At 43.2% G+C, this 72,089-nt stretch overlaps 2 protein-coding genes across 2 annotated transcripts in view; one reads left to right on the forward strand and one right to left on the reverse strand.

The window, feature by feature from the left end:
- The first annotated feature begins 5,142 nt into the window (after positions 1 to 5,142).
- On the forward strand, positions 5,143 to 50,646 carry GALNT5 (polypeptide N-acetylgalactosaminyltransferase 5). The gene is made up of 10 exons (XM_063429622.1): positions 5,143 to 7,725; positions 29,723 to 29,889; positions 31,358 to 31,477; positions 32,199 to 32,334; positions 41,849 to 41,968; positions 43,059 to 43,176; positions 44,334 to 44,657; positions 47,404 to 47,484; positions 48,237 to 48,398; positions 49,530 to 50,646. The coding sequence occupies exons 1-10, from the start codon at positions 5,489 to 5,491 to the stop codon at positions 49,668 to 49,670; spliced, it is 3,606 nt and encodes a 1,201-aa protein (XP_063285692.1). The 5' UTR covers positions 5,143 to 5,488; the 3' UTR covers positions 49,671 to 50,646.
- Positions 50,647 to 68,933: 18,287 nt separating this feature from the next.
- ERMN (ermin) overlaps positions 68,934 to 72,089 on the reverse strand; it is a 6,126-nt gene continuing 2,970 nt past the window's right edge. Inside the window, exon 2 of the mRNA XM_063428608.1 lies at positions 68,934 to 69,699. Within this exon, the coding sequence (XP_063284678.1) occupies positions 69,281 to 69,699 (419 nt within the window). The 3' untranslated portion in view covers positions 68,934 to 69,280. The remainder of the gene's footprint in view (positions 69,700 to 72,089) is intronic.

Below are 72,089 nucleotides of genomic sequence, written 5' to 3' on the forward strand. Positions count from 1 at the left end.
TTTAGCGTCTCAATGAAGAGCGTGGAGACGCTGATCGGCATTGCTGCACATTGTGCAGTACTGACCCAGGAAGCACCTCTAGTGGCCGTTTGAGTGACTGCCACTAGTGGTTTCTCTAGGCAGCAATGTAAACACTTATTGTATTGTTTCCAATTTATTTTATTTGTTTTATATCCATTTATTGTTCCTGTACTCTGCTGCTCCAATTGGATTTGGGCTTTCAATTTCCACACTGCCTTCCAGTTCTACTGAGAGTGGAGACATACTTACCACTACTTTATGTCTGTAAGCAGGGGCGTATTAGCCGCGAGGCAAACAAGGCATTTGCCTTGGGCGGCATTTTCCAGGGGGCGGCAAAAAAAGCCGCCCCCCAAATGCCCAAGGCAAATGTCTTGTTAGCCTTGCGGCTAACAGACATGCCGGATGGGCTGCTGGGCGATCGGCGGCACTGCCTGGCGGGCGGCGAGGGAGCACTTCCCCTGAGCTGTCTGCTCAGCTCCCTCGCCAGCCGCAGAGTGAGGCTGGGAGGCGGAGCCGGAATATGACGTCATATTCCGGCTCCCAGCCTCACTCTGAGGCGCGCGAGGGAGCTGAGCAGACAGCTCAGGGGAAGTGCTCCCTCGCCAGCCGGCCGCCCGCCCGCCAGGCAGTGCCGCCCGATCGCCCAGCAGCCACTGGGCCACTGGACCACCAGGGAGGAAGAGACCCCCCCCCCCTCCCCAGCATTCCCAAAGGTAAGGAGGCTGGGGGGGGGTGTTAAATAAAAAAAAAGTGTTAAAAATAAATGTAAAAAAAAATGTGTTAAAAATAAATAAAAAATAATGTGTTAAAAATGTTAAAAATAAATTTTAAAAAAAGTGTTATAAATAAAACAAAATGTGTTAAAAATAAATTTTAAAAAATGTGTTAAAAATAAATTTTAAAAAATGTGTTAAAAATAAGAGTGTGTGTCTGTGTCTGTTAGTGTGTGTGTCTGTTAGTGTGTCTGTTAGTGTGTGTGTGTCTGTTAGTGTGTGTGTGTCAGTGTGTGTGTCTGTTAGTGTTTGTGTCTGTTAGTGTGTGTGTGTGTGTGTGTGTGTGTGTCTGTTAGTGTGTGTGTCAGTGTGTGTGTCTGTTAGTGTTTGTGTCTGTTAGTGTGTGTGCCAGTGTGTGTGTCTGTTAGTGTTTGTGTCTGTTAGTGTGTGTGTGTCTGTTAGTGTGTGTTTGCCTGTGAGTGTGTGTGTATGTTAGTGAGTGTGTGTGTCTGCTGGTGAGTGTGTTTGTCTGTTACTGAGTGTGAGTGAGTCTGTTAGTATGTGTGTGTTTCTGTTAGCTAGTGTATGCGTATCTGTCAGTGAATGTGTGTGTATTTAGAATGCGGGGCGGGGGGAAAGGTTGGGTGGGGGTGGCGCGGGGGAGGGGGGGGCGCCTGAGTTTTGTCCTGCCTAGGGCAGCACAAAACCAGGATACACCACTGTCTGTAAGTGTACCCAATAAATTCCTTTTGTACATTTTTGTACATACTTCACCATGTATGGCTCTTTTTATCCATTTCTTTGAAGACACACTTATGTTTGGATCTACTATCAAGTCCAATACTGCATATACCCCAGGGGGGTGAGAGGCCTGATTTGTGTTACGCTATGATATATATTCTTTATCATTCCAGATTTCATTATATTCTCACATAGAATATTCTAACTTTGGATATATTTTCCAGGTTGTATTTTTATTGTATGCTTATTTGAATGTGGTTTCCACTTTGTTGCTTCTTGTTTTACTACTTTGGGTGTTAGTGAGGTTCACCTGGGACCCTTTCAATTTAGCAGATTTACTATTTGTGGTTAGTTGGTATACTATTGTTTTTTTCAGCAATGTAAACACTGCCTTTACATTCAAATGTCCACAGGGACAGGCTATAGACACCAGAACCACTACATTAAGCTGTAGTTCTGGTGACTATAGTGTCCCTTTAAGTGCTCTGAATGTCTGGAGTGTTCTTTTAAGGGGAATTTAGTGTCACTGACTAACTGTCTTTAAGATAATGTTAACTGTAAATTCAGTAATGGTCACCCTCTAACCCTAGGATCTCTAAAATGTTTAACTACCCCTATATCAATGTCACAGGCACTGCTGCACTGGGTAGTTGTAATAGTACCTGTTTCAAGTTTAAGTCAACATTTGCTGGTTGTCTGTTTGAAAATGAATCAGGTTCCCTTCATGCTTCAAGTCTTCAGGAAATATTTACTTTCTGTAAATCAGAGGAGAAAATAGAGAAGAATAATCATGGAAACCAAGCCAAGATTGCCTCCCTCAGAATGTAACTATTTGGAGTTATGACAAATTCCATCTAAACCGAACAGAAAGAGCTACGGTTCCTGTTTGCAAGATCCTGAGATGGGATAGGATGTGTGGGAGGTTAGAAACAGAAAAACAACGAAAAATCCCAAAGATTTGTTTAATGAATATCTTTCCAAAATCCACCTATGTATAGGTTAGCTATAGGCTATAGGCGTCATCTGTCTGTCTATCTACAGATCAATGTAACTTTGTAACACACATGTAGTACAATAGTAACACGTGGAAGATGACAGCATGGAACAATTAAAGGCGGCTGAGATACAGATTTAAGCCAGATTTCAGGAATACGCAACCAGCAGCAGCAGCAGCTATTATAAGACTGAGCTTTTGGCAATATGCTGAGCTTTGTCTGGCTTCTGCACACATGTTCCAGAGGAAAGCTAAATAGATTAACCCACAACATGCCTGTTACAAAATATTGGGGGTTATCTATAAAAGCGTTGTGTTCTGAAAAACGGTCTAAAAAATGTAAGCTTGTTTCAGCACGGCTCTCAACACCCTTTTCCTGTGCGCCCATCTCGCCTTGTTGCAAATACTTGTCTGTTAGTCCACCTATTGTACAGCGCTGCAGAATCTGTTGGTGCCCTATAAATAATAATAATAAAGATGTAATATGGGTGGAGACACCAATAGATTGTGCCTACTGGTCCTACTGCTTTCCATGGTGATTGCCCAACTTTTAGTGCCTTTGATCACATTTCAGAACAAAAATAACACATAACACTGTTTTTCTGCCTGTGTACCATGTATTAGTAGTGCTATTCAGTAAAATGCTGGGAATTTGAATTTAAAAAATCACCAAATTAGAAACAAAATGGCTAAGTCAGTTATGTGTTTAGTTCAGCTCTATTGCCTATCTTTAGTAGTTAATAACCCTGTTAACGGTTAACAATAAGGGTTTCATGTCCACGTTATCCTAGGCAGCTTCACAGGATACTTCAGGCACCATAGCAACACACTGTTGTGGTTATGGTTCCAGTAGTACTCTGGCATCCCTAATGTAAGACATCAAACCATTTGGTAACGATTTGGCAACTTACCTGGGGTCAACTGGCGCTGGTCACGTTCTCTAATGATAGGCGGAAGCTCCTGCACGGAACTAAGCCCTGGTGGCTCATTGGCTGACAGCGTCAGCTCATTGCTCTCAGCCAACAAACTAAGCCCTGCACTGCCAATATATCTCAGAGCAGAGAGCTCTCAACTTTCATGAATGAGGTAACCAGCACTATTAGCATTCCATTGGCAAACGGTCTGAGTACTTACATTGGAGGGCAAAAACAGCACTATAATCATGTCAGTGTGCTGTAGTTGTTATGGTGCTTGAAGTGTTCCTTTAAAAACTATTTGTACTAGGACCCAGTAACCATTAAGCTTGGCATGCATTCACTGTAACAGACAGTCTGATGGCAAGTACTTTAACAGAAAAGGGACACTTGCTACATAAATTATATCAAATGAATCTGTTTAAACAGGACACTGAAGTCAAAACAAAGGTATTATCCATGGGCTGAATTTCGTTGTTTTTGGGGGGAGCTAAACAAAGCATTGTGTTGAGTTGACAAAGTCCTTGGAAAATGCACCTGTTTCCAAGCTGAAATACGAAATTCCAAATGCAGCTGATTAGGATTCTTATAACGGGTACTTATTGTGGCCTGAAGACAGTTTTCAATGTATCTCAATTCACATTTAGGTGAATACACCCCACTATGTAAATCATTTATTACGGTATGCTGTAAATGATACATTAAACCGTTCTATCAATTTCAGAATATCCTTGGTCCAAATGATTCTTTCTCTGTAAAACAAGCATTATGGACATCAGCTTTATTACAACACATTAGGGACCTATTCACTAAACAGTGTGCAGTGGCAAAGTTAAAATTTACACTAATTTAGTGTAAATGTAAAAATTCAGTGTAAGTTAAAATTTACACTAAAATGATTATTTGCAAAATAAATCTCTAAATCTGCTGATTTGCAGTTTACTTCAGTCTTCAAGTCGGTTATGAATTAACCATAACTACCTGCTAATTGAATACGTCCCATATAATGCAGTAATATCCATTATATAGATAAAACCATCACGAAGAAGACCTTGGCATGCAGAGGGTGTGCGACATACTATTTTTCATAATGCCACATTGCCAGAAACTAAAAGGTCGAGTGACACTAGACGAGAAGAAGCGGAAAACATGGAAATTGCTATTTAAAATAAACAAATCATAAATATTTCTGATATTTACTTTACTTCAAATGTTTTTAAGTTTTTTATTTTTTATTTGCTTGTATTAATGGAAGGGGAAGGATGAATTGAGAATTTAACTTGGATTAGCAGTAATTTTTTTTTTTTATTTTTTTTTTTGAAATTCAAAAAGTCACACACCTCTATGTAGGAGTAATTAATTAAAAAAAAATAAAAACAATAATTCATACTGTCTGCTTTCTGCAAAATCCTTTGGAACACAACCCTCTGCCAATCATCTAGAAATGATTCAGTGAGTGGCAGTTGTGAGAGTTGATTGACAGGTGTAAAGATGCAAGACGTTTTGCAGCAGTATAGGTGTTTTTTAGGTCAATACAAAAACACAATGAGAGCAAAAGTAACAAGTGAAACCTGATATACGAGTTTGTGAAAAAATAGTAAATTCCCACCCCTCCCCTGCCTGTCAGCCTGTATGTATGTAACAGCCTGCCTGTGACTCAAAGCTTGCTCCAGCAGTCAAAGAGTTAATCAGCTCACACAAGGTAAAAAAGGCTGCTCTCCCTGCTGGCTCAGACATCTCAGCCACACGATTTCCTCATATGTGGCTGCTTCTCAAGTTTCAATACAAGTGAAAAAGCAGGCTGGGTGGGGATGGGGGAAGAGAATACGCGTCTGCCTTCCAACCTATGCTGATAGAATTGCCCCTGGCATGGATGGTACAAGGTGCTGGGACTCCCAGGGTATCAGGACTCTTTAAATGACCCTGGTGTGGTTCCAGGAGGAGAGAACTGCAGGGTTCTAAGTTCCATCTGTGCAATGCCACGCAGGCAGGAGTGAGGAGGCATCAGTGGCTGTACATGTGACCCATGAGCTGGACTGGACAAGGCTGTGTATTGGAAACTATAGCTGGAGGAACCCAGGGGCACTGCAAGGAGGGCATCAAAGATGCAGAGGGTAAGGAAATACTTCCGTGGCAGTGGCAGAGCCCTGGCATTTATATTTATTGCCTCAGTCATCTGGTTGATCTTTGACATGGCAGCTTTGAGGTTCTCCTTCAGTGAGATCAATGCCAGGATGCAGAAAGAGGAAATTTACAGGAGGGACAAGGTAGGGTTTGGGTCCTGGAAATCCCCAGGTAACAGAATTGGGGACAGCAGGTGGTTAAAAGATGACACTGCTAAATTAAAGGGGGTATTCCACCCACCTGCTGATCAGGCTTATGACAGTGATTTCAAAAGGATGGGAAGACTAAGGAAAAGGACTATAAAACCAATGATTGTACATTTAAATAAAACTATTTTACCAGTTAGGATTCCAACAGAGGCGAAAGGACAGCCTCCTCACCTGTGGGGAAAAAGTAAAGACGAAAATCTGGAGTTTTTAAATGACACCAACTTACTAGGAGCCAATGCATTTCATTTTAAGCAAATCCAGCAACCAGAGGAACATGCTGGACATGGTGAGGTAGGTGTGCAGAAGACAGAGAAACTTGTAGGTGTAGGTAAGTCAAAAAGTGTAACAAAATCCAATGGTAATAGTAAAGGGGATAGTGTGGTGGAGGTCAAATGGGGTGCTAAAGTTGCAGGGGTCTTGAAGGCTGAGGGGGAGCCCAAAGATACAGGAGACTTTAAGCCTGTAGGTGAGCCCAATGAAACTGGAGACTTAAAGCCTGTAGGGAAGCCCAAAGATACAGAAGACCTGAAGGTTGTAAAGGATGTCAAGGGTGCAGTAGCATTGAAGGTAGGGGGGAACCCGAAGGATGTAAGGGAACCTACCAAAGGTGTAGAAGATGTGAAAGTAGTAGGGAAGGCTGAAGGTGTGGGAGACTTTAAGGTTGTGGGGGAGCCCAAAGGCGCAGAAAACATGAAGGATGTAGTGGATCTCGAAGGCGCAGGGGACATCAAGGTTGTAGGAGAGCTTGAACGTGCAGGGGACATGAAAGCTTTTGGGGAACTTGAAGGTGCAGGGGACATTAAGGTTTTCGGGGAGCCTGAAGGTGCAGGGGACATGAAGGCTTTTGGGGAGCCTGAAGGTGCAGGGGACATAAAGGCTGTAGGGAAGTCCGAAGGTGCAGGGGACAGGACGGTTGTAGGTAAGCCTGAAGGTGCAGGAGAGGTGAAGGTTGTAGGAAAGCTTGAAGATGTAGACAACCTGAAAGTTGTGGAGCCCAAGGAGATAGGTCACATAAAAATTTTAGGGGAACCAAAAGTTGCAGAAGACCTCAAGTCTCTAGGTGACCAAATTCATGCAGGAGACATCAAGGATGTAGGGGAGCCCAAACGTGCAGAATACATCAAGGCTGTAGGGGAGCCCAATGGTGCAGACAAACTTAAGGCTGTTGAGACCAAGGGTGCAGGCTTTAAGGCTAAAGCAGAGCCTCATGATACTGGAGTCATAAAAAGCGCTGGGGAGCCCAAAGCTGAAGTAGACCATAAAACATTGGTGGAACTCAGGAATATAGGAGATTTGAAAGGTATAGAGGATGTGAGAGCCAAAGGGAACAAGACAAGTGTACAAGATAAGCCTTCTCTAAATATCACTTTAAATGTGGAACAATTGGATGAAAATTTGTCAGAGAAAGATAAACCAAAGGAACATCAGGATTCAAAGCCAAAATTCGATCAACCCATCAACGAGAAGGTAATGGTGGTGAGTAAATTGAATGCAAATGCAACAAATGCAAATATCGGCAAGAAGATAGTGCCAAGGGATACATCTCTTAATTCTAACTTAAATAAGGAGCTTAAATATGACAGTCAGAAATCGATGTCTAAACAGTTCCATGTTCCTAATAATGGCATATTATCTGTTACCTCTGCCGTGGAAGAAAAAGATTTAAAGGATGCTAAAACAAAACTCAATTTTATCGAAGGATTTTTAGGCAAAGTGGAAAAGAAAAAAGAGAAAACAATCAGCCAGATAAAATTGCCAGCAAACGTACAAAATGGTAACAATAATCAAGTGACTGTTGCAAGAAACTCTGGGGTGCACAAAGTTTTAACCCTTGACAGGACTATCATTCCAAGAAACCCCAAAGCACCAGGTCAGTACGGAAGGTCAGTAGCAGTTCCAAAAGACAAAGAGGAAGAAGCCAAAAGAAGATGGAAAGAGGGAAATTTCAATGTCTATTTGAGTGATTTGATTCCTCTAGACCGGGCGATTGAGGACACAAGGCCTAATGGGTAAGATTTCTGATTTATTCAAAATGTTACTGCTTGGTTTACCTACAGGACTGTCCACTAATGTGTGAATTCAAAAATTAATTTTAAATTTTGGACCAAAATAACACAGCTGAAAACCTAGTTGACTTGGAAAATGTTTGGGTCAAAGTTTTAGGTCATAACATTCTAGATGGAAACTACCTTTTCTCTATTTTAACTATTTGGTTTAGTGACTTAAAAAAAAGAGAGAAAAAGGGTCATTGACTAAACTGGGAATTTTATAACATGACAGGAGGCTTCGTATTTGCTTAAGTCTCTCTTTACTAGAACTCCACAGCAGCACAGAAAAAACAACCAATCAGAAAAAAGTTAGGTACTATAAAACTCCCCTCCCCATGCATCATTTCCTCTTTCTTTGCTGCTCTGCAGTCAGTACAGGTCAGAGTACCACTGCCTCCTGCTTATAGTGGGTGGCTTTGGGTTTTTATTGCTTATATTCAGTCTTTTAGCCTTGTAAATGCAGTATTGTTGTAATCCTTAGGGGATTTTATTCTTATATGCAGTATGTTATATCCTTGTGGGATTCTATTCTTATTATGCAGTATGTTCTATCCATGTGGGATTGTATTCATGTAAATGCAATATTTTTATCCTTATGGCATTCTATGTTTATAATGCAGTATGTTTTATCCTTATGGCATTTTATTTTATAATGCAGTATGTTTTATCCTTCTGGCATTTTATTTTTATATACAGTAGGTTTTATCCTTATGGCATTTTATTTTTATATACAGTAGGTTTTATCCTTATGGCATTTTATTTTTATAATGCAGTATGTTTTATCCTTATGGCATTTTATTTTTATATACAGTGTTTTATCCTTGTGGCATTTTATTTTTTATAATGCAGTGTGTTTTGTGCTTATGGGATTTTTTCCTGTAAATGCAGTAGGTTATAGGCCTTGTGGCATTTTTTTTTTTTTTTTTTTTTTTTTTTTTATATGCAGTGTGTTTTGTGCTTATGGGATTTTTTCCTGTAAATGCAGTAGGTTATAGGCCTTGTGGCATTTTATTTTTATAATGCAGTGTGTTTTGTGCTTATAGGATTTTTTCCTGTAAATGCAGTAGGTTATAGGCCTTGTGGCATTTTATTTTTTATAATGCAGTGTGTTTTGTGCTTATGGGATTTTTTCCTGTAAATGCAGTAGGTTATAGGCTTTGTGGCATTTTATTTTTATAATGCAGTGTGTTTTGTGCTTATAGGATTTTTTCCTGTAAATGCAGTAGGTTATAGGCCTTGTGGCATTTTATTTTTTATAATGCAGTGTGTTTTGTGCTTATGGGATTTATTTCCTGTAAATGCAGTAGGTTATAGGCCTTGTGGGATTTTTCTTCGGTGTCTGTACTTCGGATCATCGCTGCTTCTACCTCCAAAGCATTTGCCTCCTCTGTCCCCCGAGATCTGGGACCGCGGAGTTAATCTCCGCCAGCCCAGTGTGTTTTTTCCAGCTGCCGGTATGCTCGCGAGTTAGCACGACCACCCGGCGGCCGGATCTTCTTTCCCACGTGGCTGCTTCGCTGCAGCCGCCCCCCCCCCCCCCCCGTGGGTCCCGTGTGTTTTACCCGGTCGCAGGAGTACCCGGTGGTCGGATCGTTTCCTCCACGTAGAGGCTTCACTGCGGCCGCCTCCGCCCGCGGACCGCGTGTGTGCGGGGGGGGGGGTGTGCCCACGCGCAGCTCCTTCCCCGCCAGTACCGTTCTTGGCGGAGGTCTGTGGAGGGGCTTTCTCCTCCCCCATCTATAGGCAGGGTGTATTCAGACCCCAACCTAATTCGCTGGCAGTCTGGGAGGACCACCTCCCACCCTGCTCAGGGTGCATATCCATATAGAGACATATAGCAATTATGTGATCAAACATATATATTATATATCTGGGCAGACTAGATGGGCCGAATGGTTCTTATCTGCCGTCACATTCTATGTTTCTATGTTTCTATGATCAAACATATATATTATATATTTTTACTTCTATATTTCTTCAAGGGCTGGAGATCAGCCTGTAGGCAATACACCCTGTACTTCTGAGTTTTCCTGCAACAGGATATCCTTATTTTTGGCCACAAGCATTAAGGTCTAACAGTTTCCTGTATATCTGTAGACACATTACCTCTGCCTAGGGGGGTTTGCATATTGGAGTTATTTCACCCTAGGTTCCCTGGTTTTCATTACACATATAGGGGGCTCTACACAGATTGACCCCCTGCTATTGTCGGAATACAACACCGGGGTATGCCCTGCTATGTCTGTGCCCCATTGATTGGCCTGCTATGTCTGTGCCCATAAGAACGGCCTGCTATGTCTGTGCCCATAAGAACGGCCTGCTATGTCTGTGCCCATAAGAACGGCCTGCTATGTCTGTGCCCATAAGATTGGCCTGCTGTGTCTGTGCCCATAAGATTGGCCTGCTGTGTCTGTGCCCATAAGATTGGCCTGCTGTGTCTGTGCCCATAAGATTGGCCTGCTGTGTCTGTGCCCATAAGATTGGCCTGCTGTGTCTGTGCCCATAAGATTGGCCTGCTGTGTCTGTGCCCATAAGATTGGCCTGCTGTGTCTGTGCCCATAAGATTGGCCTGCTGTGTCTGTGCCCATAAGATTGGCCTGCTATGTCTGTGCCCATAAGATTGGCCTGCTATGTCTGTGCCCATAAGATTGGCCTGCTATGTCTGTGCCCATAAGATTGGCCTGCTATGTCTGTGCCCATAAGATTGGCCTGCTATGTCTGTGCCCATAAGATTGGCCTGCTAGGTCTGACCCATAAGATTGGCCTGCAATACCTGTGCCCAATAAAATGGCCTGCTATGTCTGTGCCCCATTGGATAGCCTGCTATGTCGGTGCCTACTTGGATGGCCAGCTATGCCTGTGACTATTTGCTTGGCTAACCTTTCTGTGTCCATTCGTTTGACCTGCTGAGACTATGCCCTAAGGACGGGCCTACGCTATTGGTACCGAACCCCTTTTGGCTGCAGGCCTGGGGTAATATCACTGAGGAAACCCCAGTGCACACCAGTGACATGGAGATAGGCAGGTGTCCGGGCAAACACCATTGCCATAGTGTTCGAGAGGACACCAGTATACGGCCATCTGAATATGGCGGGAAGGGTGAAGGCCCTAAACCTCATGCCTGAAGGGCAAAGTTTCTTATGAAGACCCCGGACACATCCACGGTTTACTCCAAACCGGCAACTGCATGTCTCCAAGGAGAACTTCGCACCGGCAGGGACCGGTATTCAGACTCCTTCAGGAGAAAGCTGTGTTTTTCCCTTGTCTTTACCATCTACTCTGTATATGCCTCCCGGAGTCCCTATAGGTTCGGTAGTTTTTTCCTGCGTTAGGTTAGCTCCTGGCCCTGTCCAGTGGGATTTACTTTTCTTACCTTCCGGCCTGCTGTTTACATTCTATCCGAGATAGAATGGGTGTATTTTCTCTTATCTTCGTTTATTGTTGCTTTTTTGTTTTGTTTTGTTTTGTTTTTTTCATGACTTCCTTTTCCTATTCGCTCGGGTCGTCGTGAGGCCTGACTTGGTCTCCTCCGACCTCCCGGGCACTCGTGGATTGCGGAGAACGTCTCCAGCTTTCCTCGGACTACCAACAGCCTACCAGGACCCCGCGCGCACGGGATCCGGATAGTCGGTTGATAGTTTTCCATTCCTTGTTTCCCAGATTGCCCTCAGCCTTATGCTGACATTTGTGATTGGTGCGCCCTACGGTTTTGGTCACCCTGAATCTCTAGGGACTCTAGTTTGCACCACAGGAGGGTGCGGCCCTCCATCACCTCAATCCGAGTATATTTATTTTCAGGAGCAGTGGGCGAATCCTCTCATACGGAACCGGATACTGATTTGTTATTGGAGGGCGCAGTCCCTCACTCGTCATCAACCAGATACTGGGCTGGATACAAAGTACAAGTTGGGTGGACCCATTCTCATAGAGAGAACCGGTCTCGGATGTAGACTCTGCTGTTGGTTACTAATGGGTGCGGCCCGCTCAGGCTAGCACCCGGACGCTCTCACGGTATGCGATCACAGTAGTAGAGAGCGCGGCTCTTTCATGCACTCGACGCTCTACAGTACCGGCCATTTGTTCATCACACAGGCTTGTGCCTGTGCAAGACATTGATGACTACATAGAGGGGCGTCCCTCCGGAATTCAATTAGAGCTGCCATCCACGCTACTGGCTTCGTCCTAGAGGACTGCCTGGTCATGCAAGTATTACATGTTTGGACTAGATCCCTCTATTCTATCTCCCGTGATGGATCTACTGGATCCGGGCTGCTGTAAAACACGCGAGAAATACTCAGAGGTATAACGGGGGGAGTCTCCCATTTATTTACACACACTCCTGGAGATGGTACACTAACGGATGGTCCTCCGGTATTTTGAGAGTGCAGGTTTTTGGCATATTCGGCACCATATAATACAGAGTTTGCTTTCTGTTTTAGATATCCAGACCATTACTAGCAAACTGAGCAGAAAGTTTCCCCCATGTCAAGATGTCGGGAGATACGGAGACCTTCATGGAGCAAACAGGCACTGCCTTGCTCGGGTAACAACATTAAGGAAGGACTATTGCCCGGTCTGAAGGTAAAACCGTACGTATGGGTCATATGGTAAATCAGGAATCCTCGTTTGTCTTGACTTCTCCGGTCTTTACGATCTTGGGATAAAATCGGAGCGCATACCTGGTGAACATGGTTCGGAGATGGAGGACCCTTCGTCTATACTCTATTCATCCCTCACGGGAGCCGTCTGTTTTTGGATTCGCGCTACCCCCTTTTTTTCAATTACCGTCGAGGGGATCTATGAGACTTTACGGAGGTACCTGGTGTACCCCGACTCCTACAGACATCTTTCACTCTTTGACGAGGGCATTGCTGGATGGAAATCTGCGTTCCGGTTGGCTTTTCCCTTCCTTTGAAGGTTTCCAGGATTCGCTATTCCCAGTATAGTCGACCACCGTCCTTCCACACAAGTTCAGTTCGGAACCCTGAATGGACGTCCTTTGGAGTCTTTCTCTACTGCGTCCAAGGTTTACTCAGTCCATTTGGAATCTTAGAATCACTTAGAATACGGCTAGTTTGGCCACGCTCTTGCCTGCATTATGAAATTATTCTCGGATGAGACATATCACCGGGTAGGACAGGAAGGAACGAAAGTTCCTCCTCGGTTTCTAATACGATTTTGGTAGTGGACTTGGGCGCATTCCTTGAAATTGGAGATCTACCTGCAAGACCGCATCGCCGAATATCCCTGGCACGATCGGAGGAACCGCCTTACGGATCATGAGTTGAGACGGTGACAGTTTCTTCTCGCGTCCCCAAGTCCGAACTTGACCTTTGATATTAAAACTACAGGAAGGTGGCTGATAGGTCAGCTTGCCAGCTCATGGACCGGCTGCTAGGAAACAAGTCGCAACCACATACAATGGATTTACCAGCAGATGGTACTTTTTTCCGTAATTGAGCTGCTTCGTCGGCTGGCATTTTCTTTTATCCGTCTACTGTCAATTATCAAACTTGGAATGTCCAATTAGGATTACTCTGATATTTCCTGCAATAGATACCAGCGACACAAACAGCGTTGGATTGGTGAATTGAGCGTTGAAACAGCAAATACGAAGCCTCCTGTCATGTTATAAAATTGTAGATTATGCTAGCTTTAGTGTACCTATAATCTTAATTTTATTAATGACAGGAGGCGAGTATTTCCCACCCATTCTTGTCCCTCCCTTGTTTAATGTTATAGTTTAGATTATCAGGTACGTATGCAACTCTGTTTGTTGTCTCTGATACCTGTCGCTTGTTCATTATGTCTGTGTTTCTTTTCATAAGTAGGGTTGGGATATCTACATATTAAGGTTAATTTTGGTTGCTACATTGGGTACCTACATGTTTATTCTGAGTACATTTCATTGGATAATCAACCTGTTCGATTCTGTTTTTCTCTCGTTTCAGTTTACAGTCCATCAACACTATCTAGTTTGACGGTTACTCTCGGATGGTGGACATCGTTATATTCATCGTATCTAGGACTTCGTTTCTTCCCCATGATGTTCTCTGCCTTTTATTCTGTTTTGTCGCAGCTTGAAAGAGGAAATGATGCATGGGGAGGGGAGTTTTATAGTACCTAACTTTTTTCTGATTGGTTGTTTTTTCTGTGCTGCTGTGGAGTTCTAGTAAAGAGAGACTTAAGCAAATACTCGCCTCCTGTCATTAATAAAATTAAGATTATAGGTACACTAAAGCTAGCATAATCTACAATTGTCTGCAATTCAAAGTGTTTTCAACTGAAATGTAAAATTCTAGAACAAAGTAGCAAAACGGAATAAGCTATTTTGACCTAAAATGTGCCATTCACTTTTAATTCACCTTAAATTACAGACAGATTCCAGTTTCCTGAATAAGAATTACATTATGGCGAACTGGCAATTCAATTAGCAAATTTAGGGCCATAAATAGTCAAATTATGAGGGAGCTGTGAAAATGTAGCAAAAATGTATTTTTTAGAAATGTGACACTAACTGAGATTATGGTATCTAATGCAATGCAACTCCTACAGTGCCACAAAGAATAATATATATCACCACTATAAAGTGCTAGGGATAGTGCAAATTGCAATCAAAGTGCAACAAAACCGCACATTCTGGATAAACTGCACCACAAACAGAATTTTATACATGCTATTGTGTTGTTTTTCTTGTATCAGAGAGCACGGTCACAGTAAGCACTCCGTCTTTTTAAAGATTTTTTATTTTTGGTTTACATTTGCGTGGTTTTAAAATGAACGCATGGAGGTGTATTACCAGCTTATTTAAAGTTGGCTTTTCTAGATGATGTTACCTGTAAAGAACCTTTTGCACATAAAAGGCCATCTGAGCTATTCTGGCAGTGAGGTTTCCTGGTCACTGCTTAGTGAATAAAGTTTTACTGGTTTCTTGAAATGGAACGTGTATTGTAAAACATTTGCTGATACTTTGGTATTTAACTACATGCAATAATGGCTACGACATATTTACAAAAGCAGAAGCACAATTACTTTATTGGCCTACTTTGCCCTGTTTTTGTGTCACATCTATTTATAAACTATGCCTGCGCCAGGTATGTAGAGAGAAGTAACTGTGGCAACACTATTCAACTAGCACTAGCAAGAAGAAGAAACGTATTGACTAAATATTGAACTAAACTGGAATTTTGTGCCCTTGACATGCGGGAGGAAATATTTGAAAATCCAAACTTGATCAGTATACTTTACGGAATAGCAGATATTTTTAAAGAAACAGTTTGGTCACCATTAGAACTTCATCAACAATAAAGGGATCCTATAGTGCCCGGAAAACAAACTCGTTTTCCTGGCACTATCGGGTTATTAGGTCCCCCCTCCCACTGGGCTGAAGGGGTAAAAACCCCTTCAGCCACTTACCTTAATCCACGCTCCCTCGGCGCTGGTGACCTCTCCTCCCTTTGTCGACGTCAGCTCCAAATGTGCATGCGCGACCAGACCTGCGCACACATTCAAACCGCCCATAGGAAAGCATTACTCAATGCTTTCCTATGGACGTCAGTGTTTTCTCACTGTGATTTTCACACGGGGAATCGCGGAAGCGCCTCTAGCGGCTGTCAGGGTGACAGCCACTCGAGGCTGGATTAACCCTCAATGTAAACATAGCAGTTTCTATGAAACTGCTATATTTTCAGCTGCAGTGTTAAAACTAGGGGGACCTGGCACCCAGACCACTTCATTGAGCTGAGGTGGTCTGGGTGCCTATAGTGGTCCTTTAAGTTGTTATGGTGCCAGGAGGTCCCATCCACTACTTTACCATTAGGGTTTTGTTCATGTGCAGTTTAACTCTAAAGGAAATGAGACAAATAAAGGGCTGGGGTGGAGGGAATGAGACACATGGGGGCTGGGGGGAATAAGACACATGGAGGAGCTGGTGGGGGGAAGGAAGACATATGGAGGGTTTAGGGGGAGGGGGGAGAAAATGAGACACCTAGAAGGGCTAGGGGGAAAGGAGACACATGGAGGAGCTGGGGGGAGGGAATGAGACTCATGAGGGGATGAAACACATGGGGGGGCAGGGCAATTTTCGCACCGGGATCTGGTGGTTTCTAGTTATGCCTCTGCACGGAGTGTTCCTTAAAAAATGAACTGTCAATTTTATGGAAGTGACAAGTCTTTGTTCTCTTACCTTTTTAACTATAGAATCTCCTACATTGGTTAGTATTGCAGCTCAGAGGCGGCTCTCTAATTAGGCGGTTTAGGCGGCCGCCTAAGGCCTCGCGCTGGCGGGGGCCTCGCGGCCGCCTAAACTGCCTGTTAGCAGAGTGTATCAGGTCCTCGGTCAGTGACCGAAGACCTGACACCAGGAGGGGGCCCGGCGGCTTGCCCAGTATGCCGCCGGGTGCGAGGCCCCTCCTTGCTGCCAGGCCGGCCACCGCAGACACTGGTCTGCAGCTCCGCAGTGAGCAGAGCTGCAGACCATGTGACTCGCGAGAATTGGCCAATCAGAGCGTTGCCGCGGGTTACCACGGCAACGCTCTGAATCTCGCGAGATTACACGGTCTGCAGCTCTGTGGAGCTGCAGACCGGGAGCAGGGGCCACCGGACCACCAGGGAGCCCACTGGACCACCAGGGAAAGGTAGGCTCACTCACCACCATCACCCCCACCACCCTTAGCTTCACCCCCCACCACCATCACCCCCACCACCATCACCCCCAACACCCTCAGCCTCACCCCCACCACCATCACCCCCACCACCCTCAGCTTCACCCCCCCACCACCACCATCACCCCCCACCACCCTCAGCTTCACCCCCCACCACCACCACCATCACCCCCAACACACTCAGCCTCACCCCCACCACCATCACCCCCACTACCCTCAGCTTCACCCCCCCACCACCACCATCACCCCCCACCACCCTCAGCTTCACCCCCCACCATCACCATCACCCCCCACCAACCTCAGCTTCAACCCCCACCACCATCAACCCCACCACCCTCAGCCTCACCCCCACCACCATCACCCCCACCACCCTCAGGTACACCCACCACCACCATCAGCTTCACCCCCCCACCACCATCACCCCCACCAACCTCAGCCTCATTCCCCACCACCATCACCCACCATCACCACCCTCAGCCTCACCCCACCACCATCACCCTCAGCCTCACCCCACCACCATCTCACCACCCTCAGCCTCACCCCCACCACCATCACCCCCACCACCCTCAGCTTCACCCCCCACCACCATCAGCCTTACCCCCACCCTGAGCATCACCCCCCACCACCCTCAGCCTCACCCCCACCACCATCACCCCCACCACCCTCAGCTTCACCCCCCACCACCATCAGCCTCACCCCCACCCTCCACCACCCTCAGCTTCACCCCCCACCACCCTCAGCCTCACCCCCCACCACCATCACCCCCACCACCCTCAGCTTCACCCCCCACCACCATCAGCCTCACCCCCACCCTCACCATCACCCCCCACCACCCTCAGCCTCACCCCCCACCACCATCACCCCCCACCACCCTCAGCTTCACCCCCACCACCATCAACCCCACCACCCTCAGCTTCACCCCCCACCACCATCAGCCTCACCCCCCTCACCATCACCCCCACCACCCTCAGCCTCACCCCCCACCACCCTCAGCCTCACCCCCCACCACCATCACCCCCACCACCCTCAGCTTCACCCCCCACCACCATCAGCCTCACCCCCACCCTCACCCCCCACCACCCTCAGCCTCACCCCCCACCACCATCACCCCCCACCACCCTCAGCTTCACCCCCCACCACCATCAACCCCACCACCCTCAGCCTCACCCCCACCACCATCACCCCCACCACCCTCAGGTACACCCACCACCACCATCAGCTTCACCCCCCACCACCACCATCACCCCCACCAACCTCAGCCTCATTCCCCACCACCATCACCCACCATCACCACCCTCAGCCTCACCCCACCACCATCACCCCACCCTCAGCCTCACCCCCACCACCATCTCCCCACCCTCAGCCTCACCCCCACCACCCTCAGCCTCACCACCCACCACCATCACCCCCACCACCCTCACCATCACCCCTCCCTACCATCACCCCCACCACCCTCAGCTACACCCACCACCACCATCAGCTTCACCCCCCCCACCACCGTCACCATCACCCCCCACCAACCTCAGCCTCATTCCCCACCACCATCATCCACCATCACCACCCTCAGCCTCACCCCCCACCACCCTCAGCTTAACCCCCACCACCATCACCCCTCACCACCCTCACCATCACCCCTCACCACCCTCACCATCACCCCCACCACCCTCAGCTACACCCACCACCCCCACCACCATCACCCCCCACCACCCTCAGCTTCACCCCTGCCCACCCTCAGCTTCACCCCTGCCCACCCTCAGCTTCACCCCTGCCCACCCTCAGCCTCACCCCCACCACCCTCACCATTACCCCTTCACCCTCAGCCTCACCCCCCACCCCCCTCAGCATCACTCCCCCCACCACCTTCAGCATCACCCCCCTCAGCATCACCCCCCACCACCCTCAGCATCACCACCCTCAGCATCACCCCTCACCACCCTCAGCATTACCCCCCACCACCCTCAGCATCACCACCCTCAGCATAACCCTCCGTCACCACCCTCAGCTTCCCCCCACTCACCATCACCCCCTCCAGGCCCGGACTGGCCATCGGGCACACCGGGCAAATGCCCGGTGGGCCGCGATGGCCGTGGGGCCGAGGCCGGCAGGGGAGATCACAGGATCTCCCCTGACAGCCCCAGCAGGGCCAGCGCGCTACCCGAGCGCCGGCCCTGCTCTGAGCCTCCATGGGCCGGTGGGGAGATCAAAGATCTCCCTCACCGGCCCAGAGACACTGACAGGCGGCCGCCGGCTGTGGGGTGTGAGGGAGGCAGCAGAGAGGACCGGCGGAGCTCAATCCAGCAGCTCCGCCGGGTCCTCTCGCGAGGTCTGAGCGTTGCCGCGGTTACCGCGGCAACGCTCAGATCTCGCGAGAGTGAACTCTAGCCGGCAGGTTAGAGTTCACTCTCACCACTGGACCACCAGGGAAGGAAGCTGCAGAAAGGATCCCCCCCCAGGCAGAACGGCTCCCCCCCTCCCATGCTAAAGGTAAGAAGGGAGGGGGGGATATAACTTTTTTTTTTTTTTTAAATTATTAATAATATATTTAAATAAAAAAATAATAATTATTAATATATTTAAATTAAAATATTTAAATAAAAAAAAAATCACACCAACAGCCCCCTCACACACACAGCCCCCCCCAGACACACACAGCCCCGCCCCCCAGACACACACAGCCCCCCCCCCCAGACACACACAGCACCCAGACACATACAGCACCCCCAGACACACACAGCCCCCCCAGACACACACAGCCCCCCCAGACACACACAGCACCCCCAGACACACACAGCCCCCCCAGACACACACAGCCCCCCCAGACACATACAGCACCCCCAGACACACACAGCACCCCCAGACACACACAGCACCCCCAGACACACACAGCCCCCCCCCCAGACACACACAGCCCCCCCCCAGACACACACAGCCCCCCCCCAGACACACACAGCCCCCCCCCCAGACACACACAGCCCCCCCAGACACACACAGCACCCAAACACACACAGCACCCAAACACACACAGCACCCAAAAACACACAGCACCCCCAGACACACACAGCCCCCCCAGACACACACAGCCCCCCCAGACACACACAGCCCCCCCAGACACACACAGCCCCCCCGACACACACAGCCCCCCCGACACACACAGCCCCCCCCGACACACACAGCCCCCCGACACACACAGCGCACGCAGACACACAGCGCACGCAGACACACAGCGCACCCAGACACACAGCGCACCCAGACACACAGCGCACCCAGACACACAGCGCACCCAGACACACAGCGCACCCAGACACACAGCGCACATCACCTTCAGACACACAGCGCACAGGACCCTCAGACACACAGCGCACAGGACCCTCAGACACACAGCGCACAGGACCCTCAGACACACAGCGCACAGGACCCTCAGACAGACACAGCACCCTCAGACAGACACAGCACCCTCAGACAGACACAGCACCCTCAGACAGACACAGCACCCTCAGACAGACACAGCACCCTCAGACAGACAGCACCCTCAGACAGACAGCACCCTCAGACAGACAGCACCCTCAGACAGACAGCACCCTCAGACAGACAGCACCCTCAGACAGACAGCACCCTCAGACAGACCGCACCCTCAGACAGACAGCACCCTCAGACAGACCGCACCCTCAGACAGACCGCACCCTCGCTCACACACATACACATATATAAAATAACCCTAAGTGAGTTAACAGAGAAAGAAAATTAGAAACCTAGAATGTGACGGCAGATAAAAACACCCTCACACACAGCACCCCTCTTAAATACACACACACTGCGCCCCTCACACATACAATACGTCCAAATATATATATACACACACACAAACACACACACACACACACACACACACACTACAGCACCCCTCACACTGCACCACCACACACATTACGCTCCAGATACACGCTAGATCCCTTACCCTATATGCACTCTTAATCCTCTATATATACACACACACACACACACACACACAATCTCCTATACACACTCTGGGTCCTTTACACACTAGATCTCCTACACACCCTCTCTACAACCCCTACACACACTACGTCACCTATACACACACACACACTACAGCCTGTATGCACACACTCACTACATCCCCTATAACACTATGCCCCTATACACACACTATCTACAGCCCCTAGCCACACATATTACACCACAAACACAAATGAAATTGACCTATTTACACAATACCACACCACACTCTACACACACGCAATTTCACAAGCAGGCTCCAAACACATGCACCATATACTTTCCTGGCCCAATTGTCCTCTGGTATCCCACTTGTGGAGACACCAGAGACAATTTAAAAGCAAACACAGCGCAAGCCTTTTTCTAATGCCAGAGCTCTTCAGCGCGGCCCTGCACATTGAACCAACTTGCTCACTTTGAGAGGGGGTATGCTTGTCATTAGTGATGACAAAACACACCCTCTCTGGCCCCGCCCCCTTCTTAGGGGGCCGCTCTGATTGAAAAATGCCCGGGCCTAATTTTTTTCCCAGTCCGGCCCTGACCCCCTCCTTCTCACATCACCCCCTTCTCACTCTCACATTACCCCCTCTCACTCTCACATTACCCCCTCTCACTCTCACATTACCCCCCCACTCTCACATTACCCCCCCCACTCTCACATTACCCCCCCATTCTCACATTACGCGCCCCACTCTCACATTACCCCCCTCTCACTCTCACATTACCCCCCTCTCACTCTCACATTACCCCCCTCTCACTCTCACATTAACCCCCTCACTCTCACATTAACCCCCTCACTCTCACATTAACCCCCTCACTCTCACATTAACCCCCTCACTCTCACATTACCCCCTCTCACTCTCACATTACTATCACCCCCTGCTCCCTCTCACATTACTATCAACCCCCCGCTCCCTTTCACCATCACCGTCCACTCCCTCTCACCATCACACCCTCCGCTCCCTCTCACCATCAGCTACCCCATACACATAGGGTCTCAGACAAAAACACAAACATGCTCACAGAGACATACATTCGCACACACAAGGATACTCTCTGTCAGACCCACTCTCAGGCACATACACAGGTAGACAGTGCGTCAATGTGTATATGTGACACTTTTTTGTTAGTGGGGCCTCATGTTTGCGTTTCGCCTAAGGCCTCATAAAGTCTAGAGCCGCCTCTGTTGCAGCTGGAGTAGCAAAGACTGGAGTAGCACCCCTTCTGCCTTTACCGCAGTACCATGGGCATGCTTATACACACCTGAGCAGCTAGAGCTGTGTGTGCAGGCAGTACCTAGGGAGGATAAATGAATCTACATGGTATGCTTCGGCTGTGCCAGGACAGTCATGCATACTATAATATAAAAAAAAAAAAAAAACAACAATGTTCGGACTTTAAAAACCCGTATCTAACAGTCAGTAAATTGGTTGTGCATAAATCTCAGATGTGACAGTTCCACATTTACAAAAACAAGATTACAGGGGAAAGTCCAAAGTCTTTTCTTTAATTCCTTAATCGCATTATTTTCCCATTTATAATTGATCAAGGCCTGATACATGCTGTAAGTGATCATTTGATACAAGGAACAGGCACCAATAGGCTGAATTCCATGGTGCTACTGGAAGCCTCTGCAATTGTTTTGTGAAATGAGGGTGAGCTGGCCATTCTCTGTTCTTAATGTGCCTGACCTCTGGAGTAATGTTTCATTTATAATTGTTGCAGTGTTCATGTAACTGATAAGATAATCTGGAACAGCAGTAATTAGAGGGTCATGTTGAGCAGGAGACACTCCCGGGGTGTGGCGTTGTCCAAACCAGGATATGAACAGGATTCTCTGGCCTTTTAATCCCTTGCATAGTCTCTAAAGGATACAAAATATAATCACTTCTGTGTTAAAAACAGGTTGCAATAATCACGGTCCATTCTTTTTACTGACCTCTTAATTATCTTGATTTTTTTTTAACGTAATGTAAGAGTTATTAGAATCATGGGATGCATAGCTAGTCCGTAAACGTAAGACAAGACACCAGTTTTGTGTACAAGCTGCTGTTCCACAAAAAATATAAACTATATAAAAATTAAACACTCTCTGCAGTTTTTCCTGTGAATTGCAGAGGAAGTGAATGCGGCCCAGCAGCAAAAATTCATTTCTCCACAGGGTGAAGACCAGCACTGGACACGAGGGAAAGGAAAGTTGGTTCTTAATAAGAAGATTTGTGCTATTTTGCCATCCCCAGGGTCGACTATTCGCATAGTGCTGCTAAAGTGTGTGCTATGATCAGAAAAGATCAGAAAAGCTTTTTGTTTGTTTCATGCAGTATGAGATCATTTATCATAACTCAAACAACGTGCTTTTCTTATTGTCCCTCAAAAAGCTGGACCCACTAATGGGATGCCTAGCATAATGTTACAGCAGGACACAAGCCTGATATAGGCCAACGTTGATTACCTATTTGTCAGGTGTGTAGGAAGCATCATGCTTGTTATCAATAATCTCTTGCAGATTACTTTTGACTCAGGTAACAGATAAACCATAGTCACTGAGTGACTAATCTAGAAAACATACATACCTCAATCTCAAATAAAAAAAGCTTCACATTCCAAAAATGGTTTGTCCAGAGCATAGGTCCCATGCATTTAAATCATCTCCCTCACCCCTCCCTGGAGAAAAAGACTATCAGGGCTATTTACTTAAGTGTCCAGAATTCAAAGTGAAGTGAAGAGCCAAAATGCAAAAATCTTGTTTTGTTTTCCATTTTTATATCGGTATTTTGCTCTGTTGTTTTTTGTGTATTTTAATGTCAGTAGGGAGCTTGTAGGAAGAATGCACTTTACGGTTATCCCTTCAATGACATAGAAAGCAAAACCAGTTTCTCAGGTTTAAATGCTGTCAGCATATCTGAATGACACACTAGATTAAATTCCAGATTCTCTGGGAAACGCACGAGGAACATGTGGGGCTAACATGCTGACTTTTCAGGTTTTCATTCAACTAACCAAGACATCAGGGTCGGAATGAAATCCTCCCATTGCAACCTCTTCGGTGCTGCTAATTTTGGAGTCTATTTTTTCTGTCCAATATTAAAGACAATATATTAAAAGTTTTTTCTTTCATATATTGTTTTCTTTATATCAGATGTTGCTCTCCCAAAATATACTGTTTATTTATCATCCCCTTTATGTGCCATAAATATGGCGATTTTAATAAAAAAATTATCAATTCTGTTATTATTTTTAGCAACTACATCAAGCTTTTTTACTAGATGAATTTGCACAGCCCAACGAACGTTGCTGTAAGCCTAGATCAGTGATGGCGAACCTTTTTGAGCCCGAGTGCCCAAACTGCAATACATGCCAACTTTTTTTTCCTCAAAGTGCCAACACGGCTATTAAATCTGAATACTGAGGTTTAAGTTTAGAAAAAAAACCTCATACAGTTGTCCGAACTAATTCTCCTCTTCTCTCCCCCCAGCATCTTCTCTTCTCTACCCACAGCATATCCCTCTCTCCCCCCAGCATCTCCTCTTCTCTCTCCCCAACATCTCCTCTTCTCTCCCCCAACATCTTCTCTCTCCCAGATTTTCCTCTTCTCTCCCCTCAGCATTTTCCCCTAACTACCCCAGCAAATCCCCCTTTCCCCAGTATATCCCTCTCTCCCTACCAGCTTATAAATAATGTTTTGTTTGGGTTTGAATCTGTATCCCCCCTCCCTTCTTCTTACCTTTTGTGAAGAAGGGGGACACACAGAAATCCCTGGTGGTCTGTTGGTGGTAAGAGGGACAGGTCCTGTAGCTCTCCTGTCCTCCCACGCGATGCTCGGGGAAGAACGGGAGAGCTGCTTCCTCGATCCGTCCCCCTGCCTCCGGACACGGAAGCAGAGTAGCCGCCTGCTGTTTTGGGTAGGCAGGTACCTACTCTGCATTGATGCCGACCGGCGACCTATGGCTGTATGCCCACAGAGAGGGCCCAGCGTGCCACCTGTGGCACGCGTGCCATCGGTTCGCCATCACTGGCCTAGATATTGCCAGGCAGTCTTATAGCATATGTCATAGATTAACTCAGGCTTCCCCAAACTCCCGCCCTCGAGATGTTCCTGAACTACAATTCCCATGATTCTATGAATGAAATAGATAGGCTGAGAATCATTGGAGTTGTAGTTCAGCAACATCTGGAGGGCCGGAGTTTGGGGAAGTCTGGATTAACTGATCAGTTGAACAAGATAACAAATATACACCTACATTTCCTGGCACCAACAACAACAAAATACTTTTTAATATATAAGTATCACTTGTACTTGTTTATTCTTTAACACTTATTTTATTAAAATACTAGTAAGAAAAGCACATTACTCATTATGTCTGATATTTTGTTATTGTTTTGTTATTTTATTTTACTCTGTTTGCTTGAGTTCTGTTCGTGCAGCATAGTCTGTTTACTTTTAGGGAAGTCTCTCTAAGTGCTGATGAATAAAGGGGTTGACAAACCATTCTTGATATAATGGGGCACCTAACCCATTGTGTGCCAAGGGATGAGCAAATGCAAATGCATACGCACATAACTTCCTGGAACAACACGACACAAAGATAAGGATTAAAGCACAGTCATATGAAACATGTTGATACTGAAAGTACGTGGCTAAAGGGAGAGAGGCTGCGTAGTACAAGCTTCTGCGGCTTTTTCTGTGTTTAAGAAATGTGTTCTTAATTTTTTTCTGAATGCATTAATTACATAATGTATTAAAAATAAAGGAGTCACATGAAGCCAGCAGTGTCCACTTTGTGATTATTATTGGTCTTCTGGAACCAATCTTTGCAAAGGGGACATGCCAAATCATCCCCTGTTCTCTTACTTGATAAGCAGTGTGTGAGAAATAGAAAATGACTTAAAGGGACACTCTAGGCACCCAGACCACTTCAGCTCATTGAGGGCAATGTTTTAATTTTTTTTTTTTTTTATTCCACCACGCATTTCAACCCTGCAAAGTTTTGACTGAAATAATCTTTGTCAAGCTAGACTATTTTAACATTTTTTTTGAAATATTACTCTGTGTGTGTGTTGTGTGTGTGTGTGTGAATATATATATATATATATAATATCTGCATCATTTCTAGGTTTAGGCTTGGAACACAGACATTATCCCCTCGTTAAAATCTCACACCCTTTCCCTGCACCCTCTCTAAACCTTAATGCAGTGCATATCCTGCGCGGCACCTTGTCTTTTGTTAATGTTTCATAATAGCAGATAAAAAAATGCAATTTGGAGCACTGACAAAATGTCATTAAGATTTCAATCAGATACAGAAAACGTAACCTTTATAACGTGCCGCTGTCCTTATTTCACATTCACCCTAGGCAGGACTGCCTCTTCAAATCATGTATACTATGGTGGGCAGTCTGTGGTGCACAATGAAAACTTTAACCCTTGGAGTTGACAGTCATGTGGCCAGTATCCAAGGGGTTAATATCTATCTATATCTTCAATGAATTAGTACACGCCTGTTTGCAAAAGGTCATGTGTACATGTGATAATATTCTAGTTTATTTTATTTTTTTTCAGACTTGAACGATGAACATTGCTTTAAGAACCACGAACAATGTTTAATGACACCTAAAATATTAAGTGCAATTTGATTTGAGCAAAGCACTTTTTTTTTTTACGCTCAACGATATGATTTTTAAAAAATCTGTGTAATGTATTTCCCTTGTTTATTTATTTTTTCTAATTTTCCATATTTTTATGTGTACTCTGTATATTATTTGTAAAATATAAATACTTTCATACCAGGTGAAAAAATTACATCAGCTAATCTGCTATTACTTCTGCTATGTTGTAAAGTTGTTCTCGACCTCCCCTTAACCTCTCACATCGTTTGCTCTCAATATGCCGAGGCAGCTCAGAATCATAATTCCCATCATGCAAAATCAATGCTACCCCTACCACACTGGGCCAAAACTTCAGAATTGGGGGTAAAACGTCGTGTCCTGCATCAATAGATTTTGTTTTGTCACTGTGAAGAAAAAAAAAAAAACTATATATATATATATATATATATATATATATATTTTATTTTTGTATTTTTGCTAGTTTTGTAAATTATTTTTTTTTATATCCATCTAATTTTCTTTTTCGACAAAGATCTAACTTTTTCTGCAACAAAAAAAGAGTGCAAAGATTGGATTTCATACCACTACTTACATTTCCTTTAAAAGAATTTGAGGTCAAAAAGTTCACATTGACCTACTTTTTGCTGCGGGACACCAGTAAGGTATCTCAAGAGAATATGATCAGATATACTTAACTTGTTGTGGAATTATAATGTAAGAAAAAAATGTTATAGATTCTTCTGTGCTTCCTTATCTGTGTTTAAAAAAAAAAAAAAAGAGATAAAATGCACAAAGCTGGTAACACATTATCTCTTTTGTGAATGGTTTTATAATCGTGTTGATCTTTGAAATACTGTGCTGTCTTCAAGATTTATCTAAGATACAAAAGTCAAAGGACTAACTGTTCACACTGTAACGCTTGAAGAAAACACAAGATGTAATCACCAGTTTTGTAGCAAAATAGAGTAAAGAGAGACGGAGATATTGAATGCTTTCTATATTGGTTGCAAAGAGTTAACATACTTTCCAAGTGTCCCTATTTAGGAGGGACAGTCCCAATGTTGGGCCCATATCCATCTGTCTCTTTTTTTCTATCCTAATGTCCTTCTTTTCTAGAAGCTCATCACGGCATGCCATTTGTAAAAGTAGACAACCCAGGGTATTCAAAACGGGGTATTCTAGTCTTTTTTAGTAGCCACTTAGTCACAAACACAGGCCAAAGTTATTATTTTATTTGTTTTTTCACACAAAAACTGCCCTTTCACTGATTAAATCATCTTCATTATACATTTTACTGCTCTAAAACACTCATATATATATATATATATATATATATATATATGGTATATTCAGCAATGTCAGGTTTTATAGGGTTTTAAAATGCTACAGGGTCAAATATAGGACTTGCAAATTAAAATCTCTGGACTTACTGCCTGGGTTGTCAGGCTGGTACCTCAATATATAATTAATAAAGTCACATAATTATGTAAAAATAATACATAAATATATACTTAGAATTAAATAAAAAATTCATATAATATATATATATATATAAATATATATATATATACACAAGTGAGCAAAAATCCAGAGTAGGATTTGACAAGTAAATAATAAATCTGTTAGTAGTTACATTTTTCTGCTGCTGGTACATATTGTAACTGAGCATTGAGAGATTCACCATGGGTAATTTCACAAAAGAAATAGTTCTACTTCCAATTCAAGTACTTTGGCCTTAAAGAGATACCGTAGTGCCAGAAATATAAAGCTGTATTCCTGGCACTACCAATCCCTCTGCCTACCCCCTCCCTCGCGCCCCCCTCCCAGGTAAATAAAGGGTTAAAACCCCTTTATTTACTTACCTTATGCCAGCTCCGATGTCCCTCGCCCCCTCCGACATCCCACAGGGTCTAATGGGCATGCGCGGCAAATGCAGCGAGGGAATTAGACCACCCCAAAGGAAAGCATTAAATACAATTCTGGACGTGTCCCCAGTGTCCTGTCGGATAGACAGCCACTGAGGGCAGACTTAGTGCTGCAAAGTAAACATGCCGTTCTCTGGAACTGCAATGTTTTACATTGCAGCACTAGGTGCCAAAGGGACACAGCACCCAGATCGCTTCAGTGAACTGAAGTGGTCTGGGTGCCTACAGTGTCCCTTTAAATTTGGCATTTACTTTTAATTCACTTTGAATTTTCACTTTAGAAATAACCCTATTCGTAACATTATTGAGTTTGAGTTTCACCTTTTGAATTGTTGCAGAATGACTCAGATGATTTTAACGATTTACTACTGAAAATCAGCCTTTAGCAACGTATTGCGATATCTAGAATAGAAAGTTGCATACCTATAAAATTACTAATAGACCCACAACATTGTCTGTAAATGTTTTTTCAGAATATAGTTTGTTGTTTTTATTTTTTTTCCTTAACCCCAGTGCCTGCAGGAGGACTGCGTGAGCTCTCAGGCTGTCCCCCTCATGCCTGTAAAAATTTTTGTAAAAATTATTAAACAGTTTTTAAATTAAATTAAATAAAAAGTTCTTAGATGTATATATATATGAATATGTACGATCTAAGTAATTTTATATACACATACACATACATACATCATTAATAAAAGTGTATTTTAATATTAATATATATATATATAAAGTTATATATACTAATATTAAAATACATTCCATTTAATATTTATATATATATTCATATATATTAATATTAAAATACACTTAGAATGACGTTAATTATATATATATATATATATATATATATATATATACGTTATATATATATAAAAATCGCAACGTGTATGGCACCCAGGCAGGTATCCAATTTAATTATTAAGGAGAGTGGCAAGCTATTCTTATATTATATACATATATATATATATATATATATATATATATATATAAAATAAAAATAATCATTAAATAAATAGAAAAAAATAAATGTAGTTGTATTTTTCATACACAAATATGAACGCTAACTTTGACCAGTGTTTGTGACCAAGTGGCTACTAGAAAAGATTGGACATACCCCATTTGCAATACCTTGGGTTGTCTACTTTTGCAAATGAAATACCATCATGGGGGTAATTCCCATTCCTGGGCTACCATACGGTCTCGCCAGTGTATAAACTGAAAATTGTAATATGCTATATTTGACCAATAACACCATAAAACCTGAACATTGGAGGTACTGTTTTACCCGTGAGACATCACTGAATACAAATATGTGTACTTTATTGCAGTAACAGCTAACAGTATTGTGACATTCACAGTTAAAATGCCATGCAGAACTAAAAATGTCATAATGTCTCATTTTTTTATATTTTATTCATATTAAATTATGTTTAATATACAAGTATTTGATGTGACATGAAAGCCCTGTTTCTCCTGAACAAAATGATATCTAATAAATGTGGGTGCACATAATATGAAAGATGTAAATTACGGTTGAACAACATATAACGCAAATTCCAGGTTTTGTTTACGTTTTGTTTTGATCACAACTTGTACAACTGCCTCAGTCCTGAAGGGGTTAAAATCCATAAAGGTAGACATTGTCCTTTGTGAACTGTTTGGGAACTGGTGGAAGCCAGTAATATATAATTGTTACTACGCATCTTATTTTGAGGCATTAATGTCTGCATTTTCTTCTTTTTTTAGGTGTTCCGCACAACTTGTCCACAATGATCTTCCTACAACCAGCGTTATCATTTGTTTTGTGGATGAAGTTTGGTCTACTCTTATACGCTCTGTTTTTAGTGTTCTAAACCGATCTCCAGATCATCTTATCAAAGAAATTATTCTTGTGGATGACTTCAGTACAAAAGGTATTTCCCGAGATTTAGTAAAGTTGTACTTTTAACCTTTGTCTGCATTTATTGAGTTTAAAAATTCTAGCCTGTGTTAAACACGTCATTGCAAAAATATGAACAGACAATGTTGGTGTAGAATTAAAAAAATATGTATTTAAATGAACTCTATAAAGTGTTAGGGATACAAACCTTTATTCCTAATGCTTTAGTGTTCCTATCCATAGGTAGGATGTCCCCTCCACACTCTGTATATGTATATAATTTTACTTACCACTCCTGCTCCCTAGGTGTCACGGAGGAGGCATGGCCTTTTCCGTAGTGGAATCATTCCAATGCTCCTCATCGAGGAGCATTGGGGATTTGATGCGCATTTGCGGAGAGCGCCCCTAGCGTGTTGTGCTGCAGCAAGGAGCACCTTTAGTTGCTGCCAGTGTAACAAAAATGTAAGCTTTTGATGCATGTCCCTTTAATGTCATTTGTGATGTGATGCTGGATCAAGGATCAAGGAGCAACATATAACTTTATTTCACATTGATATAATATGTCATGAGTTTGTGTTAGTTTAACCCATTGTTTGCATGATAATAGTTCAGTAGCTAGCCACATGTCTGCAGGTGGTGCATTAAACAGGGAAACACACAGAACATTATAGATTATGTAATTGCCATCACCAATACCAACATGGGGATTGTTCACTAAGCTCTGAATTATAGTAAAATGGGAAAATGGACACTAAAATAGACAATTGATAGTTGTTTTTTGCTCAATTTTGCCATTAGGAATTTAGCTTGCTGCAGTTCAGAGTTTAGTAAATATACCCAATAAAAATGAGAACATTAAAAATGTGCAGTGTATTGACAAGAAGATGCATACTTTCACTTTAAAGCATTAACAGAAATCAAATAATTTATTACAGTATGTATTATTAAAGGGTCACTATAGTCACCACAACAACTACAGCTTAATGTAAAGTATAGCATGTCCCTGCAGGCCTTTTAAAGAAAACATTGACTTTGCAGTGAACTCCTCAGATGACCACTAGAGGTGCTTCCTAGGGCACTGCTGCACAGTGTGCAGCACTGACGTTCAGCCCCTCTATGCCCTGCATGGAGAAGCTGAACTTTACTAATAGAGATGCACCCATTCAATGAATCTCTATAAGAAGGAGCCCTGGCCCTCCTCCTTGGCTGAGATTATCAGAATTGACAATGGGAAAGCATTGGATTGGCTGAGATCATCAATTCAGGGGCGGAGTCAGCGCCAGTGGACCTATGCGGAACTGGAATTAAGTTTTTTTTTAGTTATTTTGGGGGAGGGTCGTTTGTGTTCCTGGTGTTTCTGACCCTACGGTGTTGCTTTAATATGCAGTTTCTTCTAGAACTAAAGGCAAATGTATAGACAGAAACTTACTGTCACAGTCTTTGATAATAGTTCCTCTTCTTAAATGAAAAATTTACATTACATTTTCTCTTTGCTTCTTTAGCCTACCTGAAGGAAAAATTAGATAAATATATGGTGCAATTCCCCAAAGTCAAGATTCTTCATCTCAAAGAAAGACATGGTTTAATACGAGCAAGAGTGGCCGGTGCGAATATGGCAAAAGGTAAAAAACAAATGACTGCAAGAGCTGTATGTTAATAAATGTTTTGGAAAAGGCATCCTCGTTTAGAAAGCATGTTAACCCTTTTTTTAATGAATATATGGAGGTAGTAGTACTCTACAAAATGACAGAGTTACATAGTTACCAAGTTACATAGTTACATAGCTGAAAAGAGACTTGCGTCCATCAAGTTCAGCCTTCCTCACATATGCTTTTGTTGTTGATCCAAAAACAGAGGTAAAAAACATTTTTGCCATTCCAAATGTGGCCAAAGGACCGCATGCAAATCAATCAAGAGACTGTGTGTAGTTAACTTGCATTGCGGCTGTTAACAAAGAAAATGAGCTCATGATAATGAGGATTTAATTATGAATTCTGTCAACTCTGCATACTTGGTCCCGTACGATTACCTGTCGGCACTCGGTTTCTACATTCAAATGGACATAACATTAACTGTATTTGAAATATGATTCTTAAACCAAATGAAACAAAAAGACAGAGCAAAAACAAAAAGCCTTAATTATTAAAATAATTATAGTTTTGAGGGTCTACAAGTTTTGAGGGTGAACACATCACATCTGCAAAACCAGCTGGAAAAAACAATGATTTTTCCAACTCTCTTTTTTCCATTTTTAAGTCCCCCTAACTCATGTAATGAAAGGACTCTGTCATTTTTAAAGTTGTGTGTTCCTCTTGTAGTTAATGTACTATTGTTATATTTTAGGTGATGTGCTGACTTTCCTGGACTCTCATGTTGAATGTAATGTTGGATGGCTTGAGCCTCTTTTGGAGCAAGTTCGACAAAACAGAAAGAAAGTAGCCTGTCCAGTAATTGAAGTAATCAATGATAAGGATATGAGGTAATGTATTCTTAAAAGAAGCAATTCATCAACTTAGTACAAGGCACATATTGTGTAATACAAACAGAGTCAACAACAAATGTGTCCAAAACACACAAGCGTACTCTATGAGATGGCACTTAGTAACATGACCCACACTTCAATCTTACAATGATTGGACGCACAGGGCTTAAAGATACTTTTATTCTTTTCCGAATCAGAACATTTCTATTTGCAACTAAAGATCAGATGTAAACGAAAGGGTAGAAAAGCATGAAAGGGATTGTATGACGTATCACTTGCACTTAGAGGAAAAGTGTCTTCAGACAGGCTGTCCTTATTGAAGAGTCACAGAAAAACAGCAAGAGTGAGGGCTAGTAAAAGGTAACAAATTATAGACTATAGATAAATTCACTCTTCAGAAATCTTCACAACTAGACACTGAATAGCCAAAGAGAGACCTTTAAATTGACAACTACAGATGTGTGTACAGCCAGCATGAACGTGTGTAAATTGACACTAGGTGGCACCAAAGTGCCTCTTGTGAATGCTGAAATAGAATCAAAGAGAACCTACATATGGCGAGACAGCATCTCTGCAAGTAACAGAGAGAATGTCTGCCAATAACTGCTGGACTTTCTTATGTGGATCTCCACTGCATCAGGGCTTCTATTAAATATTATATGTTGGTGAGAAAGGAAGGGTTTAAATCTGCAGTCTTTAGGGCCATAATGACTTTTATTATTATTATTATTATTATTATTTATAAAGCGCCAACAAATTCCATAGCACTGTACAATAGGTGGACCAACAGACAAGTATTTGTAACAAGACAAGCTGGACGCACAGAAACAGAGGGTGTTGAGGGTCCTGCTCGAACGAGCTTACATTCTAGAGGGAGTGGGGTAAAGTGGCACAAGAATTCGAGATTATTCTAGCTCCTAGTGACCGAATAATCTAAATTTTATTAAAGACAGGAGGCGAATATTTGCTTATCTTTCTTTACTGAAACTCCCAGCAGCAAAGAAACAGTTAACAGCAGTGTAAAAAAGTTTAACCAATCAGAGTGCATCACAGCAATATAAACTGTCATCAGGCTCCTCCCAATTCCTCTTTCTTGATGTAGCCGTTCAGCTGTAGAGTCAACCATGTAAAAGTAGTCATTAAAACGATGAACAGGTAACGGTGAAGGTATCTTTAAGGATGAAGGTAGTGATCAACCCGCAGGTAGAGTCAAGGCAGAAGGCAAGCGATCTTCACACTAGGAGGAAGGAGAAATATCGTGAAAGTATGGTCTCTTTGGCAAAAGAAAACCAAATAAATGCAGTGAACTGACTTCCAATTTAGTGCAAGCTCTAACTATGGTAATAACAGAGTGGTATAACAGTAAATGACCATCTAGAATTTAATGAACTAAATATAATATAAAAAACGGGTTATAATAATAACGACCTAATGAGTCTAGGTTAGCGAAAGAGAGGATGTAAGTCATAGTTAGAAATTGGAGGTAGTACAGGATACTTACCTAGAAGGGTGGGAAGAGAAAACTAGGGTGGGAAAATATTCGCCTCCTGTCTTTAATAAAATTTAGATTATTCGGTCACTAGGAGCTAGAATAATCCCGAATTTTATGGCAAGACAGGAGGCTTCATATTTGCTATTTTAACGCACAGATAGTAAGGACAGAGAAACGTGAGGAGAGTGTCTAAAATAAAAGGTACGGAAGGTGGATTCTCTAGACCAATCAGCGGAGGATAGAATTTCCGCTAAGGAACCTCCAGCTAAGAGTGCTGAAGAGGCGGCTGCGCCTCTAACCGAGTGAGCCCCGAAAGATGCATCAATGCCAGCCAGGGCTAGGAGCCATTTGATCCAGCGTGCAATGGTAGGGCACGAAACTGGTTTGTGAGGCCGTACATAGGATACCAGGAGGGGCCCGGTAGGTGCTCTGAGAAGGGTAGTGCGAGCGATATAGTGTCTTATGCACCGGGCTACGCATAGGAGTGGTCTCTCCGAGAAGTAAGGGTAGCTCACGGTAGATGAGTTGGTCTTAGTGCGTCTAGTGATGTGAAAGTGTACCCCCTCTGGTGTGAAATCGAGGGCGTGAAAGTCGAAAGCCCTGATGTCGGAAACTCTTCGGAAGGAGACCAAGCAGAGGAGGAGAGCTAATTTGGCTGATAATTGGCGTAGGGAAAGCGCTTCGTTGTCCGGCCAAGCTTCCAAGAACGTGAGCATGACGGCAACGTCCCAGAATTGATTATATTTGGGATTCGGGGGTCTAACGATGCGGATGCCCCGCAAAAGTCTGCAGACAGACGGGTGTTTGCCCACCGAAGAGCCTTCTATAGGAACGTGCGCTGCAGAAATAGCAGACCGAAACACGTTAATGGTCCGGTAGGATTTACCCTGGTCGAATAAAGACGACAGGAAGTTAATAATATTAATTATAGGTGTTGAAAAGGGATCAAGGTTCCTTTCCAAGCACCAGCAACTCCATAGGCGCCATGCAGAGATGTAAGAGCGTCTGGTTCCTGGGGCCCATGAGTCCCAAAGGAGTCCCTGAGCAGTTGTCGAAAGGCCTGAGACATTCCACGATCCCCTGAAATGGTCCAAGCCATTAGTTGGAGATGGTCTTGGATCGCCAATGAGTGAAAGTTGCCTATCGAGTCTCTGAGGAGGTCGTGGGTGCAGGGTAGTAGCAGGGGAAAGTCCACTGACATTTCCAGTAGGTAAGGGTACCATGGTTGGGCCCGCCATAACGGGGTCACTAGAGTTATCTTGACACCTTGAGTTCTGAGAAGTTGTAGCGTGCGTGGAATCATGGAGAATGGAGGGAACGCATATGCCCCTGACATCGGCCACTTCTGTAGGAAGGCATCGACTGCAAGGCACGCTGGGTCCGGTAACCAGCTGTAAAAAGCGTCCGTCTGCCTGTTGAGGCGAGATGCAAAGAGGTCCAGGTTGAATGGTCCCCGGCAAATCTGGAGATGCTGAAATATTTGTGGATTCAGTTGCCAATCGCTGGAGTCCCTCCAGTGGCGGGAGAACCAGTCTGCGACGAGGTTGTCTGTTCCCGGCAGATATTCCGCTCGCAGGGAGATATTCCTGTCTAGGCAGAACTGATATAATTCCTTGGTCAGGTCTGAGAGCATCTTTGATTTGGAACCTCCTAGATGATTCACGTAGCGGACTGCGGATACGTTGTCCATTTTCAGCACAACTGAACAGTTGTAGGCATCTTTGGCGAAGCTGCGGATTGCAAATGAGCCTGCAATCAGTTCGAGGCAGTTGATGTGAAGTGCGCGTTCTGAGTGGGACCAGAGTCCTCCTGTAGAGGTTTCCGAGCAGGTTGCGCCCCATCCGAGCAAACTTGCATCTGATTCCAGGATGAAGTCTGGTTGGGATCCGAAAATGGCTCTTCCATTCCAGGCATCCATATGTTGTAGCCACCAATGGAGCTCGAACCGGGCCTCGTCCGTGAGTGTGATCTGTTGGTCGTAAGATGTCGACTGGTGTAGGTATTGGGTCTTTAATCGTTGCAGTGCCCGGTAGTGCAGTGGGGCAGGGAATATAGCCTGTATTGAGGCGGAGAGCAAGCCGATGGTGCGGGCTAGATCCCGTAGGCGAAGGTGTGGTGATATCAGTAACTTCCGAATGTCTCTTTTTATGGATTTTATTCTGGGTGCCGGAAGTTGAAGGACTGCTTGAACGGAGTCTATCTGGAATCCCAGGAATTGTATCGTCTGGGACGGTGTTAGAGATGATTTCTGGTGATTGATCACGAAGCCAAGATTCTGCAATAGGGCGGAGGTCATGTTTGTATGATGGAGGAGGGTTTCCTGGTCCTGTGCCATGAGAAGGATATCGTCCAGATAGATTATGGAGCGGATTCCTTGGGACCGCAGTAAGGCCATCACTGGTTTCATTAGTTTGGTAAAGCACCAGGGTGCGGAAGATAGGCCGAAGGGGAGGCAGGTGAACTGCCATAGTGTCTGTTCCCAACGAAACTGAAGGAGGCAGCGGTGTGCTGGTGTTACCGGCACCGTGAGGTATGCATCCTTTAGGTCGAAGCGAGAGAACCAATATTCCTCGGAGAGTAGGTCTCTCAATAAATGGATCAATAAATTTGAAGTGACGGTATACGATGAAATTGTTCAGATCTTTCAGGTTGATGACTGGTCGTAGACCCCCTGATTTTTTCTTTACCAGAAACATGTTGCTTACGAAGACCTGTGGGCCCACAACTCGTTCGATCGCACCTTTGGTGCATAGATCGTTGAGTTCGCTCCGTAGAGTCGACTCGTCTAGCAAAGACATTTTTATTGGGGTAGGAAGGGAATTTTGAATTGGTTCGACTGAAAAATCCAGGTGGAACCCGGACACCGTTTGAAGGATCCAAGGATCCTGAGTTAGTTGAGACCACTGTTGGGAAAAAAGGGTTAACCGGCCTGCAATAGGAATAAGAGAATAAGGAAGGTCCATTACCTGTAGCAGAGCGACCGCGTAGGGAAGCGGATCCACGTCCTCGGATTGTTCCGCGAGAGGGAAAAAATTGTCTGTGTTGGAATCGGGTATTGCCCGAATTCCAGGTGTCTGAAGGTCGAGGCCTGTAGCCTGTGAAGGCGGCTCTGCCAGTCGCTCGGCCTCTATAGCGACCAGCTCTTCCAGAAAAACGCTGAGAGCGAAATACCTTGCGAATAGAGGATTGTGCCTTTGTCAGTGTTGTAAAAACAGATACGTGTTTACTTAGTTATTTTATGAACTTGTCTCCAAATAACATGCCTTGAGCTTCTGGACCAAGTTCTTTGGTGCCTAGTTCGTCAAGATTAGCATCAATTTTATAAAGGACGGCTTTCCGCCGCTCTGTTGATATTGCCACATTGGCATTGCCTAAAAGGCATAAGGCCCTTTTGTGCCCACTCTCGCACCATATGTGCGTCAAATGTGCCACCTGATAAAGCCTCGTCTGCAATAATGAAGATTTGTGTGAGTGGGCCCGCCACATCCATCAACTTGTCTTGAGCAGTTTTAAGACCCTGTTCTAGACCTTTACGGGGGTCTTTCCCTGACTTGGTTAGAAAGGTCACAAGGAAGGGGTCGAATTCTGGTGTATTGGCCACCTTGTCTGGGATGGTGGGGCGTGGGCATTCAGCCCTTAATTTGGCTCTCACCTCTTTTTCTAAAGGCCGACGGAGCCACATTCTACAGTATTTGGCAATGTGGTCTGGGGGTGTCCATTCGGCCGATCTAGGGTGCTTAATGCACCTGGGGTCAAATAGAGGGCGTCCAGAGGTGTCAAATAAGGTATCTATGGGGTCAGACTCCGATTGGAGTTCCTCTAGAGGTATGAGGGGTTCATTAGTTGCAGAATCGGATGGATAAAGGTCTCGGAATGTCTTATGAGGCGGAGCCTCAGTATCAGAGTGTTCTGCGTAGTATTCGTCTAATACTTGGAGGTTAAAATCAGAGGTAGAACCCTCAAATGCGTCAAATTTATCATGTTTGGGTTTTGAATAGGGCACTTTAGGGTGTTTAGCGGGCGCTTTGCCTTTACCGGCGGTGGCGCTATCGCCCTTCCAAGGGCGTTTGCGAGGGGCTCCTTCATGTTCCGAAGTGTGAGAATCTTCGGAATCTGAGAGTTGGGTAATGGCCGCCGTAGGGGCTGGTATTGTCTGCTCGCTGAAAGCCGCTAAAGCTTTAGGAATGGATTCAGTGATGGCATTGAATAGCCAAGCCTTAAGTTCGGCAGAAACTGCTGGTTCTGGCACATCAGACATAATGTCAATAACAGTGGGGTCACCACAAAGAGAATAATATAATATACAATATATATATATAGTTTAAAATGTTTTTTTTTTTTTTTTTTTTTTTTTATTATTTTTAATTATTTTTAATTTTGGTATGCAGACAAACTAATTACAATGAGACGGTGGACTTATACAGAAAAGTAATTTTTGTAACAGTGGGGTTCATCCACAATACATCAATGGGGTTCACCCAGAGAGGAAGGACAATGAAATGTCCAAAATCAAATAACAGGTATGTGCCTGTGTCATCAAATAGGGATTACCCTGTATAGAGGCAGAAAAAAAGGGGGTCACCCTTGAAGGAAGGCTAGAGGGGGTCACCCTCTGAATAAAGGCTTGTGGGGGTCACCCTCAGTATCAAGCAAGGATTTTTTTAAGTTGAAAAAACCTGTCAAGAAAAGGGGAAATTTTGAGTATGTATCCTTAATGATTTAAAATAAAAAGGTCTGGGGCTTTAAGGGATAAAAAGTACTTACCGAACAGCTGGGTCGTTGTTCTGCAGTGGGAGCTGAAATGCGAGTGAACCGCCGCGCATAAAATTTCCGCAAGATGGCGCTGAGAGGAAGCCCGGGAAAAGGTAAATAGAAATGGCCGCGGAAAGAAAAGGGCGGGAAACGTCTCTATGGAGACGCAAGGCAACACACGAAGTGTGTGAGGGAAAAAACTGAGCGGAGCGGACCGGCAAAATGCCGGGCGCTGCGGGGAAAGTGTGTCAGTTAAACAGAGAGTATAAGAATACAAGTATGGTAGAAAAAATAAGAGAGGCAATTGTGTTTATAGGTTGACTGGGGAGTCAGCCCATGTCACCTAAGCAGTGTGTAAAAGCACAGAAAGGCTGAGAAAATACTAGAATAAGTAAATGAATAAATATATATAATATTAAAGCAATATACTCATATAAATATATATAAAAATTGAGCATAAATAGGAGTATAATTAGAATAGACTCACCTGGGAGGCTAAGCAGCAAAGAAAGAGGAATTGGGAGGAGCCTGATGACAGTTTATATTGCTGTGATGCACTCTGATTGGTTAAACTTTTTTACACTGCTGTTAACTGTTTCTTTGCTGCTGGGAGTTTCAGTAAAGAAAGATAAGCAAATATGAAGCCTCCTGTCTTGCCATAAAATTAAGGGTATGTATTCCATGTATGGGAAAAGTAGGTTACTAGAATCATTTACAATGGGTTATTATTTTTAATGACCCAGCTGCAGGAGAGGAAGCAGGGTGGGTTACCAAGGTGCAGGGAGGGATCGCTATTAACTGTTTAATTAATATATTGTCATAAAGAAGCAAGTTTTTAATGATCATTTGAAGGAACCGAGACTGGGTGAGAGTCTAACGGAGCAGGGAAGGGAGTTCCCTAGAGAAGTTTTTAAAAGGGCATTAGAGGTGCAATTATCAACAGAGGATAGACACAGATCCTTCGCAGAGTACTAGGGACATACTCAGTGGTGTATCCTGGTTTTGTGTTGCCCTAGGCAGGACAAAACTCAGGCGCCCCTCTCCCCCCCGCGACACCCCCACCCAACCCTTCCCCCCCCGTCCCGCCTTCTAAATACACACACACACACAAATTCACTGACAGATACACATACACTAGCTAACAGACACACACACACACACACAGTCAGACACACACTCACTGTCAGACACACACACACTCTCTGTCAGACACACACTCTCTGATATATAATATAATATAATATAAATAATATAATATAAATAATATAATATAATATAAATAATATAATATAATATAAATAATATAAATAATATATAATATATAATATATATAATATAATATATATAATATAATATATATAATATAATATATATAATATAATATAATATATATAATATAATATATATAATATAATATAATATAATATATATAATATAATATAATATATATAATATATATAATATAATATAATATATAATAATATATATAATATAATATATATAATATAATATATATAATATAATATATAATAATATATATATAATATAATATATATAATATAATATAATATATATAATATATATAATATAATATATATAATATAATATAATATATATAATATAATATAATATATATAATATTATATAATATAATATAATATATATAATATTATATAATATAATAATATATAATATAATATATAATATAATAATATATAATATATATAATATATATTATATTATATATATTATTATATTATAATATTATATATTATTATATTATATATATAATATAATATATAATATATATAATATAATAATATTAATAATATATATAATATATAATATATATAATATAATAATATTAATAATATATATAATATATAATATATAATATAATATAATAATATATAATATTAATAATATATAATATAAATTATATATAATATAATAATATAATATATAATATTAATAATATATAATTAATTTAACCTACCCCCCAGCCTCCTTACCATTGGGAATGCTGGGGGGGTTCTTTATCTCCCTGGGGTCTAGTGGGGCTGCCGGTCGGGCTGCTGGGCTGGTTGCTGGGCGGGCGGGCGGCTGGCGAGGGAGCTCTTCCTCTGAGCTCTCTGCTCAGCTCCCTCGCGCCGCAGAGTGAGGCTGGGAGCCGGAAGATGACGTCATATTCCGGCTCCCAGCCTCACTCTGCGGCGCGCGAGGGAGCTGAGCAGATCACTCAGAGGAAGAGCTCCCTCGCTAGCCGCCCGCCCAGCCCATCAGCCCGACCAGCCCATCAGCCCGACTGGCAGCCCAGTTAGCCGCAAGGCTAACAAGGCACTTGCCCTGGGCATTTGGGGGCGGCGTTTTTTGCCGCCCCCTGGAAAATGCCGCCCAAGGCAAATGCCTTGTTTGCCTTGCGGCTAAAACGCCCCTGGACATACTAGTGTATTATAGTGTAGTGAAGATAGATAGGTTGGAGCAGTGTTATGTAGAGATTTGTAACCAAGCACCAGAATTTTAAATTGAGCCCTATATCGTACAGGAAGCCAATGCAAGGACTGACAGAGGGAGGAGGCATGCGAGGTGCAGGCGGAAAGGAAGCTTTCATTATAGATTGTAACAGGGAATGCTGGTAAAGACCACTGAGAAGCGGATTGCAGTAGTGTAGGCGAGAGATAATAGCGGCATAGACCATTCACTTTAGCTGCCACCGGTGTGAGATAATAGCGATTGTTTGTGAACCACATTCCTGCAGCATCATGGGAAGCGTAATTCATGAGCATAATTGCCTTGCCAAACACTGCATGCACACAAATACACAAATTCTATACATACACAAACACTACGCACACTCAAATACACATTAACAGCACACACAGTGATAATCACTGCAGACACACAGAAAACATATTCTCTACCCACCTCTGTTGTGTCACTTTTTCATTAACCATCCCATATCAGAATATTTGTATGGCTTACTAGGATTTGACTGTGCTAAACTGAGATGGACTCTTTGTGACACTCAAATAGGATTTTACAAAAACCAAAGGAACTGCATTCACAGCCTACTTAAACATAACCACCTTGGTACAATAACCACTACATTAAGCTGAAGCGGTTATTATACCTTTAAAATTGAGTTTCATTTATATTGTAAGTTTTTAATAACAGTGCTGACTAAATTGTTCTTAATAAAAAAAATGTTTTCTTTCATTGAAAATCCCACACGTTTCTAATTGCTGTACCCTGGTTACTCCCTTAAAGCTACATGACAGTGGATAATTATCAAAGAGGAATCTTTACATGGCCAATGAATTTTGGCTGGAAGCCAATTCCTCCAGATGTACTTCTCAAAGATAAAATAACAGAAATCGATCCAATACGGTAAGAATATGAAACACTCTGTACAAAATATTGTTATGTCTGTTAATCTGTAAATGGTCTAGACTTGATCGAGTATCAGAAAGGTACCACACGTGTTATACAAATGTTTCCACAATTAATCTATCCCTTGAACTTGTATTATCTAATCCAAGGGAAGCGAGCTTCGGCACTCCGATCCCTGATGCTTAGCCAGCACTATGGAAGAGCATTGTGGGAGATGAAGTTAACAACATCCGGAGTCTCAAAGGTTGCCTATTCCTGGTCTAAGCTAAAGTTCATCAACATTTTTAAAAGGAGGTTTGATATCCTCTAATACAGGCATAGGCAACCTTCGGCACTCAAGATGTTTCGGACTACACCTCCCATGATGCTTTGTCAGCAGTATGGGTGTAAGAGCATTATGGGGGATGTAGTCCACAACATCTGGAGTGCCGAAGGTTGCCTATCCCTGCTCTAATACTTACTAATGAAACAACACTAGTAAGGTGGGATATTTATTGTGCCATGAAGACATTGTGGCACATGCACATATGATAGCATTGAGCAGATGTACAGACTGAGACCTCAGTTTAATATTTTTTCATAAGCTTTGCAAATTGTTATCAAATTAGTTATGAAGAGTCACCAATAAAGTATATGTAGATAAATCATTTGAAAAGTGTATCCAACATACTAACTATCTTGAAAATCGTACCCAAAAATACTAAATTGAGGTCTAAATGTGTTTTGGATCTGCAGTCAGTCACAGTTTGTTAGTTTTTTGGTGTTTTTTTTTTTTAATGTCTGTAATGCTATTATATAAACATTTCCCACTAGAAAGGCTGAATTGGTGTGAGTTTGATAGTAACAACAGTACATTTAGAAAGAATAACATTTCTGCAATAGTCACATAATTTATTTAACTTTTGAGGATATTAGGCACTGGTACCTTCACAATTTCTGGCCAAGTTTGAGAACTAAATATGTATGTTTGAAAATGTTAGAAGCGTTGTTCCACATGGCAACCTCCCACTATTTATGAGGTTTTGATTCTCCTGATAACATTTATATTGTTATGTGATATATTTCTGTATATTTATTGTTGTTTTAGGTGCCCTGTCATGGCGGGAGGTTTATTCTCCATTGATAAGAAGTATTTCTATGAGCTTGGAACGTACGATTCAGGACTGGACGTTTGGGGTGGGGAAAATATGGAAATATCATTTAAGGTACTCTTTAAAAGGGATTTAGAAAATATCCATATTTTAATGGGACACCTTAAAGGAACACTATAGGGTCAGGAAGACAAAGATGTATTCCTGACCCTATCGTGCATTTAGGTGGCTTCCCCTCTCTTAGCTCCCCTATAAAAGTTTAAAACTCACCTTATTTCCAGCGCCGCGCAGGTCAGCCGGCACTGGCTCCGCACCCTTTTTGACATCATCAAAATGGCCGATTTTTAGCCAATCCAATGCATTCCCTATGGGAAAACATTTGATTGGCTAAAATCAGCACGGGGGGGGGGGGAGGGGGGGGGGCAAATGCCGTTTTGACCAATCACGACCTCCTCATAGAGAGGTGTATTGAATCAATGCATCTCTATGAGGAAAATTCAGTGTCTCCATGCAGAGCGTGGGGACGCTGAATGTCAGGGCTGCTTTTTCGGCAGCACTGACCCAGGAATCACCTTCAGTGGCCATCTAAGGAGTGGCCTCTTGAAGGTGTCCCTAGAGGCAATGTAAACACTGCCTTTTTATATGAAAAGGCAGTGTTTGCATGAAAAAAGCCTGAAGGGAACTATTATACTCACCAGCTACTACGTTAAGCTGTAGTTGTTCTGGTGTCCATAGTGTAGCTCTTCAGCCTGGTGAAATGCTATATTTGTGAAGAGTGTGTTGACTTTTTAATTTAACCAAACGTACAGATTTCAATAGAAATTGGTACTTTTAAGAATTAACCTTGTTAAACCCACTCTGCCTGTCAATCAGACAACCTTTCCTGCTACTTCCTGGTTGCTTTAGTTCAATGGAGCTAAATTTGAGAGGCAGCAATTGCCCAGATCACCTGACTTGCAAAGACTTCTAATGAGCTGCATTGGGAAATCTGTGATTGGACAGCAACAGAAAATCACAGAAAAAAGGTGAGTATAAAATGTAACATCCACAGGGTCCTATAATTTCAAAGGACGCCTGTAGGTGGCGTGAGGTTGCAATGGAAATCCAGCAACCTTGCATGAAGTGCAGTGTTGTCTGCACTTCTGTGGAGAGAACGCTGCATGACCTCCGAGTTTGAGGTATCCAGTAACATGTTAACTCCAGTGAGAGCAGCGTGGGACCAGGATCTTTAAACGTTTTTTAATTCTGATGTATATTTTTGTTCTTCTTAGGTGTGGATGTGTGGAGGAGAAATCGAAATCATTCCCTGCTCCAGAGTAGGACATATATTTAGGAATGACAACCCCTACTCATTTCCAAAGAATCGTATAAAAACTGTAGAAAGGAACTTGGCTCGTGTTGCTGAGGTTTGGTTGGATGACTATAAAGAACTTTTCTACGGACACGGTTATCACCTGCTGCAAGTAAATTCAAGCATCGGGGATCTGAAAGAACAAAAGGATCTTAGAAAGAAACTGAATTGCAAAAGTTTCAAATGGTATATAGACAACGTCTATCCAGATCTTGAAGCACCACTTGTCAGAGCTACTGGAGTGGTAAGTGACCAGTCTAAGCATTTGTATCACCATCAAGTTTCAAGAGTCGAATCATGTACCCCAAAGTAAATAATGTTACATGTTTGTGAATGACACACAACCTAAAAAATAAAAAATAACACATGCCAATATCTCTGGTTGCCTAGTGTGACAAATTAAATCCATCAAATATTCTCTTGTCACTGTGATAAGGCTACAAGAGACTAATCTGTAAACAAAAACAAATATCGACTCCACAAAGTATGTCAAGGAATTGCACAATACAGTGAAGTATTTGATCCCCTGCTGATTTTGAACCTTTGCCCACTGACAAAGAAATGATCAGTCTATAATTTTAATGGTAGCTGTATTTTAACAGTGAGAGACTGAATAACGAAAAAAATCCAGGAAAACGCATTTCTGAAAAGTTATAAATTGATTTGCATGTCAATGAGTGAAATAAGTATTTGATCCCCTATTACTCAGCAAGATTTCTGTCTCCCAGGTTACTTTTACACAGGTAACTAACTGAGATTAGAAGCACTCTCTTAAAGGTAGGTAGACCTACTCAGAGCTGGAATGGGCTACAAGACCATCGCCAAGTAGTTTTGAGAAGGTGACAACAGTTGGTGCGATTATTCGCTGATGGAAGAAATACAAAATAACAGTCAGTCTCCCTCGGTCTGGTGCTCCATGCCAGATCTCACCTCTTGGAGTTTCAATAAAGATGAGAACGGTGAGGACTCAGACCAGAACTACATGGGAGGATCTTGTTAATGATCTCAAGGCAGCTGAGACCATAGTCACCAAGAAATCAATTGGTAATACACTATGCCGTGAAGGACTGAAATCCTGCCCGCAAGGTCCCCTGCTCAAGAAAGCACAAGTACAGGCCCGTCTGAAGTTTGCCAATGAACATCTGAATGATTCAGAGGAGAACTGGGTGAAAGTGTTGTGGTCAGATGAGATCAAAATCGAGCATCAACTCAACTCGCCGTGTTTGGAGGAGGAGGAATGCTGCCTATGACCCCAAGAACACCATCCAACATTATGCTCTGGGGTTGTTTTTCTGCAAAGGGGACAGAACAACTGCACCACATTAAAGGGATGATGGACGGGGCCATGTACCATCAAATCTTGGGTGAGCACCTCCTTCCCTCAGCCAGGGACTTGAAAATGGGTCGTGGATGGGTATTGGGTATTCCAGCATGACAGTGACCCAAAACACACAGCCAAGGCAACAAGGAGTGGTTCAGGAAGAAAGACATTAAGGTCCTGGAGTGGCCTAGCCAGTCCCAGACCTCAATCCCATAGAAAATCTGTGGAGGAAGCTAAAGGTTTGAGTTGCGAAATGTCAGCCTCGAAACCTTAATGACTTAGAGAGGATCTGCAAAAAGGAGTGGGACAAAATCCTTCCTGAGATGTGTGCAAACCTGGTGGCCAACTACAAGAAACGTCTGACCTCTGTGATTGCCAACAAGGGTTTTGTCACAAGGTACTAAGTCAAAGGGGTCAAATACCTATTTCACTCATCGACATGCAAATCAATTTATAACTTTTTTGACATGTGTTTTTCTGGATTCTTTTTTTTTTTTGTTATTTTGTCTCTAACTGTTAAAATACACCTACTAGACTGATCATTTCTCCGTCAGTGGGCAAACGTTCAAAATCAGCAGAAGATCAAATACTTTTTTCCCTCACTATACACTTTGCTATACCTCACAGCTATGAGCATGTATAGGCAAATGAGTAGCAGCCGGCGTTTCAAAACCGCAATTACATTTATCACCATCATTAATTTCTTGTTAAATGTGACATGTTTTCAAGGTATAAGCCTCGAGCAGGTACTTACAGAACAATTTATCAACGAAGATACATGTGCAATGAAGAACTGTGCCAACATTTTAATACGACACGAGTTCTATAAAGAGAGAAAAAAGTTAATCTTTGTTGACCTTAATAAAATCTAACATGCTGGGTCTACGCGCTTTAGCAAGCAAACAGATTTTTCTTTGATCGTCTCGTTCCTTTTCAAGGACAGCTTGAAACAGTCATGTTTCCAAACAGTGCCAACTATCAAGGTGCTAGCTATGCATTTATTTTTTTTCTTTGTTCAAATAATTGACAGATGAAAGAAAACGTGAAATTCTCACCGTAGTGAAAATGCAAAATACATACAATCCGGATATAATTTTACATACTAGAGAGGGGTGGCGTTCTTTGCATTTAGCTACGAATGCATTTTATTTCCTCCTGTTAGACATTTATATCCATGATATTGCTTGATATGGAATATGATTATCTGTAGCCTTCCTTTGGCAACTGTGTCTGTACCTTACAGTGTTATTAAGTAACGTGAGAATTCAAAATGCATCTCGAATTTAAGGTCAGAATATCTCAACTAAAAAAACATCTCTGTCATCCATGCTTCCAGTTCAGTTACTTTGGCCTTAAATTGAATTTTGAATTCACTTAAATTTTCACTTTATTTTATAACCCTGTTAGTGCAGTTAAAAAAATGTTGCAGAATTGCAACTTTCTCAACAGATGTTTTCATAAGCTGCATTATCAAAACACAACCATTAGAGGGCAGCAACATACAGTACTCTTAAATCATAATAGTATGATTAACAAACATCTTATCAATGCAGAAATATAGTTGCAACTTTAGAAAGTTATTTTCTTTTTTGCTAGTTTTCCGGTAAACTAATTGTTGCACGTGCTATAAATATATGCTTTCTTTATTATTTCCTTTGTTCTGTTATAGTTGTCTAACCGGGAACTGGGAAAATGTCTTTCTTTGGAGAAATCTACTTTAGTTCTGGAAGCATGTGACGCTAGTAAACAGGTAATTTTACACTGAAGCTTAATTGTACGTGGTTTGTGCATAGGTGATCTCAGAGACCTGTTGTCATGAGGTCAATTTAGGCCGAGAATAACCACCAATGTTTTAAATTCCGAAACAGAATTTAGGACAAACTCAAATGGGTAATTTTGCTGTCAATAGATTGCGCACAGCTAGAGGCACAAAACAGTGAAGAATTGAAATGAAACAATAACTGATACACTACCATAAAATAAATATATTAATTCCATGCATCAACTAAAAAGGTTGCAATAAGCAATGTGAATTACATGATTCTACCAAGTCTCATGTTTGGAAGCTTTTATTGTTTAAAAAAAAACAAAAAAAAAAAAACATGCGCTAGTACAGGGTTACCCAAAAGGTAGATCCCCAGATGTATTAAAACTTCAGCTTCCATGATGCTTTGTCATTTAAAAGCTATTCCAAAGGCATGCATAGCATCAAGTGACTTGTAGTTCTACAACATCTGGGGATCTACCTTTTTCCCCTGCCTTAGAAAATGCAAATGAACTACTAGAGAAAGACTAATTATTTTTATCAAAGTGTTGGCTGATTATTAGATTCTAGAGGTGCTTAGTCGTAGGTGGAATTTGATGGAAACCAGTCATGTATCAATCAAGTCTTCTTGCTTGAGGAGAGTACTTCAATCCAGTAAACATAGAGACCAAAATATTGTACTGTGTATTTCCCATATCTGTATTTTTAGCTGATGTTGTATGTATGTCTCTACCTAGAACCAGCAGTTTAACTACACCTGGCTCAGATTAATTAAACAGAATGACCTCTGCATTGCGCCTGCAAGCCAGAAGGAGAAATTGAGTTTGCATCCCTGCGACAACACAAACACTAACCTCCGATGGTTACACAAGTCTCTGACATCTTTTCAGCCATCCCTGGTAAGTAGGTCGTGTTTACCACCAAATAAAATTATCGAAGAGCAGGAAAAGACATAGTTAAATATAGTGTAGTGAAGAAGTAATCAAATAGGAGTTGGATTATTAATTCTATTGGGTAAAGAAACCACACATACAGAAGAACCACAATGACGGAACCTGTACAAATACTTTGTGTCCCCTCGTTCTTGTTTCCCTCGCTTTCAAATCTCTCCCTCTTTCTTTATTTTTATGGCATATTCAGTAAGTTCAAAACAGATAGATTGCTATACTAAATAACAGTAACGTTAATCAATATGTATATATATTATACTTTTTTTTTAACTCCTTAAAACATTACGCCTTTCTGATTTTTGCTTGTAATAGAACGCTAGACCAATGGGACACTTGGAGGTAAATGTACTTTAATGTGCATTTTCAGAACTACGAACAGTCACCAAGACTAAACGCCACAATCCCATTGAAATGCAATACTGTACATAATACCTGTATATATTATACTGAGTTTATACATTATACTGAATTCACACTATATAGACTCCACTCATATCTGGTGCATCCACCTTCTTTCCTGAGTTAGAATCAGCCCCGTTTAGCAATAAGTAGGTCCGGGTATTTCAGAATACAGCGGCCCATTTTCAAACTTCACCCTGAGGATTACCCGTCCTTTACTCTGAGGCTCTTCAATCTTCCTTATCAAGATAATTTCACTCCGATACTCAGCTCCTTCACCCTGAGTCTCTGAGAATCTGCCCATTTGTTCATCGGTAAAGGAAGGGCTATTGAAGACAAGAGCTTGCATGATGGTGATAAGGGTTTCCTCATATGAATATGGCTTCAAGACTGAGAGAGTGAAGAGATTGAAGTCATCTGGCCACATCCCAGCAATAGATCAGCAGTCTTCAGATAGATTATTTAGATTAAGGTGTGCCCATCTAGGCATGACTACAATTTAGTGCCACTAGACATTGCCCAGATAGTCCATTGACCAGTCAGGTCTTATGATTGGCGAAAACAGATAAGGGAAGTTATTGGTCACAGTAAATAGCTTAAAAATACAATAAAACTATGATTTATTTTTTTATGTATGGGGATTCCTGGAAATTGAGCCCGTGTTTTCCTTTTTCCTTTTAGAAAGATCATATTGTTCTGGAAAATTTACAACACCCGAACTGTCTAGATGTGGACCAATCGCACAGGAACCTACAAATGAGTGCATGTGATTCCTCAAACAAATTCCAAAAGTGGCAATTTGAGACATACTTTGTAGAATGAGGAGAATGCTACCAGCATACCAAAAAGATTAATATATTTACTGCTGTGAAATGAACAACAAGCTATCTCTGGTATTAGCGAGAAACTTCCTAAAATGATCCGGAGTTTACATTTTCTATCCAACTTTTTTAAGCAATACAACCTGAATAATAACATTAATGTAATCCTGGAAACTGTAATCCTGCATTTGCAGAAGTTACTTGAGGTTCCATGAAGCCAACACCAATGAAACCAGAAATGGACTCTAGCTACTCGAATGAAGGTTGTTGGGGAAATAAGTGACGTGGGTTTTTATTTTGCATGTCCTAGGTGTTTGGTACAAGGTTTTTTGATTTGATGACTAGTAGGTCTTTATGAATATACCCAATAGGGGGTAAACTGAACTGTTAAAATTGATAGATGGGTATAGCCATGCTTCCTGTCTCCCAGGAAATCAAGATGTCATATTTGAATACAGGTCTGGATTTGTAAGGTCATATCAGGTAATTTTTGTTTACCTTGAATTTACAATTGTACTCTTTTAGCTGCCGGGTAAAATCTAAAGTACATAAATGAACTTCTTGTTGCACTCACTGTAGATAATTATTAACTGGTAATAATGTCTTTATGGTGGCCTCCATTCCTGAGAAATTCACTATGTGAATAATGGACAGGGCATTAGGTTACCCGAGAGAATGACTGAGCATATTTTTGAGAAGAATTTGGAGAACTTTCCCGGCAGAAGATGAACTATGAACATTTGCAACACAGATACAAAATTTGAACAATCGCACCCAACCCTACTTGGGGATCATAGTCCACGAGAATTGGCATGCCACAGATTTTGTGCACCTTATTATGAGTATATACAAAGCAGGATTTTTTTATGCAAAATGTTACAGTTTTGGCTGTTCATTCAATCACTACTTCAAATTGAAATTATTTGCGATAATTGGCTTTAGATTTCTAATCTCTGATAAAACAGCATTCCCTTGCAGTTTATGTTTTGTCTGTGAAGGAAATGTATTTAACTTGTTTTGGTCATATTTTGCAGCATCCCATGTTTAACACATTTTTGTTGGTCACTGTGTTTATAGGGAAACTTATCTGAAACAAAATGTAGTCTTCCCAGACACCATTTTCTAGTATCCGCTCATCCCCATTTCTGTACTTCTAGATACCTATTTTAAATATATTCAAAACAGTCACCAAAAAGTAATGTTGTGAATTTAAAGATTTTCCATTAATGTTAATATATAAATATCAATAGATTTAGGAGAAGGATCCATGTCTCCAGAAGAACCAGCGTGAACAGGATTTGTCGACCATAGTGCCTTTTGTGCCTAGTGTCTGTGTTTTTTTAACTTCAAGTCATGTTTGACTTTGTGTATACCCCTCTCCTTGCTGTGAGCTTTGTTTATTCAATTAACTTGACTAAATATCTACATTCTAGATTTTGCTTTGCCCTCCATCATCCCAGATATTGATTGTCTTGATCTGGTCTACTCTTCTGCTAATCTGATCCTTCAGTTCAGTAATGTATAGTTCAGGTATAAAGCCTGGAACTACCGTATTTATCGGCGTATAACACGCACTTTTTTCCCCTGAAAATAGGGGAAAAATCGTGGGTGCGTGTTATACGCCGATATCCCATAATTACTTACCTGTCCTGAAGCGTGGGCCGGCTTCACAGCGCGCACCGCGGTACAGGAACTTTAATTTAAGGTTCCGGTTTCCGGCGGGACTGAAAGGAAGTGTGCACAATAGTGTGCACACTTCCTTTCAGTCCCGCCGGAAACCGGAACCTTAAATTAAAGTTCCTGTTCCGCGGTGCACGGTGTGAAGCCGGCCCACGCTTCAGGACAGGTAAGTAATTATGGGAGGGGAGGAAAGTACACTATGGGAGGGGAGGGGAGGGGGAGGAAAGTACACTATGGGAGGGGAGGGGGAGGAAAGTACACTATGGGAGGGGAGGGGGAGGAAAGTACACTATGGGAGGGGAGGAGGGGAAGTACACTATGGGAGGGGAGGAGGAGGAAAGTACACTATGGGAGGGGAGGGGGAGGAAAGTACACTATGGGAGGGGAGGGGGGAGAATACTATGGGAGGGGAGAGGGGAGAATACTATGGGAGGGGAGGGGGGGAGAATACTATGGGAGGGGAGGGGGGGAGAATACTATGGGAGGGGAGGGGGGGGAGAATACGAGGGGAGGGGGGGAGAATACTATGGGAGGGGGGAGAATACTATATACTATGGGAGGGGAGGGGGGGAGAATACTATGGGAGGGGAGGGGGGGAGAATACTATGGGAGGAGGGGGGGAATACTATGGGAGGAGGGGGGAATACTATGGGAGGGGGGAGAATACTATGGAAAGGGGGGAGAATACTATGGAAAGGGGGGACACTATGGGATGAGGGGGGAATACTATGGGATGAGGGGGGGGAATACTATGGGATGAGGGGGGAAATTTCCTGGAATTTCTTTCTAAAAATGAGGTGCGTGTTATACGCCTGTGCGTGTTATACGCCGATAAATACGGTAATCCCAGAGTACAAATGGTTCATGCCACAAATTACCTAGATCAATTTTTGACTCCAGATTTAGTTTCTCCATGTGATACCTACAGAACTCCAGTACTGTTATCATTAGTCTAGTTCAGTGGCTTCCAAACCAGTCCTCAAGGCACACCTACCAGTCCAGGATTTAGGAATTACTCAGTTTTATCAAGGTATTTAGTTTTTTTTTTATTTCTAAAAATACATTAAACACAACTGGGTAATCCCTAAATCCTAGACTGGTGGGTGTGCCTTGAGGACTGGTTTGGAAATCACTCGTCTAGTTCAAGGGTTGGCAACCTTCAGCATTCCAGATGTTGTGAACTTCATATCTCCTGATGCTTTGCCAAGATTATGGATGTAAGAGCATTAAGGGAGATCTTGTCCACTACACATGGAGTGCTGAAGGTTGCCTACCCCTGACCTACCTTGACTTGCAATATCATCTGCACATCAGTAGCACCAACATTACTAAAGTAGCTAAAGCTAAAATGTCACTTTGATATTTGTAGCCATAAAGTCACCTACATAACTGCTGACTAATAACCTGTAGTGTTGCATATCATGAGAACTAGAGGTGAAGAAATGCAACTGGTCTATCTACCTATCCATACGTTTAATAATAGCATTACATGTTTGATGTTAAGATTAAACATAAGTGTCTTTAATTTTCAGAAATACCAAAGTAAACAGGAAATATTGTAGACTTTCAGAAGCTAAAGATTATTCATATTATTTAAAGAGGTGGTTAGAACCAATATTGAGATATACATTTAGAATACATAGTAGCCAATGCTGAAAATGTATTCAAACAGCTAGCAGAGACTCAGTCGAGACAAACTTTTTTTTCTCAAGCAGATATCAAATTAAACTTTACCAACAAGAAAACTTTCATCTTATCAGGGCAACTGACAGATTGATTGGTTGAAAAATATTTATAGTTGCAGAATGGTATATAGTTGTATTTTACAGGATGCAATGTCCATGATTAGCTCTACCCGGTTTTCTAAAAGACAACTTTTAACCACCTCCGACTGTGTATGACATTACTGCCAGCTCAGTCGAGCTTGGTTAAGCTGTAATTTACACTGATTGACACTCGCATTATTGATAAATAGGAAGCTGAAGAAGTAATTGGTCCAAACTTTCCTTCCTTCTGGTTATGCTCTTACACCATGAGCTTGGGATGTAAAGAGATCCATATTATCCTCCTCTCATGACACATATTAGTGTCCACACAGCCCCCCACATAAAGTGCCAGGATGGTGCAAAGACCCCTATCACTTATTGCACCCAAAGCATCGCCTCTACATAGAAACCAAAAGATTCAGTTCTGCATCACAAGGTGGCATATTAGGTGGCCCTAGACACCAATATCAGTAACAGGGATTGAGCCTATGACTATATGTGTCAACTGTTTCAGAAATTCTAAGATGTCCCCTGATAATAATAGATTCATTTTATTTAGATTTTTTTTTTTTACATAAATCAAAAAGGTAATTTATCCCACTTTTATTTGGGTCATTATCTAAGTGATTGATTATATTTATTGATTATTGGTTTCCTTGGTTTAAGTCCACATCTCACATGGGTGTCTTCTGAAATTAAACAGCCTCTTCTCTTTAGAGGTTGTGGTTTTATGAACATCTGCTTTAAATACAGCAATAATGCCTACAGACTGAGCAATATTTTTTTTAAGTGTGCGGAAATAAATTATATATTGTTATTTAATTTACACATGTGAAATATGTGTTGAATATGAAGGAAATGCAAATTTTAGTTAAAAAACTGTCAGTTTTTTTAAATGTTTCTTAGGATTTTTGATGTTTTATATTGCATATAAATATTGAGATTGGGAAATGTTACAATAAATTATTGGTGAACTTTTTAAGCATATGTAGGTTTGTTGTCGTTTAATAATCAATTTGCATATTTGGGTTGATACACATGACACCCATCAAATTTGTCTTTTCTCTAATACCACAGGGGACCATAATTTTTTTTTTTTAAGTAAATTATTTGCAATGTCATTCTGCTATTTTTTTTTTTAATGTTAATTATTCTTTTAGTATACCTGCTGAAAATACCCTACATATATTTGCATTTAACCCCTTAGGAACACATGGCATGTGTGACATGTCATGATTCCCTTTTATTCCAGAAGTTTGGTCCTTAAGGGGTTAAACTAATAATCACATCTGCATTACCATTTACAAGCAGGTCTGAATATCTGATCTTTGTTGAGTTGGATTTCTGGAAAACTTGCCAGATCAGTTAAATAGTTTCAATGGAAATAACTGTGATAAACGGGATTTTCATTAGAAATGTTTTTAAATAAACTTTGCATATGATTCAATGGTAGTAGAAACTTTCAAAATTATTTATCTACAAAAATTCCCCTAGACTTTGATTACTACATATTAATTATATCAAGCATAACTAAGCAATAGTGTCAACAAAGAGATCCCAACTAGCCCTCCTATTGAGGTGAACCCCAGAATCCCAAGAGGTCACTCTTAGGTAGAGCAAGTCCAAACATGGTGCTGTCTGCATAGCTTCTCAGTTTAGATGGGCCTCATAATGTTAATTAATGCTCTCAAATGGGCAGCACGTGCAAGCCAATTCATATAACTAGACATAACTAAAGTACTTAACACTATGGTAAAAAGAATGAAGTAGAGAGTAAGTCTCAAGAGGCAGGAGGTCATGCAAAATGTATCACTGACCATGTGTGCTAGCATTGATTGAATCTGTGTGTATTGTGAAATTCTGAGCATTCCAAAACTTTATTAAGCTGCCTGCCTGGCAAAGGCATATTAGTTTATGTAGAAACTCAGGGTCCTTTCACGATCAATTTATTAATAACAGTGTAAGTAATATTGGGAAGTTACAGCTGTAATGTCCCCTGTTGATCCAATTCCATAAGGTAGCTGATCTCCTGAAAAGGGAGAGAAATACTGGCACATATAAAGACAGGGATTTGGGCTGGGATTTTTGGTCATTACAAGTCAGCTACTTGTAGAAACTGTGAAGGGTTAACTGGAGAAGGGAAATGGAAGGTATGCATGGAAGGTGCTTCTGGCCAAACTCTTTTTTTTTAGTGACAACAGACATGGATTGCAAGCAGGGCCGGCGCCACCTGTAAGGCGACCTAGGCAGCCGCCTAGGGTGCAACTTACCAGGGGGCGCCGGATCCCTGTCCCCGCTGCGCCTCCTCATGCTGCGCCGCCTGAGCGCTTTAACAAGCCCCTGCACAAGCAAGCCCCAAGCACTGCTGCACGGAGGGCGGCCGGGTTTGAGTGACCGGCAGGAGGGAAGCGCAGAGCGCTCCCTCCTGCCGGTCTCTCCATGTAGCGTGGCCGGGCGGCGCGGAACGCGGGACAGGAACCTTTGTTTCCTGTACCCGGCCGCCGGCGGAATGACAGGAAGTGCTCACTGAGTGAGCATTTCCGGTCATTCCGCCGGCGGCCGGGTACAGGAAACAGAGGTTCCTGTCCCGCGTTCCGCGCCGCCCGGCCACGCTACATGGGTAGGAGTTGAGGGTAAGGACCACTAAGGGGGGGGGGGGGGGTTGTAAGGACCACTAAGGGGGGGTGTTTGTAAGGACCACTAAAGGGGGGGGTGGTGTAAGGACCACTAGGGGGGGGGGTGTAAGGACCACTAAGAAGGGGGGGGGGTTGTAAGGACCACTAAGAAGGGGGGGGTTGTAAGGACCACTAAGTGGGGGGGTATAAGGACCACTAAGGGGGAGGGGGGTATAAGGACCACTAAGGGGGAGGTGGGGTATAAGGACCACTAAGGGAGGGGGGGGTATAAGGACCACTAAGGGAGGGGGGGGTATAAGGACCACTAGGGGAGTGATGGGGGGATAAGGACCACTATGGGAGGGAGGGGGGGATAAGGACCACTATGGGAGGGAGGGGGGGATAAGGACCACTATGGGAGGGAGGGGGGGATAAGGACCACTATGGGAGGGAGGGGGGATAAGGACCACTATGGGAGGGAGGGGGGGGATAAGGACCACTATGGGAGGGAGGGGGGGATAAGGACCACTATGGGAGGGAGGGGGGGATAAGGACCACTATGGGAGGGAGGGGGGGATAAGGACCACTATGGGAGGGAGGGGGGATAAGGACCACTATGGGAGGGAGGGGGGGATAAGGACCACTATGGGAGGGAGGGGGGATAAGGACCACTATGGGAGGGAGGGGGGATAAGGACCACTATGGGAGGGAGGGGGGGATAAGGACCACTATGGGAGGGAGGGGGGGATAAGGACCACTATGGGAGGGAGGGGGGGATAAGGACCACTATGGGAGGGAGGGGGGGATAAGGACCACTATGGGAGGGAGGGGGGATAAGGACCACTATGGGAGGGAGGGGGGATAAGGACCACTATGGGAGGGAGGGGGGGATAAGGACCACTATGGGAGGGAGGGGGGGATAAGGACCACTATGGGAGGGAGGGGGGGGATAAGGACCACTATGGGAGGGAGGGGGGGATAAGGACCACTATGGGAGGGAGGGGGGGGATAAGGACCACTATGGGAGGGAGGGGGGGATAAGGACCACTATGGGAGGGAGGGGGGATAAGGACCACTATGGGAGGGAGGGGGGGGATAAGGACCACTATGGGAGGTTGGGGGGGATAAGGACCACTAGGGGAGGGGGGATAAGGACCACTAGGGGAGGGGGATAAGGACCAGTAGGGGAAGGGCGTATAAGGACCACTAAGGGGGGGAAGGACCACCAAAGGGGGGTAAGGAGGGAGGACTACTAAGGAGAGGGGAGGAGGGTGATTACCACTAAGGGGGTGGGGGGAGTAGGGGAAGGTCTACTAAGGGGTTTGGGAGAGGGAGGACCACTAAGGGGTTTGGGAGAGGGAGGACAACTAAGGAGGGGGGAGTGAGAAGACCACCAAGGGGGACTGCAGAGGGACAGGGGGCCAAGGGAGAGCACTAAGTGACAGAAGGGGAGAACACGGAGGGACAGAAGGGAAGGGGAAATCAATAATTGAGGGGAGAGCACTATGAATTTTTTTAAAAAAAGAAAGAGCTGTTCCCCTCCCAGTCTCTATCCTACCCCACAAACCCTCTCTTTTACACTACACACATACACAATGCACCCCCCCCCCACACAGAAACATACAATGCATTCCTACTCACACACAGACACACCCGAAACACACAATGCATCCCTTACGTTCTCTTACATAATGAATGCACCCCTTACAGACACACACTGCATTCAATTACATACAATGCATTCCTACTCACACACACACCCAGAAACATACAATGCATTCCTTACACGCAAACACACACTACATCCCCTATAAACACACTACATCCCTTACACAAATTGCACACATAAAACATCCCCAACTCATGGATGGGCCATGTAGGTGGATTTATGGGTGGGCATTGTAGGCGTATGCCCCCTGGGGGCCCAGACCTTGAGCTGTGTAAGGGACCCTAAAAAATGGAGCTGCTTCCTGTTCGTTAATTGTTGTGAGCACTGTTAAAAACAGTCTCCAGAGAGCCTCTTCTACACCAGACCTGTGGAGCCAGACTGAGCCCATCATCAGCCTCTTGTCCTCATCTGGTGGTAAGTAGGCAATCCAATATATTATTAGTGGCACTAATCTCTAATTTACCTCACATTAAATGGATACTATAGTCACCAGAAGCACTACAGCATAATGTAGTGGTTCTGGTGTCTATAGCCTGTGCCTGTAGGCTTTTTAATATAAACACACTGTCTTTTAAGATAAGACACTTTGTGAAGACTGGCGTTGGCCCATATGGCAGAGCATATGGGCGGGGCATTGTGATGTCACATGGTGGGCTGGACATATGGGGGGGCGGCAAATTTTTTTTTGCCTAGGGCGGCAAAAATCCTTGCACCGGCCCTGCAGATGGCCATGTGCTCTCGATGGTGGTGCCAATCATTTTCTGTGCTATGTGAACACTATAATCTGCTCACCATATATTAAAAATATATATCTATAATATTCAGATCTTTGCCTAGATAGTGCTTACCATTGTGTGTGTCAGAGAATTATTACGTGCTGTGTCCATTTGGTCCAGTTTAAACCAGGCCTTCGAAACAAGCAGCGAAAAATGAATAGTTCTAGAAACAAATAATTCATGCACTGATAGTTTTACAAAATACCAAACCAGAAGGCTTATCATCAAGACAAAGATAACCTTGTTTTGCTTTCAGAGGGCGAAAATGTAATTCATTTTAAGTTAAATTAAGCCTTGTTAGGATTGGTTCTCGGTTAGAAAACAATTGGGGAAAACAAACGGGGGTTTGTGTCTCTTAGAACGGAAAACACAATGCTGTTTCTTGTATGAAAAGAAGATTCTTCATTCTAGAATACATAGGGCATTTATTTTCTTTCTCACATTGTATTGTTACCGGTTTCTCCAGTTCAAAGTCTTAAAAGCTTGTGAATTCAAACATCTGTTTGTGACCGTTGTTATGTTTTTCTCATGTGCCTTGTTTTTAAAGAAACAATGCAAGCACCATAACCAATGCAGCTCATTTGTAGTGGAAATAGTGCCAGGAGTTCTATTGTAAATAGACAGACTAGTTCTCCCTCCCCTCCACAATTAATGCTGGAGAGCCAAGGTTCCTAAACAGGAAGATTCTCTTGAGCTAAGACCTCCAGTCTAACGAACTCCTGGCAATATAACCACTACACTTCACTGTAGTTGCTATACTGCTTGAAATATTTATTTAATAAATGACCACTTGTCTTCATTTCATTCAACACTGCCCTAAATTATGCATATTCTACAAACTAACTCTGAAGAAATAAGTTATGTGTTTATCCCAAAAGAACTCTAAAAAAATATTCGAGGAGAACACAGACAAGTCAGTATAATAATCAAAAGCCTGGACTAGAGTAACATGGGGCCAATGGAGTGGAAGGACCATGTCCATTATTTGAAATAGATCCACAATGTAAATATTCAGGTTTTGTTTTGTTGGTTTTTTTTTAAATGTATGTATTATGAATTAGCCTGCTACCACTAGAGTGGCCCTCCATTTATTTCAAACTGTCTTATTTAATTACTGATGGCTTCACGGTATTCAGCCTGTACTGTGCCAGAAAATAGGTTTTACTTTGTGTGCGCAGCTTCGAAGCCACATATGTGACTTTACGGTCATGCAAGAGGAAGAATCCAGAGGTTGAGTGGACAAGCAGGACGTCTGCTTTATGTCACACGTGTCCATAAATACTATGACAATAGATATTGAAATTCAGCATCTCTCATTAGACTCATCAACTGTTTCAGCTCCAGGCCCAACAAGCTCTAAGCCAGCACTGCTGATGGAAAAAATAAAAGTTTATGTGTTCACTAGTGATGTCCCGAACTGTTCGCTGGCGAATAGTTCCTGGCGAACATCACTACGGATGGCGAACACATGCGCTGTTCGGTCCGCCCCCTATTCATCATCATTGAGTAAACTTTGACCCTGGCCTGTACCTCACAGTCAGCAGACACATTCCAGCCATTCAGCAGCAGACCCTCCCTCCCAGACCCTCCCACCTCCTGAACAGCATCCATTTTACATTCATTGTGAAGCTGCATTCTTAGTGAGAGTAGGGACAATGTAGCTGCTGCTGATTTGATAGGGAAATTGATAGCTAGGCTAGTGTACTCAGTGTCCTCTACAGTCCTGAAGGACTCATCTGATCTCTGCTGTAAGGACAGCACCCCAAAAAGCCCTTTTTAGGGCTAGAACAGTCTGCTTTTTTTTTTTTTTTTCTGTGTAATGTAATTGCAGTTGCCTGCCTGCCAGCCAGCCTGTGTGTCAGGCTCACAGCATATACTGTGCCCACTTGACCAGTGCCACCACTCACTCACTGGTGTCACAATAGCTTGCATTTAAACAAAAAAAAACTTTTTTTAATGTAGTATAATAGCAGTCAGTTTCCTTCACTAGTGTGCATTTCAGGGCCTGCCCAGTGCCACCACTCACTCACTGGTGTCACAATAGCTTGCATTTAACAAAAAAAAACTTTTTGAACTGTAATATAATAGCAGTCAGTTTCCTTCATTAGTGTGCGTTTCAGGGTCTGCCAGGGCACAGTGTCGCACCAGTGCAACTCATATCTGGTGTAACAGTAGTGTACATTTATTAAAAAAAATAAAATTTTGACTGTAATAGATTGAATAGCAGTTAGTTGTCTGCCAGCGTGTGTGTCAGGCTCACAGCGTATACTGTGCCCACTTGCCCAGTGCCACCACTCATATCTGGTGTCACAATAGCTTGCATTTAACAAAAAAAAACTTTTTGGACTGTAATATAATAGCAGTCAGTTTCCTTCACTAGTGTGCGTTTCAGGGCCTGCCAGGGCACAGTGTCACACCAGTGCAACTCATATCTGGTGTAAACGTAGTGTACATTTTTTTTTAAAAAAATACAATTTTGACTGTAATAGATTGAATAGCAGTTAGTTGTCTGCCAGCGTGTGTGTCAGGCTCACAGCGTATACTGTGCCCACTTGTCCAGTGCCACCACTCACTCACTGGTGTCCCAATAGCTTGCATTTAAAAAAAAACTAAACCTTTTTGACTGTAATATAATAGCAGTCAGTTTCCTTCAATAGTGTGTGTTTCAGGGACTGCCCAGTGCCACCACTCACTCACTGGTGTCACAATAGCTTGCATTTAACAAAAAAAACTTTTTGGACTGTCATATAATAGCAGTCAGTTTACTTCACTAGTGTGCGTTTCAGGGCCTGCCAGGGCACAGTGTCACACCAGTGCAACTCATATCTGGTGTAACAGTAGTGTACATTTAAAAAAAAATTTTTTTTGACTGTAATAGATTGAAAAGCAGTTAGTTGTCTGCCAGCGTGTGTGTCAGGCTCACAGCGTATACTGTGCCCACTTGCCCAGTGCCACCACTCACTCACTGGTGTCCCAATAGCTTGCATTTAAAAAAAAACTAAACCTTTTTGACTGTAATATAATAGCAGTCAGTTTCCTTCACGAGTGTGCGTTTCAGGGCCTGCCAGGGCACAGTGTCACGCCAGTGCAACTCATATCTGGTGTAACAGTAGTGTACATTTAAAAAAAAAAATAGAATTTTGACTGTAATAGATTGAATAGCAGTTAGTTGTCTGCCAGCGTGTGTGTCAGGCTCGCAGCGTATACTGTGCCCACTTTCCCAGAGCCACCACTCATATATGGTGTCACAATAGCTTGCATTTAACAAAAAAAACTTTTTGGACTGTTATATAATAGCAGTCAGTTTCCTTCACTAGTGTGCGTTTCATGGCCTGCCAGGGCACAGTGTCACACCAGTGCAACTCATATCTGGTGTAACAGTAGTGTACATTTAAAAAAAAATAATAATAGAATTTTGACTGTAATAGATTGAATAGCAGTTAGTTGTCTGCCAGCGTGTGTGTCAGGCTCACAGCGTATACTGTGCCCACTTGCCCAGTGCCACCACTCACTCACTGGTGTCCCAATAGCTTGCATTTAACAAAAACAAAACTTTTTTGACTGTAATATAATAGCAGTCAGTTTCCTTCACTAGTGTGCGTTTCAGGGCCTGCCCAGTGCCACCACTCACTCACTGGTGTCAAAATAGCTTGCATTTAACAAAACAAAAAAAACTTTTTGGACTGTAATATAATAGCAGTCAGTTTCCTTCACGAGTGTGCGTTTCAGGGCCTGCCAGTGCACAGTGTCACACCAGTGCCACTCATATCTGTTGTCACAGTAGCTTGCACGCATAGTACCACTAATCGAAAAAAAAATGACAGGCAGAGGCAGGCCACCCCGCAGGGGCCGTCGTGGTCGTGGTTCTGTGATTCCCTTTGGCCCTAGAACAATGCCCAGTGTTCAGAGGCCACGTACCCTGAACTAGATAAGTTCTGATGACATAGTTGACTGGCTAACACAGGACACCCAATCTTCTACAGCTTCCGCTCGGAACCTCGACGCACCATCCTCCTCCAGCTTAGCTTCGGACACCTCAAGTTATCACTCGCCCGCCTGCTGCCACCACCAACACTAGCACCACAGCCGCTTCACTTGGTATGTCAGAGGAGTTATTTACACATCAGTTGGAAGAAATGAGTGATGCGCAACCATTATTGCCAGAGGATGTAGATAACATGGATATGTCTCAGTCAGGCAGCATTACACACGTACGGTGTGATGATGATGATGTTGTACCCACTGCTACTTCCTTTGCTGAGTTGTCAGATACAAGGGAAGCGGTTGATGATGACGATGCGTCCGTGGATGTCACGTGGGTGCCCGCTAGAAGAGAAGAAGAACAGGGGGAAAGTTCAGATTGGGAGACAGAGAGGAGGAGGAGGAGACGAGTTGGAAGCAGGGGGAGGTCGTCGCAAGGAGCTAGTGGCACAGTCAGACAGCATGCATCGGCACCCAGGGTCAGCCAGACAGCACGCCAATCAACGCATGCTGTTGCCACCACCAGAATGCCGTCATTGCAGAGCTGAGCAGTGTGGCATTTTTTTGTGTGTCTGCCTCTGACAACAGGAATGCCATTTGCAACCTGTGCCAAAAGAAACTGAGTCGTGGGAAGTCCAACACCCACCTAGGTACAACTGCTTTGCAAAGGCACGTGATCGCACATCACAAACGCCTATGGGATCAACACATGAGTACAAGCAGCACACAAACTCAAAGCCGCCATCCTCCTCCTGGTCCAGCATCTTCAGCCACGTTAACCACTGCTGTCCTCCTTGACCCCTCTCAACCATCCGCCCCTCCGTCTCTCGCCTTGAGCAGTTCCTGCTCATCTGCCCACAGTCAGGTGTCTGTCAAGGACATGTTTGAGCGTAAGAAGCCAATGTCACAAAGTCACCCCCTTGCCCGGCGTCTGACAGCTGGCTTGACTGAACTCTTAGCCCGCCAGCTTTTACAATACAAGCTGGTGGAGTCTGAGGCGTTCAAAAAATTTGTAGCTATTGGGACACCGCAGTGGAAGGTACCCGGACGAAATGTATTTGCACAAAAGGCAATCCCCAACCTGTACTCGATTGTGCAAAAGGAAGTAATGGCATGTCTGGCACACAGTGTTGGGGCAAGGGTCCATCTGACCACTGATACCTGGTCTGCAAAGCATGGTCAGGGCAGGTATATCACCTACACTGCGCATTGGGTAAACCTGCTGACGGCTGCCAAGCATGGAATGCGTGGCTCTGCAGAGGAGTTGGTGACACCGCCATGACTTGCAGGCAGGCCTGCTGCCACCTCCTCTACTCCTCCTACTCCATCCTCTTCCATAACCTCCTCGGCTGAGTCCTCTTCTGATGCTGCATCTTGCTCCACATCAACGGCACCCCCACAGCTCCCCAGGTACTGTTCCACATCCCGGATACGGCAGTGTCACGCCGTCTTGGGATTGACTTGCCTGAAAGCAGAGAGTCACACCGGACCAGCACTCCTGTCCGCCCTGAATGCACAGGTGGATCAGTGGCTGACTCCGCACCAACTGGAGATCGGCAAAGTGGTTTGTGACAACAGAAGAAATTTGTTGGCGGCATTGCATTTGGGCAAGTTGACACATGTGCCGTGCATGGCACATGTGTGTAATCTGATCGTACAACGCTTTGTGCATAAGTACCCAGGCTTACAGGACGTCCTTAAGTAGGCCAGGAAGGTGTGTGGCCATTTCAGGCGTTCCTACACTTTTCCGATATCCAACGGCGAAACAACATGCCAGTGAGGCGCTTGATTTGCGACAGCCCGACACATTGGAATTCAACACTCCTAATGTTCGACCGCCTGCTCCAACAAGAAAAAGACGTTAACGAGTATTTGTATGACCGGGGTGCTAGGACAGCCTCTGCGGCGCTGGGAATTTTTTTGCCACATTACTGGACGCTCATGCGCAATGCCTGTAGGCTCATGCGTCCTTTTGAGGAGGTGACAAACCTAGTCAGTCGCACCAAAGGCCCCATCAGCAACATCATACCATTTGTTTTCTTCCTGGAGCATGCCCTGCAAAGAGTGCTGGATCAGGCCGTAGATGAGCGTGAAGAGGAAGAGTTGTGGTCACCATCACCACCAGAAACAGCCTTATCAGCATCGCTTGCTGGACCTGCGGCAACGCTGGAAGAGGATTGTGAGGAAGAGGAGTCAGAGGAGGAATGTGGCTTTGAGGAGGAGGAGGAAGACCAACCACAACAGGCATCCCAGGGTGCTCGTTGTCACCTATCTAGTACCCGTGGTGTTGTACGTGGCTGGAGGGAAGAACATACCTTCAGAGAGATCACTGAGGACGAGGAACAGGACATAAGTAGCTCGGCATCCAACCTTGTGCAAATGGGGTCTTGCTTGCTGTCGTGCCTGTTGAGGGACCCTCGTAAAAAAAGGCTGAAGGAGAACGACCTGTACTGGGTGTCCACGCTACTAGACCCCCGGTATAAGCAGAAAGTGCCTGTAATGTTACCGAATTACGGCAAGTCGGAAAGGATGCAGCAGTTCCAAAATCAATTAAAAAGTATGCTTTACACAGCGTATAAGGGTGATGTCACAGCACAACGGGAGTCTAACAGGGGAAGAAGTGAAAGTAATCATCCTCCTCCTCCCACGACCACGCCGGCAAGGACAGGATGCTTTACAGACGTGTTGTTGATGGAGGACATGCAGAGCTTTTTAAGTCCTACGCATCGCCACAGCCCTTCGGGGTCCACCCTCAGAGAACGACTCGACCGACAGGTAGCAGACTACCTCGCCTTAACTGCAGATATCGACACTCTGAGGAGCGATGAACCCCTTGACTACTGGGTGTGCAGGCTTGACCTGTGGCCTGAGCTATCCCAATTTGCGATAGAACTTCTGGCCTGCCCCGCTTCAAGTGTCCTGTCAGAAAGGACCTTCAGTGCAGCAGGAGGTATTGTCACTGAGAAGAGAAGTCGCCTAGGTCAATAAAGTGTAGATTACCTCACCTTTATTAAGATGAATGAGGGATGGATCCCGAAGGGACTGACAGTGGGCGATACATTCGACTAAAAAAGGCCTGATGAGGGGGACTACTTAACACACCACTCCTATCTGGTGGCACATTAGATTGCACGCGCAGTGCCCCAAATTTGAAGTAGGAGGACTGACCAAGCATGTTTTTCCATCTCCCGCCTTTCTAAAATTGATGCCTTATATACACGTCCCCTGATAGGGGACGTAACAGGGATTAAACTGATAAGAATAGTACTACTTAACACACCACTCCTATCTGGTGACACATTAGATTGCACGCGCAGTGCCCCAAATTTGAAATAGGAGGACCGACCAAGCATGTTTTTCCATCTCCCGCTTCCTAAAATCGATGCCTTATATACACGTCCCCTGATAGGGGACGTAACAGGGATTAAACTGATAGGAATAGTACTACTTAACACACCACTCCTATCTGGTGGCACATTAGATTGCATGCGCAGTGCCCCAAATTTGAAGTAGGAGGACCGACCAAGCATGTTTTTCCATCTCCCGCTTCCTAATATCGATGCCTTATATGCACGTCCCCTGATAGGGGACGTAACAGGGATTAAACTGATAAGAATAGTACTACTTAACACACCACTCCTATCTGGTGGCACATTAGATTGCACGCACAGTGCCCCAAATTTGAAGTAGGAGGACCGACCAAGCATCTTTTTCCATCTCCCGCTTCCTAAAATCGATGCCTTATATACACGTCCCCTGATAGGGGACGTAACAGGGATTAAACTGATAGGAATAGTACTACTTAACACATCACTCCTATCTGGTGGCACATTAGATTGCACGCGCAGTGCCCCAAATTTGAAGTAGGAGGACCGACCAAGCATGTTTTCCATCTCCCGCTTCCTTAACCCCTTAAGGACCAAACTTCTGGAATAAAAGGGAATCATGACGTGTCACACACGTCATGTGTCCTTAAGGGGTTAAACACACCTTATAATAACGCAGAGAGAGGCAACGCAGAGAGAGAAGTCTGAAGAAGAGGAGTCAGAGGTGGAAGGTGCAGGGCTGGACTGGCCCACCGGGATACCGGGAAATTTCCTGGTGGGCCGCCGGCACCTGGGGCCGGGAAGACAGCTGGGTCTGTTGGCCGGCGGCTGCTGGCTGGGGAGGTCTGCTGGCCGGCGGCCGCTGGCTGGGGAGGTCTGCTGGCGGCCGCAGGGGGAGCAGGCTGTTCTGTCTCTGCTCCCCCGCCCTCGCGCGCAGCTTAATGAGACCGGGGCCGGAATATGACGTCATATTCCGGCGCCGGTCTCTTGCTAGCGCGCGAGGGCGGGGGAGCAGAGACAGAACAGCCTGCTCCCCCTGCGGCCGCCAGCAGACCTCCCCAGCCAGCGGCCGCCGGCCAGCAGACCTCCCCAGCCAGCGGCCTGCAGAAGACCTCCCCCTGCATCCACTAGCCCACCCAGCCGGTCACCAACAGGTAAAATATGTAATTCTGTCAGTGTCAGTGTGAGTGTATGTGTGTGTGTCTGTGTCATGGTGTGTGTGTGTGTGTGTGTCTGTGTCATGGTGTGTGTGTGTGTGTCTGTGTCATTGTGTGTGTCTGTGTCATTGTGTGTGTGTCTGTGTCATTGTGTGTGTGTGTGTGTCATTATGTGTGTGTGTCATTATGTGTGTGTCTGTGTCATTATGTGTGTGTCTGTGTCATGGTGTGTGTGTGTGTCTGTGTCATGGTGTGTGTGTCTGTGTCATGGTGTGTGTGTGTGTGTCTGTGTCTGTGTCATGGTGTGTGTGTCTGTGTCATGGTGTGTGTGTGTCTGTGTCATTGTGTGTCTGTGTCATGGTGTGTGTGTATGTGTGTTTGTGTCATGGTGTGTGTGTGTCTGTCATTGTGTGTGTGTGTGTCTGTATCGTGTGTGTGTGTCTGTGTCATTGTGTGTGTCTGTGTCATTGTGTGTGTCTGTGTCATGGTGTGTGTGTCGGTGTCATTGTGTGTGTGCGTGTGTCATTATGTGTGTGTCTGTGTCATTGTGTGTGTGTGTCATGGTGTATCTGTGTGTCTGTGTGTATTTAAAAAGTGTTTTTACTCACCTTTTTTTTTCTCCCCACGCCGTGCTGGTCTCCCCTCGACTGGCCCTGCCTCTATGGCTGAGATCATCAAGCATGATGATCTGAGCCAATCCAATGCTCTGCCATAGGATTTGCTGCAAAGGTGCTGCACACTGTGCAATCACGCTGTGCAGCACTGACACAGAAAGCACTTCTAGTGACTGTCTGAGTGACTGTCACTAGAGGTGTCACTAGGAAGCAATGTAAACACTGCATGTGAGTATGCGTAATGTATTATTAAATTAAAAGGACCAATATTATATATTAGAAAAAGATATATATATATATATATATATATATATTATATATTATATATATATATATATATATATATATATATTACTCAACCATCTGGGGTGGCAAGACATTACACATATTACATATTACATACGGCAATATATGGGGCAATGACTTATGGGGCTGGCATAGATTTTTTTTTTCCAGGGCTGCTTTGTATCCCCAGTCCGGCCCTGGGAAAGTGGCTTTACGGAGGTGGAAGACCAAACACAGCAGGCGTCCCAAGGGGCTTGTTGTCACCTTTCGGGGACCCTTGGTGTTGTACGTGGCTGGGTGGAGGAAGAGACCTTCAATGACATCAGTGAGGACAAGGAACGGGACATGGATAGCTTGGTATCCAACCTTGTGCAAATTGGGAGTTTGCGGTTGTTTGCGGTGCGTTAAACGGGGAGTTTTGTATGTCACTGTGAAGCGGGCGTAACCCTTACACTACCTGATCGATACAACATCATACCTGATGTTTTAAAGCAGGTTATTCCAAATAATTTAGGAATGTTAGGTGATTTATGCCCTTTATGGATTAAAACCAGACTCTGCATCAACTATGTAATTTTCCATGGGAGTTTTGCCATGGATCCCCCTCCGGCATGCCACAGTCCAGGTGTTAGTCCCCTTGAAACAACTTTTCCATCACTATTGTGGCCAGAAAGAGTCCCTGTGGGTTTTAAAATTCGCCTGCCCATTGAAGACTATGGCGGTTTGCCCGGTTCGCCCGTTCGCGAACATTTGCAGAAGTTCGCGTTCGCCATTCGCGAACCAAAAATTTTATGTTCGCGACATCACTAATGTTCACATCAATCTTCTCTTCTCTTGATCTTTATTATAGCTGTATGCATGTAACCACATGCACATGCTCGAAGGAATTCTTCCCACTGCATGTTCATTTGAAAGTAATTACCCATAACCCCAAGCTGCTGTTGAAACACGTACATTATCATGAGAACCTATCGTTTGGAACTTGCCAGAAACATGTAAAAACATTACTATAGCTTCTGGATTTTTTTTTATATGAAATTCTACAATACACGTGAGAATCAATAAAATAGATTTTGACTTTTTTTGTGTGTTTTTTTTTTTATATATATCCTATACCTTTATTCAGAATTACAGCAATAAAAATTAATTAATTAATTACGATAATTAAACTATTATGTTAGTTATTAAAGTCACCAAACTGTTCCAGTTTATGTTCAATATATTCAATATTCCGATATGATGAAATACATTATATAAAATTCTTCATTGAGCGCTTTTTAATTTTGAATCCAAAAGAAAATCTGCCTCTGATAGTAAACATCATGCTGTAATTTTTATTAATTTTCTTGATCCTATTTTATTTGATTTAAATTCTTACTATACTCTGATTGAAAAAGAAAACAACGCAAATCAATCAGAAGGAACTTTGTTGTTTTTATTACTCCCATCACTTTCTATGGCTTATATCACTTTTTGTCAATACGGGTCTTTTTCCATAATATGCAAGTCCCATACTCGCATTACATTTCTTCTTACATTCTTTTATGAATTAGTTATTAGTAATTCAATTAATATCATGGAATACTGATTTCTATTTCTTTATCGTTTTAAAATAGCATCTGTACCAAAATATTCAGAGCATCAAATTATTTAAAAGCAATTACATGTATAAGACAGTCTATCAATCAGTTAATAGGTAGCAAATCTCATTAGTGGGAAATTGTTAGGCTGTGGAACTGATGTTATAAATTCATCATGGACTCAAACTCATCAATTCTTTGTTTCGTGTTACCCTTTCTGATCTTGCGGTAAGATACAGTGTCATATTTAGAGTAACTGTGTCTAGATATTTCCGGTCTATTCTCGGTGGCAGGATGTCCGCTTGTGGAATCTGGGTGGCTTCCACTGGGACTTTCTGAGTGAGACTTGTTTAGTCCATTTTCTTCGGAAAGATCTTCTGGAAGATATTCCTCTCCGTTTTCCTTGTCGCTTTCAAAAGATGTGTTATCGTCCTCTTCGTGAATCATCAATGTCGTCTCTTCGGATAGCTCGATTAAATATTTATTATCGTTGGTAGACAGTAAATCATCAGTACCTGCTAGTGGCTGTTCATTGGACTTATTGTTCAAATCATCCTGTGGTGGAGAGTCCGCTTCCGAATCTGTAAAAATAAATTGTTACTTGTTTTTTTTTTAATTCTTCAATGTATGGGGTTATGGCAATTTCTCAATTTGCAACTCAAAAATATATGTAAAAAATATGGTCCCGTTGAGTGTCTCAATTTAATCAAAATTCGCAAATGTCCCCACCGTTTCCTGTCAGTTACACTACCAGTGGGCGATACTCAGAGATCATAAGGTTATTGACCCTTAACCTGTTGTGTTCTAAATTGACATTGACATGTGTGTATGTTTTTTAGACATGTTAACTGGATCACACAATATATTGGGAATAATAAACAAGTGTATTTGTTGGGTTAAAGGGAAACTATAGTGCCAGGAAAACAAACTCGTTGGAAGTCCTCATGCATAGTGTGAGGACGTCCAGCATAGTTTAGGCGACCAAAAGTTGTCCAAGCATCCAGAAGTCCCTCTAGTGGCTGTCTGGTAGACAGCCACTAGAGGAGGAGTTAACCCTAGCAGGTAATTATTGCAGTTTCTAAAAATTGCGATAATTACTACTCTAGAGTTAAGGGTGATGGGAGTTTGCACCCAGACCACTTCAATGAGCTGAAGTGGTCTGGGTGCCTACAGTGTCTCTTTAACTATTTGGCTATGCTATTTCTTTCTTGTTACGTGCTCTGGTTAAATACCAACTGTCAAAAAAGATTACTTAATAGTTGGACATTGGCATCTTTGGAAAAATGTTTGTGGTGTCTGTTCTGCTTGTGTGTACACACATTGAAATATTTTTAGGTATTTATTCATTATTAGAAACGTTTTTGCAGATACTTTTCAAACACTTTTTGGTTTAAAATGTATCCAATTAAAGTATCCAATGGTTCCATTATTGTGGCAATAAATCTTCTTAAAGATTAAGATATAGGGCCATTTTTACCTTAACAGATCGTGGTAACCATGTTATCAAGTCAGAGTTTTGAGATTGTCATATATTGTTTGTATAATGTGAATATTATTTGCCACCAAACTCATCACGATGTGTAATTTCAATTTGCATCCAACCTGCTTTAGTAAATAGTAGACTTTGAGATATTTTTTCCCAATTACAGCAATTTCACTTATCGTTGTTCAGTTTCATTACACAGTAACTTTTATGTACAGTGTAATAACTTTAGGAAAGTCCACAAACTCCCAGACAAAATGGCTGCAGATTTCAGTACAGTCAGAGGAAGGGTTAGAAATAATACTGAAATGTTTAAAATTCCCCATTCCCCTGCCGCTTGATGCTCTAAAATAATGGTTAATTACTAATCCAGTGGTTAGATTGTTTCTCTTTACAGGTCCAATCCCTCTCCAGGAGGGGAGATCTCCTGACCAATCTAATCCATTGCTTCCTATAGAGAAAGATTGGGACACAGAGTCACATGCGTAACATACCGTGCTGGCAATGCGACACATACAGAAATGCTGAATACAATGCTTCCCTGTTAGAAATACTTCCTGTTGTTTTGTGTTGTCTCTGATTGTCATCCAGGAGAGTGCAACTCAGACACTTTATACAGGGAACAACGTATTTTGAAATTAGCACATTTATAAACTGGGAAAGAGGGGACCCTGTTAATCCCTAAGGTACAGTAAACACACAGTAAATGTCAGTTGCTAAAGGCCCACATATTGCGCATAGGCCCAAGAGTTTCTGTCATAGGAATTCTTGGTTTTGCTGTTTTGAAAGCTTTTCTGTTGGCAAGTACTCAGAGACAGAGGGGGATACTCTATTCGAGTGAACATTCCATTAGATACTCAGTCTGTGCAGTGTATAGCATTTTAGATGATGTAAAAGAGAAGTAGACCCTCCATTGGCTTCAAACACCATTTTCCTCCCTCCAGCTTAATGCATCCTTCAGAAACCTTTCCTGTTGTTACTGTGTGAATTGCTGTCTGTAACTGAGAGTGTGTTTGTGGTACGAATGTGTGAGATAAGCATGCTCACAGATTGAGATTGTAAATTGGTAATGGTAATATCATTAAAGTTTGTGTGCAATAGAAACTGTATTATAATGTGTTTGCAATGAGCAATCTGCATGAGAGTTTGTTAATATGAGGTGTGTGTGTGTGTGTGTGTGTGTGTAAAACGAATGTTCACAAATGTGAGCTGTGTAGATATGAGATACCTATCAATGAGAGTATGCTCTAATAAGATTTATGTGTTGTGTATGTATGAGTATATTTTATTGTGAGATTGAGAGTGAGTGTCGGTTAGTATGAGCTGAGAATGCGTGAGATTAGTGTCAGATAGTATGCGCTAAAATGTGTGAACTATTTGTAACATGAGTGTGATCAGTTTGTTAATATACACTTACAGTTTGTTAGTGTGATGTGTGCATGTCTGTGTGAACTAAGTATGTTTGAACTAACTGTATGATGACCTTGT

Source organism: Pelobates fuscus, chromosome 8, assembly GCF_036172605.1.
Source record: "Pelobates fuscus isolate aPelFus1 chromosome 8, aPelFus1.pri, whole genome shotgun sequence".
NCBI classification, from domain to species: Eukaryota; Metazoa; Chordata; class Amphibia; order Anura; family Pelobatidae; genus Pelobates; species Pelobates fuscus.

Bases quoted from the DNA above. Each gene is read 5' to 3' on its own strand.
- GALNT5 (XM_063429622.1), top strand. From the start codon at position 5,489: ATGCAGAGGGTAAGGAAATACTTCCGTGGCAGTGGCAGAGCCCTGGCA. The intron at 7,726-29,722 runs GTAAGATTTCTG...TTCTTTTTTTAG, and splicing joins GAGGACACAAGGCCTAATGG to GTGTTCCGCACAACTTGTCC. The intron at 44,658-47,403 runs GTAAGTGACCAG...GTTCTGTTATAG, and splicing joins TTGTCAGAGCTACTGGAGTG to TTGTCTAACCGGGAACTGGG.